The sequence below is a fragment of the Dermacentor silvarum genome, chromosome 2, assembly GCF_013339745.2.
Source record: "Dermacentor silvarum isolate Dsil-2018 chromosome 2, BIME_Dsil_1.4, whole genome shotgun sequence".
NCBI classification, from domain to species: Eukaryota; Metazoa; Arthropoda; class Arachnida; order Ixodida; family Ixodidae; genus Dermacentor; species Dermacentor silvarum.
Window position 1 is genome coordinate 134091931 of NC_051155.1, and position 72089 is coordinate 134164019.

Sequence of the window (72089 nt, forward strand, 5' to 3'; positions counted from 1 at the left end):
AGCAAAAAAAAGTGCTGAGTCACGGTATGAGTTTAGTGAAATAAGGATGTCCTGCAAAAATTACCTTGCAAAACGTGTAAAAATTGTGAATAAACACAATAAAGAAAATGCCAAAAGAAATTTCGCAAAGCGTAAAGAGTGGTCATCGTTCATTGAGTTAGTGGCGCTCGGGCTTTCGCCTTTAAGTCGCCTCAATTGTAGCATAAGGGACTCCTAGTAATTTTTCGATGCCGCCTTTTGCGTCTGGGTAAGAGCCACTCAGTATGTGCCGCTCCTAATTGAGTCTATTTGACGCCAATTTAGGTCACTTTGCATGTGCACTTTTCAACAGACCTCTTTAACCCAAAATTGGGTCATTGGTATATGCGGATCTTCAATGAACCTCTGTCGTCGATTTGAGCCACTGGGTATGTCAGCTCTTCAATGACCAAAAAATGTCACTAAAATTTCTATGGTGGACGGCGGAATCAAACACGCGTCATATATGTTCAGACAACCTTGCCTGAATATATATTCACGAATGCGCCAAGCGAGGACTTCGCTGCGGCACCGCTAGTCGGCGCAGTGTTTTCAAAGGAAAGGATGAGAGAGGAATAACCCTGCTGCATACACGCCTCCCACAAGACGCGTCTCTCCGATTGCGTGGCGGCGTGTCGGTAAATTGCTTCATTCAATGCTCATCTTATAAACATCGTGATGCACCGTTAGATTGGTACTGATGCAAGTTTTCGTGTTGAAAAAACAATTCACACGGTTTGGGGCTTAGGTTGTACCCAACAATATTCCCAATTTATCCTGCGTACATTTTTTTATTGACGCTGCGATCTCAGTGCTTTTAGGCAACGATCAGCGTGTCGGCATGATATATCTTTCTTGAAAGAAGTGAGCGGCAGGGTGTTAACTAAACAAAGTGTGAGCAAGAATTATGGCGAGTATTGTTGGAGGACAAGATAGGTCCAAAACAGTGTCGAAAAAAAATTCAATCAAAAGTCTTTACCTGAAGTCATAATGGCTCCTTATCGGAAGCCTGTTGTAACTTCTGACACAGGTAATTGCACGTTTTCATAATTTTTTTAAGTAAATGGCTTCTCGCAACATAGAAAGGAATAACAGTGACTGTTCACGACAAAACATGTGCAATTCAGCTCCTTGAAGCTTCACCACGTGAGGTGACTAAGCAGCAAAGTGAATGAGTTCGGCCACAATACACCAGTTTGTTTACTGAAGAGGGCTACAGTATGATGACGCAAGTACATGACACACGGTGATGGCGGCCGCCGGTACCATGCTTATTGCTAGGACCATCGATGGCAGCGTTAGGACAAGCAGGGACACTTACCTTTTACTTACAGCACAGGCAATGAGCTGGTCTAGTAGTTTGAGCGTGAAACTGAAATATGCGGACACTGCATGACAGGTAGGCCACGCAAAATAGCAGACCATTTCAGACTATTCCGAACGCGTTCTTGTATCATCATCTCCTTTAGCCCGATTGGAACAGCCATTAGAGAGGTGTAGCGTGTCAGGTATTCCGACGCAACTGGACTGAGCGATGAGCTCATGCACTCCGACATTCTAGCACGCCAATAAGCAGCCAGGTCAAAATTTCGGCACGTGTACCTAAAGGTGAGTGGTAAATTCGCTGATACGAAGTCGCAGCATAAGCTACTGCAAAGTGTTTTCTGCGCTCTCTAGGCTGTGTTACGGCGCTGCCGCTAGCATGCGAGTTTCGGCTGCACTTGCCGACTGAGACAACTCTGCCCTCGAACACACGCTTTTCACCTCTCGTCGGTCGCTTATGCAGCTTCAAGGTGGGAAGAGAGTGAGCTAGCAGCAAACTGCGACGACTCGTACTTTCGTTCTCGGAGCAAAGTGACTTTTCGACGAACGAATCTCGGAGTTTTGAGCTGGCGGCTCTCTTGTTTCTTTTTCGCGATTAGCATACTTAGGTTACATCCCATGGCAGCATTTCTTACGAAAAAGAAGAATTTCGGCAGCATTTATTAAGAAAAACTCGCAGTTTCACCTGAAAGGCGAAGCATCAATTGCGATAGCAAATTTGAAGAGAGCTATACGGAGTAATGATAGCAGCTTTATCAGCTGTATAAACTTGGACATGCAGCAGCACCGGCAACACGCAGAACTGTTGTCGACGCCGCCGGCGTTTTGCCCGCGTTCGCTCAAAATGCGTGCGGCGTTGGTGACTGTTGCCGGAGCCTCTGATATAAATAGGCACTTGGTGCCGCAGCTAAACGTCACCTCCCTTCCCTCCCCCTGCCCCCCCCCCCCCTAAGGCCTTTCGCACGTCAGAAGAAGGCGCGTTTGCTCTACATATATGGTGTTTGTAGAGGAGGAAAGAGACGCCTACTTCTGCAGCACTTAAGGGAGCACAGCGCAGAACGCGCGTTTGTTCTCCGCCGTGCGTTCACTCCCCGTGAAAGCGCGCGTCCCTCGCGCCCTTTCACTCGCACATACAGCGTTCGGCGCGCAGCGACGATTTCATCTCCATTGACGTCATACGGAACCTCACGGCGACGGCGACGGCGATGCCGACGGCAGAAATCTGCTTTTGAGTGTCCATATAATTGCTATCGCAATAAAAGGAAGACTTGTAAAACGTCCGGGCTTGGTGGTACGGGACCTGCGTCATCGAGCACAGCTGCCCGATGCTGTAGTCGCTCGGCCACTATTTCGAACTGGATTACGAGGGATTAACATTCTGATTTGCCAGGCACCGGCGCGCCACCAACGTAATTATGCGCTGTTGCAAAAACGTAGGCACCAGAATTCCAAGAAGAACATGATGCTTCATAAAAGATACTTTACGGCTTTTTATACCTTCCTCGGAGTGCTCGTCTATGCTCTAGTGTGCAACGTACCACTAAGAAAAACTCCCGTTTCCAGTGAGCTGCGTTTTCATCAGCAATTTTATTGTTGAAATTTCCGAAAGTTTGCTCCCTCCACACCATCAATCAAAATTGTGCGTATAGTTGTTGCTTTGCAGCATTGTGCTATACGCCCTGTCAACGTGAGAAATCTATTTTAGATAGGAGTAACGTAGTGACATGCTCTAGTGTAAAAATGAGCTCCATGTGTCATTGTTATAGCAATCCTACAATCCACTGACTTCGAAGAAAGGGCTACAGGTCTCATCGTCAAATGTTTGTTTAGCGTTCTCGCAGCTGCCGTCATATTCGTCTATGCAACGCTGCGGAACGTTGTTCTTCACTTCCCAAGAAATCCATAACATGCATTCTGTGGAGGAAAAAAACGCGATTATAACATCAGATTATACAAAATAGCTTGCGCAGTAATAAACAGCAACACAACAACAAATTAAGGTTTTTTTGTTGTTTTTCAGCCGTAGAAATCGATCTAAAAAATCAGGCAATGTTTCTCTATTTCGCATTTTTATGAGTAAACAAGAGTAACCTTTAACCTAGAAGGACATTGCTATATTGCTGCAAATATTGCAAGTTCAATTCGGCTGACTGCGTTTGAAACGCCCGCCGAATTAGTGGGAAGGTTTTTCCAAAGATCACGTTCTTATCGCGTTTACTGCGGCTCCGAAATGGTGCCGAAAACCCAAGCAATCTCGCAGTTCACATATCCAACACAAAATCTCGTGGCATTGGTTCCGTGGAAGGAAGTGCTATTCTACTGAAGTATTCATTTACGATGCAGTCGCAGTGGAGTTCAGCAATTATACTTTAGACTGTTGTGAGAGTAAGAATTGTGCTGAGGTCGTTAGTAAGCAGGCGTCCCGAAAGCTTGACTTTTTGTGGCTACTGCACTACCAAACGTTATCAGACATAAAGCTGGCCTTCCTGGAGAAAACAGTAGTTCTTGTAACAAAAGTAGTCGCTGGGCATATCTTGTTCACACGTCAAAAAGACATAACAGACAAATTAAGGTGATCAGCTGAGGATAAGAACATATAGAGATAAAAGCTTCTCCTGTGTGCTTCTGCGTGATCGGTACAGTGCACGTTGATATCGATTGGCTGCGAAGTACTTGTCCGCCGGTTGTCGACGTTTCTCGCAGGTAATAATTCTACTGCTTCTGGCACCGTCGTGAAAACAGCGAGTATTATCTTTATTTCAAGTTACCAGGTAGTCCATGTCAATATAGCCCATAATGTTTTTACGACAGTATCTGTGTAATGTGTTAGAATTCCTGGCACCCTGCAGCAAGTAATACTAATATACTTTCATATATTTTACCCCCGAATACTACACGTTTACCAACAAGTCGCTCGTTGTGCCGTCGTCGGCATTGTCGTCCTCGCACCATTTATTTCTCTGTGAAACTACCCACAGCTATGCACCTGATAACTTCATGCGGTTCAATCAAGCAGACATAGTCGATTCTGGGTAATCCAAGTGAATATAATGCTTAATTATCACTGCAGTGTAGTCGCATTTTGTATTTATTTAATGTTTGGTTTAAATGTTAAGGTAATTGCATTCATGAAATGACAGAATACATTAAACAGCGAAAGCGCCTTCCCAGCGATAATATGTGTTCCTCTGCTAGCGTTTTACTGAAATCCTAGTTGTTTGAAGAAGTGCAGTGTAACAAGTATTCCTAAGATAGTAGGTGATTGCAGTGTAGCTGTCTTTTACCTTGTGAGTTTTCGTAAGGCAAGTCCACCACGACGCAGTCCTTGTAGTCCGAGTAGAATATTGTAGCCGTTTGAAGGGGTCCGTCAACTGCACGGAGGAGGAAACGGTTAAATACCGCATTTATTCATGCAGACGGTTTTCTGCAAGCAGTTAGTGCACCTCAAACTTGGTGGCGACATTAGTCTGCTTCGCGCTGCGCCCAATGGTGGCGTTGAGTGAAGCCGAAATTTGTCGCCGCTGTCAACCGTAGACAACACTTAAACCGCTATTTGACATACCAGTACGGTGCGTTTACAAGGACATGAGAAGTTAAATAAATATTAGGTGCAACATTTTGGAGTTGCCAAAGCATTTATTGACCTATGAAGGTGCGGAGCTTGTTTATGGGCGAAGTATGAGCCCTTGGCTGCAAAAGATTCATTTCCACTTAGAGCTAAATGTGTGGCGTCTCAAACGTGCTCTTGGAACAAGGGAGCGACAACAAAGTAGTGCGAACAATTACAAGGCCATTTATTGCGCCTTTTGTACACTAATCTAGCCAGCCGAATTACGACCAATAGAGTGTGCCGATGAGGCCTGACAAATCGAGAAAGTCCGACTCCCTGCGAAAGGATATCGAACAAAGACCCATGCTGCAAACCAACGCCTTACAGGCGTTCGAACGGTGGCGCCTTCGAACGATCGTGTTCTTCCATTCCGGTCCACCGCCTCGAAGCCTTTCGCAAGACAGTTCTACGAAGCGTGTCAGCGAGCAGACGGTTATCTGCGCTCTACCGACGCCAAGCGAAAGAGGAAGAGGCTACTTCCTTTTGCGCCCGAGGAACCCTGCCGTTGGGTGACGTTGGCAGCGCAGCACTCTCGCCATCTTCTGTACTATTGAGCACAACGTTACTAGAACCAACTAAGTTTCGCAGCTCCGCACATTGGTCAGCGCAAGCATTTGGCCCAAGCCAAGCGGTGGTCGCGCGAACTAACGGCGCTGCGGTCGAGTCAGGCTAGTGCAACGTTACTAGACTAGCTTCAGTTGTAAAACTGGGCGGCGTTGCGCTGAACAGCCACCCGCCCCGGCCTTCATGGCGCTGCCGTAGCATCCAGCTTCACTTCCCCACTAGCCAGCTACGCGAACTGGCCGGACGAAACACGCGGTGCAGCGTTGGTGTATTCTGTGGTTGGTTGTTGACGGCGGATTTCAGGAAGCGTGTCATCCGCAAAATTGTAGGGATATCAACAGACGATGCCGACGTGCTGCGTTGCTGACTGCAACAAGCGCCTATCGAACGATGTCGACAGTTCGGCGCGCCACTTTCTGTGTGTTCCCAGCAATGCGACACTTCACTCGGCGTTGAACAGAGCGATTCCTCGTGCCGACCGGGAACTATCTGCGAAATCCATGGTCTGTGATTTACACTGTCATGAGCACGACATCGTAAAGTGTTTGTGCATATTATCAATGGACAGACGGTTGAGGTGCCACGAGACAAGTGGGCACTTGCCGAGGGTGCGGTGCCGCAAGTATTCCCGAACCTTCACTGTTATCTGTCGAATCAACCGGGCAAAAAAAAAAAAAACGCAAACGAAGAGAGATATTTGGTGACCTGTTCTGGGCCATCTTACAAGAGCTGTCAGAGAATACGCTGAGTCGTTTAGGGTGACCCTTGCGCTTTCTGGAACTGAGTGCACGCATCACTAAATTTTTAACAGCGGAGCTGTTTAAGGTTTTTGCTTCCCCGCGTAGTGTTCGCAAAAACTCGCCTAGAGATGACGTCTCTGCGCACAGCTGCGCCTCGCATCACCTTGCGATAGCCAATCAATAGCTAATCGATAATCGATTATCCATTGATTGATAATAAACAATAAATTCCGGAAAATGCTGGGGATGGCTTGGTAGTGCTTAGTCTAGCCCAAATACGCGGCCAATACCTTGCGATAGCTAATCGATCAATAAGAAATTCCGGAAAATGCTGCGGATGACTTGGTAGTGATTAGCCTAGCCCAAATACGTGGCCAATACCTTGCTATAGCCAATCAATAGGTAATCGATCAATAATCAATAAATTCTGGAAAAGCATAAGCCGTAAGGCCAGGAACAGCTAGGTGCCGATCAGCTCCGCTGTTTCTTTAGCTTTCTTTCTTTCTTTAGCTTCTTCAGCGGCGGGGATCCAGTCTTGAAGTAAAGGCAGCGAGGAAACGTGCCAAGCGGCAGTAGGTGGAGTTGGTTTCCACGTAGGCCCAAATCATTTGCGTAGATTATGTCCCTTCTGACAGTTTAAGTCTTAGCTATATATATGGACATACAGTTGTTTCTTTACTTCGTTTTCTTTAATAAAGCATTCATTGGTTTACAAGAAAGTTGTGCTATTATTTTTGTGGATAACAAATTTGGTCTTGCTAGCTGGCGTATAACTGCCCCAGACCAAAGCATTAAGCAAGTAATAACAGCGAGGAAACGTGCCAAGCTGCTGTATGGGAAAAGTAAACTGCGTGAAAGGTTTAGGTGGCAGGAGGAAACACACAACACTTAAAAACGCAGCTTCTGCGCTTCGTCGTATGCGTTTCTTCCTATCGTGCAGTTTACTCTTTGTTCAGTATTACCAACTAGCCCGATATACCTTATTGCTGTAGGTGGATACCGCTTTCGCATGGTATCACTAATTCGGACTATACGGAGAACGCCAGCGAGCGTGAAACACGCGCAAGCTGCCCGTCCGCACGAGCTCAAGGCTACGGCGAGGCGTCTGCAGTGGAGCGCGATGGAACGGCGGCGCCATCTGGCGGCTTGCCAAGGAGTGGCGACAGAAGCGGTAAGCGCACGGGCAGAGAGTTTTACAACTGAAGCTGGTCTATTAACGTTCGGTATTGGTTGGCCGCGTCGGCGGCCGCTGCAGCGGCACGGCACGGCAGCTTGGTATTGGACACGCGTTCGCTCGTCTGCGTCGATTTATTGTTCCACTGAAAAGTTATATTGCCTTCGTAATAAGAGTTCATGGTTTTCACTATGAGTGGCAGCTTCGCAAGCGCAGTATGAATCCTAAGGGCGACTCAACGCTTCGATTTCAACGGCGATGCTATACTGAGAAGCTAATACGACATCAATTGTGACTGACTGTGCTCGCCACATAAGGCAGTTCATAATCGATTATGCGGGAGGGGGATAAAAGCTGGATAGCTAATGAGGGAAGACACACAAAAAAGAAACTACCAGATAGCGTGAAAAAGCTTTAAAAATTATTGGTTATTCGGCCATCTGCAAATGGAGATTCCCTTACTTCCTATACATGGTGTCCCAACTACAATGCAGCAAGATTTAAAAATATGCAAATGCCACGGTGCTGGACAGAACCAAGGTAATGTTGTTTGCCGTGCTTGGAGCTACTCAGGAGGAGGAGGAATAAACTTTATTTAGGGAAATGAGCAGACGATCAAATCGTCCGAGGTGGGCGGCTGGAGCTACTCAGATTAATTTTTTTTGAAGTCCGCCTAAATTCATAATTAGTCTCAATTAGTTATTGAACTTCTCAAATAATATAATTTGCTGTGATAACTTCATGCGCATGTCGGCGCAACAGTTCGACTCCCTTGGAAACCTAGTGAGACCACTCATCTGCGGCCATCGATTTCCTCGGCGGAGCGTCTTGCTGACGTTGTTTGTCCCTGTACGTTTTCAGACGCTGGTCAAAAAGCACGGGTAGCTGACGCACTTCTTCAATTAACAAGTCGTCGCTTGCCAGTGAATCCATTTTGCGCAATTTTACACTGCACACAAACGCACAGAGAATAAACCAGACGAAATAGAAACAGTTTCGCCAAGGCTCACTGCACTAATTTTCACGAACTTAAGGGCAAACAACACAGACAACAAATCGTGCGCACGGAAGGGCGGAATGGCACATCCCGCGCCCGAAGCTGCCTGCAGACGATAGGCCGGAAGTCTCGTCACCGGTTGTTGATTACCAAAAGCATATCGGTCATTGGCTGTGTCGTAACGGTCGTAATATCACAGTCGTGAAAGTTGCTGACCCTTCAACACTCTCACTCGCGATTTATGCGTGAATTGCGCAGCTTGGTACCTTTACAATCGCAGCCTGAACTAGACGCATACGCTTGTTGCGCTTCGGCTTATGCATGTTATGAAAAATCGGCGCCTTACGAACGTAGTGTGAACGTAGAATTGCACAAAAGCTGCAGACATGACAGCTCCGGATTGGTTTTCGAATATACTGGTAAACCTAACTATGTTAGGCGGAAATTCAAACACGAACCCCTTTCCCAGCTGTCGTTTTTTTGGGGGGGGGTCAGCGTAGAGCACTGCACGGGCCGATTTTTTCAGCCCGGGCCTTGCCCGGGCCCGTTATTACGTTGGGCTGCTCGCCCGAGCCATACCAAAAGTTTTATCGCGAGACCCGGGCCCGGGCCTACGTTACCCGCCCGGCCCGGCCCGCCACCCCTTTCTCTTAGGCCTGAGCCCGGCCCGAGCCCGGCTCGAAACCGGCCCGAACCCGGCCCAAGACCGAAAAAGACACCACCAGAAAGTCCAAGCCCGGCCCGGGCCCACGTCAAAAAACTCGAGCCCGGCCTGGGCCCGGGTTGAAAAGCACATGCCGTGCCCGTGCCCGGCCCGAACCCGTGAAAAAACTGCTAATCGAAGTCACTGGATGCCACGGATTCACGATCAAACACTTAACCGCCAAAACGGCAAACATGATCCGACTCATCCACAGTGTCTCGGGGCTCAAGAAGGGTCTTTGCGAAGATAACCCTCTGCGCGTATACCACGCGTTCCTTATCATCATCATCATCATCGATGATGATGATGATGATGATGACGCGTTCCTTATAAGCCACATTAATTCCCTCGCCCCTGCCCACAGCTGGACGAAAAAAGAAATGACGAAACTAAACACACTCATGCGCAAGAGCATTAAACAGGTCTTAAACATTCCACAAGGAGCAAGTACAGCAAAGGTTGATCAGCTAGGCATGCACAACAACATCGACGAAGTGATCGAGGCTCAGACTATGGCGCTAATACTCCGCTTATCTTCGTCCAAAGCCTGTAGACTAATCTTAAACGAATCTAATGTCTCCCCATCTCCCTATCTCGAGCACGCGGTTACCTTTCCGAGCGAAATTAGAGACAGCTACAAAGTATAACCGTTTCCCAGAAACGTCCACCCACAACACAACGTGGTTAGGCGCCGGTCCTGCGCCCGCGCGATTCTCGACCACACCGATGCGGATCGTAAAGCTACAGCATTTGTGGACGCGGCCCAGTAGGCAACACATCGACTTTTGCGATAGCAGTCGTGGACGGCAACGGAACGCAACGATCATCCGAATCGGTTAAAACGACGACCATGGCGCTGAAGTAGAACAGATAGCCGTAGCCATCGCCATGGCAGACCCCACATTTACCCATGTCCTCACAGACTCGCGTGACGCAATTCGGGTCTACAAAAGCGGCAACGTATCTAAAGATGTAGCGAGCTCATACTATTAGCGAGCTCAAAAGAGAGCAAACAATGCCTCTCCTGGTTCGCCGCTCACATGGCGAAAAACATTCACCCGCAAAATGAAACGGCCCACGACCATGCGCGACAACTTGCCCGCCGCGATTGTCCCACGGGCTGCGAGGGGCTGGACATTCAGTTTAATGACCCGCTACTCAATTACCACGAAATTACCTCACACTATCGAAAAGGCAGAATCAAATACCCGCTCCCGCACGCCTAACTCGAATGCGCGCAGGCGGCCGCGTTTCGAATGCTACAAACGGACTCGTATCCGTCACGAGGCCTACTAAGTCACTACAACCCAGAGATCCCTGCAAATTGCCCAGACTGCTCAGAACTTTATTGCTCACTCTCGCACATGCTCTGGCAATGTACCGGGCTACCAAAGCGCCCTCTCTCCAGTGAGGCCGAATGGGAAGAAGCCCTCAAAAGTCCGGACCTCAAACTCCAACTCATGGCCGTCCAGAGGGCCCAAGGACTGGCGGAGCGTCACCACGTTCCCGTCCCGACTTGGGCGTCGCCAACGGTTTCGCCCAGAAGAGCTCCCCGAGTGGAATCTCCAACGGATTAAAATTCCTCAGGACCTCAATAAAGTTCTTATTGTTCTTACTGTATTTTGAAAGTAAGGTCAGAAGAGACAGGCCGATGCAAGATATCCAGCTGCAGTGGCGCCAGACATATGGTTCAAAGCAAATGAAATGTATGTCTACGGTTCACATATGATGAGAGCTGTCTATACAAGCTGGAGACGAAGCGCTAGGTGGTTTGGAATGAAGCCCACTTCCAGTTCCCTGCTTTGAGTTTTTCTCCTATTGCTGAAAGCCTTTCCGTAAAATATTTTTTCGTTATGTTCATTATGCTTATTCTATTCACATTTAGATAGAAAATAAATATTTTTTCTGGTATTTATACGTCTCGCCCTTCAAAAGTTAATGCGGCATCATCACCGAGATTTCAGTAGGCACTCGCAACCCGAATTAAACATGCCGCTTGAGTAAAAAATCAACCTTTGAGCGTAACATTTGCACGAAAACATGGTTTAGGACATACAACATAGTTTATTTGGTTTTACAAGACCCCACCGGCTCCGTAAAACGTTATCAGGAAACAAAAGGAGACAGCCAACCGAGGAAACAAAGCATTCTTCTAAGCATAGCCCTACTTGCTTGGATCTTTCACTAAATAATCTCTCAATTTCGCAAGTTTGGTACATTTATGACCGGTTTCTTTCAGTTCTGCTAAGCGGAACGTTGACCTTTCGTGATAAATTCGCCTTTTCGTTATAGGTATCCTTAATGATTTACTCTGGCGCTATTTAGACAACACAACTTTTGTTGTTTTCGTTCTTTAGAATAACAGAAACGAGAAACATAATGCGTTTCTTCATGACCGCATCCAGATATTCACCATTTTGGTCCTTCAAGAGAAGCTGGCCTGGGCCGTCGCCAGGACGGACGTAGTAGGTAATATTTCGCCTGCAAAGATCAGAAAAAACTTGATATTAAAAGACATGCATACAGATAATTGGATTTCGGGCTTATATGTTCATTTATCTACCAGACAGCGCATGACGATCTTTTTGCAAAACTTACAACTTTGAAGTTTCAGTAAAAAATAAAGGGGTCGATTGTACCTCAAGTACAGAAAACATGAATCAGTTCGCCACAATCCAGAGTACTCCTAAAGGGTTACTGAACCACCTTTGTTAAAAGCCCCAAACGCAAAGGAACGGTAATAGTGCCTAGTATGCTTTATTGGCATCCTATTTGAAACAGGGCGGTGACAGATAGTCACCTAACCTGCTTGCGTTACTCAGGTATGCTATATATGGCTTTTACTCTAGCATTTTTGTATACATCTTTTCCTGTTCCTCGAAACGTCTCTATCTACCTTGTGCCGCTACCTATTCCTGTAACGGATCCGGTCGTGTGAATCTTTTCCCTGGTTTTTTACACCAATACTCTAAACGTATATTGTTTATCTCGACTGCTGACTGGTTAATGCTTCCATCCAGTTTAAATCCAAGTGCTTTTGATAGGTGTGCGTTACCTACGGGCCTCACTGGTTGAGGCCCTTCACATCTCATTAAGGTATGCTAAGTGGTCCCCATATTTCCGTTGCAGCGTACACAGTACCAAGTCACTGCGGAATACTGTGGAATCATTGGCAATGAACGTGCTATTCAAGCTGCTCGTTCAGCTCATGAAGAAGACAACTGCCTATCGATCCCGCTGTCTAGGGCAGATTCTGCAAGGATGCTCCGCCTACTTGCACGCCAATGCACTTGTTCAGACAGGAATAAACCACATTTTATGCACCCCCGATTATACACCTTGGATCCAACCTTAAGCCTTCGACTTCCACCAAGACTTGCCCGAAGAGATGCGACCCTTCTGTGCAGGCTATAGTTGGGCGACGCGTTCTCCAATGCCTACGCGCTCCGCATAGGAATGGCCAACAGTGCAGCATGTGACAATTGTGGAGACGCGGAAACGATTCGTCATGTTTTTTGTCAGGGCCCACAATACAGCGTGCAGAGACAATCGCTTTCCGTCGTGCTGAACCAGTTGGACGACCAGCCTTTATCGGAACAAAGAATTCGACAACGATCGACGCGTCTCAACATCGCATTCGAAGGCCGTGCAAGCGCTCCTGCGCTTCCTGAAGTCCGCTGGCCTTTGTGAACGTCTGTGATCAGAACGCCTCTTGTGTTACCTATACCTGTGTCTGTTTTTTGTTTGTTTTTTCGCTCTCTCTCTCTCTCTTTGCACTCTCTCCAATCCTTTTATCCCCCACCCCACTGTAGGGTAGCAAACAGGAAACTCCTGGTTAGCCTCCCTGCCTTTCCTCTCTCGCTTGCTCGCTCTCTTTACTCCGGTATGTTTTGGTCCTTAGGCAACCAGCTCGAGCCTCAAATAGCAGGGCACTTCCCTTAGTGTTATCGTGCAGAATTTGCCGTCTAATTTTTTCGTTATCCTTCTTGTACATCTCCATGGTTTCTTTGTTTTCTTTCCTTGCATCTAATTCACTGTATCTGTTACTCTAACGTTGTTTTTAATGACTCCAGGTTGTCTATTTAAACCTTCAATTACCCTGAACTTGGTTGCCAACTTTCTTGACCTCTTCCACCATTATGTCCGCGTTTTTCAGGTACGTATACTTGTGCACTTTAGCCACCCATTAGTTTTGTCATCGCCCCGGCGGCATCGTCATCGCCACTAGCGGCAGCTACGTGCAACAGAATTCCAGGTAAGCGGAGCACTATGTAGTCGTTACTATCTATCTATGCGGCCAACGTGACCACGTGACCTGGTCCTCATCGTAGTCATCGCGTGGTCTTCGTCGCGTCAGACACCTACCGACGCGGCGGTTGCACTTTGGTTTGTTTTGTGGTGGCAGCTATGGACTTCACAATGTTCCACAGTAAGAAAGCCTTTTTTTCACTCGCGTAGAGAGGTTTTCTTATGACGGGACATTAAATATTAACCGTAGCAAACCGTGCGTTAATTACAATACACATTCCGTGTTACTTTAGCTTCGGTGTTGGTGGCACGCTGCCGTGGCCAAGTTCTGGCGAAAAACGTAACAGACTTGATGCCCACTTTGAAGTTTTGGCGACGCCTTCATACAGCTACCGCTCACGATGTTTAATTTATAACCTCGATAGTGTTTGTGCGATGTACATAAGTTACGACTTCTTTAGCCGCATAACACTGTTTGTCGCTCCCGCGTAGTTGGCGTACCTGCAGTATAACGTCATGTTGACATCGGCGCGCTCCTTTTTTTTTGTATCAGAATGTTTCGTGCGTTAGCTTTACGGTTAATCCACTGGCTACTTCTAATGCAGTGTAATTTCGGATGCACCATGCGCGATCAATATTTTCATCCTGATTTTTCCCAACGACCTGCAAACAACACAGTCTATTTTGACCATGCAAGCACTGCGGACATGAACGGTCGTTTAACGTAGGTATCCCCATTCACTAGAGCAATGTTTAAGGTAACGCATCCACTGCGCACTCGAGCTACTTGAGCTTATGTGCCTGCTATTCTTGGTATTATTTGCATGTTATTATTAGGCCTTACTCACCGCGCTACATGCTCGGCCGGAGGCTGCTCTGTGTTGTGGATATATATATATATATATATATATATATATATATATATATACCACGATTACTATGAAATGCCGTGTGACAGAAAATTTTAAATATCTTTGTTAGTGAAACATGGTGGGCGGATGACGAAATGCGTTGTACTGACATGCTGGTAGTCGGCATGCTATTACTTCCTCCGTGATGTTTCCTATATAGCAAATGTCACAATATAGATCGTCAGCAAGTTGCTCATTCCTGTGTGCTAGTTCCTGTTGATCAATCACCTTTGGTTGCGTGAGATATATACGCAACCTCGTGTTCTTTATTTATAATAGGATGGGTCTTCATACTTACGTACTGAAAAATCGATAATTAAAGAGGGGGGGGGGGCGGTATAACCAGCGTCGTCTACAAAGTTGGTGCCTAGCGCTAATGTTTCTGCTGTTTTTTACGGAAGTGTTAATAAATTTTGCTGCATATGGGGAGTGTAGTTCGACATGATATAATTCAAATCCTCGAAATCAGGATCTCCGCAGCAAGACGCGGACCAAATCGCCGGCTTTCGTCTTTAGTACCATGTTTTTTTTTATATTGTACATACATTTTGTAAACTGACTATAAGTTTCTACTGCTCTACTTAATATGACCAATTCGAACATGCGAACATTCCTTGCATGAAAACTAGTAAATGACTTGGCTGATTAGGTTTTTCTATAGAAATTATTATCTAGTTCGTTTCATGGACTGAATGCTGTAGGCGGATTGGTGCTTATGAGCTCGCAGGTGATTTCCACTACAAATGAACAATGAAGTTCCTAACAATTTTAACTTTTTCGTGAACAATCTTTACATGAAATTGCTCTAGTATCTGTGCAAGAAGCCCGCCATTGCTGTAAAAGTGCTATTTGAGAAAATGCCTGTTACACCAATATATTTTGCCACTACTTTAAGTTATCCTTATACTGGTGCTAATTTGACCATTCTTTCCGCGTGGTTGCACCTTGCGAACTTACCGGCATCAATAGGCCACCTGGAATATGTGTTCTGGAGTGTCCAGTTATGAAGTTAATGAAACTAAGCGTCGCTGCCTCGACGACCTCATCTCACGCAAAAAAAAAACAACGTTTGCCTTTTGCAAACCGAATTTTAGGTATCCTATTTAAAAACTATCACATACATTCATACGAGTTAGTACATGCTACACACTAAGATGATTAACCTTGCCAGGCATTGATTATATGGATCCCACGGCCGGTCGGTTCTTCCTTTATGTTTATTTATTTTTTGTTTGATATACTATTAAAAGCTGTTTCTTGCTCTATTTATAGCGTTTATTAGAACCACTGGCCATGATTCTGAGAGAGACAGGGCTATCCACAGTTCTTTCCAAAGTGGACTAATCGAATGGTAAGCACTCTCTAATTTTGTTATCACAACACTGCTAGCAGGGTTCATTCCGATATTCATTTAAAGGCCAACTGATTTCTTTTCCTCGCGCTGGTCTGCTATGACATTTGTACTGCCTTGTAGCAGCAGAGGAGTGTGCGCAGGCATATGATAAATTTTACTCGGCTTAAGCTGCTGTAGAGGTAACGCGGTGTGAATTGAGGACATGTTGGATTATGGGACAATCGCTGTTACAGCGTAAGCTGTTATGGGTTCATTCCAATAGCCGTTTTGGTTCACGATGATGTCGCCGCCGGCGTTTGGCCGTAATCGCCATCGCCGGAAATGCGAAAGAAGGTATCCACTCTCCGCCGGGATCGAGCCCAGGCCCGCTGCGTCGGAGTCGGATAGCTTACCACTCAGCCACGCAAGCGCTTGCTATCAAGCAGCAGAAATATTCCCTTTAAACGCGCCCAATAGGCAGGCGCGCAGGCGCAGACGACCCTGGCCTCCGCCAGTATGGTGGCGCCATCTAGTTAAAGTGCACTAGGTTTGCGGCGCGTAACGCCATTCCTCTTTCTTTAAATCGTGCTGCGTGATAGCTGGGACGCCCTGTATATATACAAACACCTTCAGTAGGGTTGTTCAGCGGGGCGGACAATTAATGAGTTAAAATGGTGTTCGCAACTGCGTGGCAATCTGGTTTATTGTCGAATAGTTTCTGCCCTGGACCGAACTTCATTGGTCCATCGACTTGCATGTAACACCTGACGAATGTCGGTCCACCGAACAGTACTGTTGGGCAATAAAGCAAAGATTAGCGCGAAGTTGTGAAAATCATTTTAACTTATAATATATATACATACATATACATACATATATAAGAAGGAAGTAGACCTTCGGATGCGTAGTTTAATAACGTGAAAGTGCAGGCGTACGTGGAAAGGAAAAAAAATTCACTTCGATGGTCTGGCGGGGGTCCGGCCTTCATCATGAGTGCGATTTCAAGCACCCAGAACTCAATTTGCTGTGGGTGCCTGCAATATTCTTTCAAGTCACACACACACACACACACACACACACACACACACACACACACACACACACACACACACACACACACACACACACACACACACACACACACACACACACACACACACACACACACACACACACACACACACACACACACACACACACACACACACACACACACACACACACACACACACACACACACACACACACACACACACACACACACACACACACACACACATATATATATATATATATATATATATATATATATATATATATATCCGTCCTCGGATCGGAGAGCCGATTGTGCATTCTCAAGCCAACAATTAAGTTTGCGATTACGCGTAACTTAGGGGCCTTCCCAGGCACTATATGTTTTTGCTCAACAAGCGCTAGATAACTTGCCTTTCATGGTACAGTTACTCCAAGCCCCACATGGGGTGCGCAGGAGGTGCGCCATGAAAGCGTCGCTTTAAAGAAGGTGCATCAGAAGAAAAATCTATTTAAGGCCCGCTCTACAAAATTTATTCCTGGATTCTACGTGCTGGATCCACGATCTGATAATCAGGCATGTCGCAGTGGGAGACTCCGGATTGATTTTGACACCAGTGGATTCTTTAACTTGCACCCAATGCAAGGTACACGGGTGGGTTTGCATTCCACCCCCCTCGAAAATGCGGGTGTGCTGTCCGGAATTTGGTCCCGCGACCTCGCCCTTAGCAGCGCAATGCCAAAGACACGAAGCAATCACTGCAGGTAAGGCCGACTTTTGTGCTGGGTATAACGGTGCTACTGTTCTTTTGATTTAGACCATGCAAAAAATCATAGTGGTTTGTGCGTAACTGATCCTAAATGGCTCACACCTGAAAATCTGGTTACTTGGTCGGAGGTGCCGCTTATAAACGTTCTCAGACCAGTGGCTTGCCAGCGACGACATAGGAAGCACACACCTTCGGCCAGTAGAACCACGCGTGCTACCAATTCTGCCATGTATGCGGCGGACATGTCTCGCATGTCCTCCGTGGAAGTCGTTGGCACGAAGGTTAATGTTATCATACCATTGAAATTCACCTGCATGCTTCTCCAGATTGGGAATGAGCGTTTTAGCACTGTGACGCGTTTATGGAGCTTATGTAGTGTAATACCGAACAAATCCGCAGCGCAGGTGAAGCCGGCTTGCAGCATTGCTCCACGTAATTTCTGGTAAGAAACTTCTCTTATCTCATAATGTCTAAATTGCACGCCACAACGTCTTCAGTCAGGTACATTTCTTAGAGTTCTTTTAGCGATACGAGAGTCTTTAAACACATTATGAGTGGGATTCATCTCTGGATAACTTGGCCTTCTAAAATTTGCCGCGGTGTTCTTTTGGCGTTCTTAAACTTGTAATTGCCTTTCCCAATTATTGATTTAGGAACTTGTAGTTACAGAAGTAGTCGTTGTTCTTTTAAGCCCGCAGTTGACGCAGATCACGATTATAGTTGCGCCAACAAACTCAATAAAGTAGGAGATCAGTTAATAGCCAGGACTGCGAAACCTTGTTGCTAAATTCGTGTAACAGTAAGCGCATTTTACATTCGTATCGCGATAAGCAATGTCAAACCTGCATCGATGTGCGATGCTTAGGGACGGTAAATAACGAGATACAATAATACAAGTAGAACGATGACAAGTTTAATTTATCGAAACGTGCAGGTTTGCTGAAATCTGCAGATCACGAAATCACGGTTACAGTTGACTTCATCATCTGAACAAAATAGAAGAGCCATTGAAAACCAAGACTGGGAATTATTACCGCAAGATTGACGGTAAGTGCATTTTACTTTTGTATCGCGGTAAACAATGCCAAAGCTGCAGCGAAGTTTATATTTATGAAACGTGCAAGATTGCTGAAATCTGGAGAACTATTTATTGTTTTAAACCACCAAGTGAATCTGTCTGTCTTTGACATACATGCTAATCTGCGAGATGCTACATCACCCGCCGGGGTGGCTTAGTCAGCTAAGGCGTTGCGCTGCTGAGCCCGAGGTCGCGGGATCGAATCCCGGCCCCGGCGGCCGCATTTCGATGGAGGCGAAATGCAAAAACGCCCGTGTGCTTGCGTTGTAGTGCACGTTAAAGAACCCCAGGTGGTCGAAATTATTCCGGAGCCCTCCACTACGGCGTGCCTCATAATCAAAACTGGTTTTGGCACGTAAAACCCCAGAAAGAAGAAGAAGCGAGATGCTACATCTCAGGCAATCTATACCTCCTCGGTCCCCTGTTCGAGATAGCTTAATGGCGCGCCCAGTCGAAATTAAGCTTACCCTTCGTGTCCGTTTACTCCCTGGAGAAACCAAATGTATACTGCACTTGGCACGCTGGCGTCGTAATCCACTTCTGTTGTGGTTAGACAGTCAAGGTCACCGTCGTTGTCGACGTCAAAGAGTGCGAGACCTGCCCGAAAACCCTCGAAAACCTGCGAAAGAAATATATCATAGCAACGTATTATTCTTATTTGCCACAAATATATCACTCAGTTCTCAACTTTCCCACTTTCCATGGCAAGCACTTCTGACAAAAAAGGAAGACGATGACGGGGCCTGGTGCGAGCGGCAGCATTTCAACGGCTATCTCTCGGATCGATCACCTCATACTAGCCTTCTTCAGTAAAGAAGCGGACAATCATGCGTAACAGTTTTGGAGGAGGTGCGGGAAATTCCGCAACCTCCACCAAAACTGTCGTTCTGTAAACTCAAGTTTCTGCTTACGTCGGGCCCTATGCTGCTTCACTTCAACCCTTCTTTTGCCACAGAAATCAGTACTGACTCCCGTGGCATAGGAATCAGACAACGATACAATGAAGCCGAGCGTTTGTTACTTATGCCAGTCGTTCTCTGAGATATTCATAGTGAAAATCACAGTCAGACAGGAAGAACATCTCAATGTTTATTTTGATACTCAGAAATCCCGCTGTTATGTTTATGTTCGCCCGTTGAAGATTTTAACCGACCACCATTCTGCACGCTGGCTTGCAGGTCTTCGAGATCTGTCTGGTCGTCTGGTGCAATGGGCTTTACGACTACAAGAATATGATTTTGTGGTAACCTACTGGAGAGGCCGCCATCATGCGAACGCTGATTGCCTCTCTCGCTAACCACTAGCAATGGCACACTCCGATTTAGACACCCTTGATTACTGTCAATATGCTAGTGCTCATTATGAGCCGATGTTATCACTTTCGAGCAAGAGCAGCGTTAGAACAGAAGCTTGGAACCTCTTTTTTTGGCGACTGTACTCCAAGAGTTAGTGATTGGTTTTATATCCTTGACGGCCTGCTTTATGAAACCGCGTACAAAGCGAGTGGTGCTCGCTTCCCCCTTTATGTGCCAGAAAGTCTAAGCAGGGACGTGCAATACGTGCCATGCATGATGTCCTGACAACCAGTTATCTGTGACTCGCCCGCACGCTACAGCGCATCTAGAAGCGCATTTACATACAGATTCCTCACTCAGTAGATTCTTACGTGGTCAGCTGAAATTAATGCTAACATCATAAGCGACTTTCAAACGCTCCATCAAGGCCAATTCCACCCTCTGATTCCTCCGCGTACACCCTTTGAACGAGTTGATGTCGACGTCCTGGGCCCCGTTCGATGTTCATCGAACAACTTCCAATGGGTTATAGTTTGTGTTGACCATCTTGCTCGCTACGCAGAAGCCGCAGAAAAACCCTCAGCCTTCGCTGCTTGTGTCGCAGCTGCCTTGTTGCATTCCGTTATTCTACGCCATGACCCACGTCGCGGGATCATAAGTGACCGCAGTCGACAGTTCGTTGCCGAAGCTGTAGAAGAGTTGCTTCGTCTATGCGGTGCACAATTCCGACACTCAACGCCGTATCTTGTTGAACGGACGAAACGAACGTTGATTAACATGATGTCCATGTGCTATCGACCAAAAATGTTTACGGACCAAGAGATCTAATAAAAAGCTGAATATCTCCGCAGCCTCAAAACGCAGCCTGGTATTCCCATTTCCAACCTGTACTGGTATATGCGAACAAAATTATGATGTGCGGTTTTACTGGCTACTTTTACAAACTTCTCGGGTGTTTTGCGTTTTCTCAGATTCCGTGGTCCGTAAACTTTTTTGGTCGATAGTACGTCTCCCCGATCGCCGCAGATATTTCTTAGCCCTATCCTACCCTTCTCTGTACATGCCGAAGATTTGTTCACCAAGATCAATCGCCAATCGCCTTGCCGAAAAAGCCAGCCAGATAGCGCGTCTTCGCATGGTGGCATCGCGAAACCGCTGGGAACAGTGGTACGACAACCCTCATGGACCGTTTTCCTTTACCAAAATGTTATGTAGGGCGCCTTTGAATCCAACAGTGAAGGTGCGGCTTGCCGCAAATTTTTACCGCACTATTTTTGGCCCATTGGCAATTTTTAGACATTTAAATGACATAACTGGCGTGGTGGCACCCCTCTTGTGTACATGTCGGGGGTCTAGCAAAACCCAACGTGAAAATGTTTGCACGTCTTAAACGATATTATCCCGCCACAGATGACTTTCACAGTGGGTTTTGTCAGCGTAACGGGGTTCTAACGCAACGAGAAAAAAAGGTTGAAGAGGAAGACGACGACTGTCCCTGGCATTTATATATGAATACACACGCAATCATTCTTAATAACATTTACCGCGACAGGCGTTCATTCGACGTTTTTCTGGACTAATAGAGAATGTTTTTACATCCTTAAGTCTCGCCAAGCTTCACTTGGAGGAAACAACGTGTTAGCACTAGAGACAAGAATATACCCAGCTACTATTTCTGCTAACAATTTTGGTTCCGGTCATTGCTTGCAGTATTCAGGAATGCAGTATTCAGGAATAGTAAAATACGGATAAAAGAATGTATGGCTGTTCCTGACGTAACTAGGTGACATCATACACGCAATGTGCGTTCAATCGCTCGAGAGTTTGAATGTGCACTGCTTGGTATTCTACTACCGCGAGCAAGAACGCGGCCACAAGAAGATGCATAAACACACACACACACACACACACACACGCATGGCGCTAACTTCTAACAACATTTTATTTTTGGTAACAGCAGTTTTCGAACAATTTGTTTTCAAGCTGATGGTATAATGGCGGTCGGTTTCCTAAAATAAATTCTCATTGGAAGTTAGCGCCGGGTCTGTTTATATGCATCCTGTGCTACTGGAAAACCTCACCTCGTCAATCACACACTACGCACTGTAATCAAGGAGGGAGTTGGTAATTTCCTCATTATATTGAATGACCATAAAGCCATTAGCATTGATTTATGATCCTTTATGGTCAACCATAAAAGCAATGCCAATGAATTATCAGTGATTCTGCACTAAGTTCATCGCTGAAGTATGAGCACGACTCTCCAGGAACTGACCATTTCGTACAGAATAATATTAGGCTTTGTAGTAAAAATGACAATGTCACCCTTCCAGTTGCGAAGTTATCGCGCTGCTCAGCGATGGAAGCACGGGAAACTATAACTAAATAGCGTAGCCTGGCGTAGCTTCCATTGAAGGCGCAATGCTAAAGAGACAGCGGAGCTGATGGCTACCTAGCTATTCCTGCAGCTATTGGGCTAGGCTAAGCACTAGTAAGTCATCCCCAGCATTTCCCGTAATTTATTTGCTGATTCATCAATTAGCTATTGATTGGCTATCGATTGGCTATCGCAAGGTATTGGCTGCGTATTTGGACTAGGCTAAGCTCCTCGAAGTCATCCCCAACTTTTTCCAGAATTTATAATTATTGATCGATTTCGATTAGCTATTGATTGGCTATCGCAAGGTATTGGCCACGCATTTGGGCTTGTCTAAGCCCTACCAAGTCATCCCCAGAATTTTCTGCAATTTATTGAATAATATTCGAATATCGATTAGCTATTGATTGGCTATCGATTGGTGGTCGATGACTGACTAAGCTTAAGTAGTACCAACCAGGCTTACTAGACTAGGCCAGGGTCAGCTTCGCTAGCTCACAGGGGTATGTGCCATTGCGCTTGGACTCTTTCTGCACAACCGCTAGAGGATCGGCCCACATTTTCTGTTCGGGAATCACGGACTAACGGCCGGCTTGAACAGCTCCGCTGGAAAAAAGGCAGGCAGCAGGTGACACTTCAGGAACTTCATAGGTGACTCTGCGCTATAGCTTAACAACTAACTTCTGAGACTGTAGAATGGTAAGTGTTACTATCTTGCATAAAGGCAAAGATGAAGCACAACTCTGCAAGATGCAGATATATTAAATGCAGAAGCTCCACTTTACAAAATTGTATTAGGTTTAAACATACCAGTATTGTTATCATTGGGGGCTTCAGCACTAGGCTATAGTCACAGAGACGTGTGTTGCGCAGTATTTAATTTCTTAACTGAAACAAAGCGATTACCCTGCTAATTATTGTATTTGTATTCTACACATCAGATGCATTCATATCACCTAAATTGATTTCTCCAAATTGTTTTGTTAATATTACCTCCCTCTGATTGTAGCAACTCTTCACTTTCACCTTTTTCAGTCAGTCTGACTGCTCGCTCGCGCGCTAATCTGGTTAGTGCGACATCTGTCTTTTTTGTCTTTTACTTGGCATTTCTTGTTTTCTTGTTTTAAAATATGAATTTTCTTTAGCATTCCCACTGCCGCCCGATTCTTGGCTATCTCCTTAGTGGGTGCGAGCCATAACGGAGGTGCATCATCATCATCATCATAAATGCAGGGGCGCAAAGTGAGAGAGAGAAAGAGAAGTGGCACAGGCAAGATGGGGTTGGTAACTGTTTTGAGCGCTTCTGGGTATGCTGAACTTGAGAAGAGGCAAAAGAACTCAAAAATAAACTGGAAGCGGAAAGAACAGATCACAGCTCCTACGTTGAAATACTTATTATTGCGATGGCAATTATACAGGGGGTTTCACTTCATGGAGCCAAACCTTAAAAATATACAAATGCTAAGTAGCTGGATATTACCAAGGTAATGTTGTTTGGCGTTGCTAGGACATAGATGTTTTTTGCATTCCGCCTAATTAAAAAAATACTCTTGAATAACTAATTAACTTCTGAATTATTTTATTCAAATGAAAAGTGTCAATGAGAAAGTTGTAGAGCAACATGAAAAACTACCGATACAGGTTTCTGTTGCTCAATACGGGCAACATAAACCACTTCTTCAGAGCGTGAAAGAAGCCCACGTATACAGGCAAAATTACCGCGCTACTGGCCGCTCGAGACACTTTGCGTGTATTCGCGGGCATCTTTCACGCTCAGAAAAACACTTTTATGTAGCACCTATATTTAGCAACAGAAAGCTGTATCGGTAGTTTCTCATGCTGCTATACAATTTTCTGTTTGACACTTTTCATGTAATTATAATAATTGAGAAATTCAATAACTATTTACGAGCACGTATCTAATTATATGGAATGAAAAAAATAATCTATGGTGGAACTGCCAAATTTTGCTCATTCCGTCAGAGCAGGTCACACAGGCTGCTGGATTTCAATAAGAGAGCAAAACGTGGTTGGTTTGTACAACGCAGATGAGCCAGGCCATGGTCCGAGGAACTACTCTAAAGGTCCTGTCGTGTAAGTTTCCAAAACGGTCCGAAGGGAAAGCCTCTGGTCTTTCTATGATCAACAGTCACACAAAAGGTCCGTCAAAAAATTTTCCGACGCATATTTTCCCATTCACAATTCCAATTATGCGTCAATAGGCATTTGTGACATTGTGCACAAAGCATAGTAGCTGATCCGCTTCCATTCCACCCTATGAGAGTGGATGTACAGCTATGCTGGTGCGGATGTTATACAAGTATACAACACCGCCCCAACGGACGTTAGACGACGTTGTACAACGACCACCACCACCACAAGCGACGTGCGCCCCGCGCGTACGAACGGTTGCGGAAATGCAGCATACATCCTCATTCTTCGAAGCCGTGCGCCAAGTGTAACTTCCTTATGGAACTAAATTGTTGGTCATAAGTAAATTGAGTCAGAAAATGCATAACGTACGACTTACACACAAGCTGCAGACAAGATGGCATCGGATTATAATTCGGATATAGCAGAAAACATATTTCTCGCACGCGGAATCACAAACACATATCCCTTTTCCAGCTGCCATTTTTTCGGTGAGCACGCCACAAAAAAATCCGGACCAACTAGAGACTAACAGCTTCGCAGTGAAACGCGCGTCAGTCGCGTTAGCGCAAAAATGGAACATTCTATACCCGGTATTTCTCATTTGCTAACCTATATTGTATATGTACCTCGCTTTTTAGGCATTATTGTGAATCTCTACCTATCCTGACGCCTTCATAGTGTTTCCATGAGGAAGTGATTGATTCTATTATTCTCCTTGTAAAACACATGGCATGGCTAGAAAAACACACGAACGTTGGGTCATTTTGTAGTCCAAATCTACAGAACACTCTTTATGAAATGTTTTCATTACTGCACTAGGATGCTGTCAAGTCCGCGGAACTCAAACCACGAAATGCTTGAGCACACACGCTTAGAACCTGCATAGGTATTATCCGATATTGCTGAAGCAGCCGGCACGATTACGATCGCTATGGGTTATTCCATCACTACGTATCCTGCCACTGACATGCTTAAACACGTCCTTGGCGCTTTACATGGATCCAGTTTCAATGCCTAGCTTCTTATGCGAAAAATAGAAGAGAGACAGCGTTTTCAAGCATTGCAGTGCTCCAACTTCTCAAAAGGTGTTCTTACAATATGCGGAGGAGACAGGGTGCGACAGAGCATGCTAGACAACTGTCACCGTGCGACAGAACAGTGCCCTTGCAGATACCAGACGTTTCACAAAGCTGGTGCGGTGTGGACCCGTATGACCAAAGGGAAACCATCAGCGTTGATCAGCGCCCAATTACAGGATTCGACAGATTTAGCTTGACTTAAATTTCGCTATCCGTTCTGTTCCGATTACCACCATGTTGTATGTACACCGCTCCTCAGCAATAACACTGATGTACATGCGTCCAACGCTCCTGCCTGCAGCGGAAGCCAGGACACTGTCCTTAGTCCATTGCAGAGCCCAGTGAATGGAGTGTAACGGATTGTCCACTTGGCTTCGTCGTTTTTGCAACCAAACTTACCGTGCTTACCTAGTATCACTGAAAACCGCTCTGCTCGCCGGCAACTGCGATCTCGTGAGGAAGACGAAATGTGAGGAATACTTTATTCCCTTCCCCGCATCTGATTGGATTGGAACGACGTCTATGCATCTGCCTAACCTTTCAAGTCAAGCTTTACACCCTCCACTTTTTTCTTGGCACTCTTTCGTTTGATACCCCCCTAAGCACAGGACACTTTCGATCGCAATCAAACCCTACCGGTATCAAATTTCTTAACATCAATTCGCTTTTCTCCCGCAAGCTGTGGAAGTAAGGTAATTGCAATCGACAAACCTGATTCCCAATCGAGCTCGATTGCCATATAAGGTGCCCAGTGTGGCTGTGGTATTATCTGTTCGAGATGATGGAACGTTTTCCGGGGAAAAATCGAAGAAATGCTAGAACATTAAAATCTTAGAGAAGCCTTAAGTCCTATGAGCATTTGAGAACGGGACCAATTCAATTACTCTCAGGTCTTGGGTACTTTCGTAAGCTAAAGAGAAGTGTCTACAGTGAGGGGGCCCGTTACTATAGTTACAATGCAAGTGACTGGGCAACAGCAGGCCATGCATACCTTAATAAATTTCAAGTGGCTCCAACCAAATAATAGATTTATTTTCCCGAGGTTTCGGAACCAACTCGATTCCTTCCTCAGTGGGAGTGACGACGGAGATGTCGAGGCGCTACTTTTAATCTTTCGTGGTCTAGGTGCGGGAGGCCGACGGGGGGACGACGACAATGAACCTATTTTTTGGTTGGAGTCACTGGAAAGTTATAATAAATTAAACAACCAGACAGGCAGTTCTGTCAAAATGTTGAGATACACAATTTGCGCTATAGCAGATCTTCCCGTTCGTGTTTAGTGGCGCCTAGCAAAAGTCTTGTGCTCATGATTACGTGGACCCCGGTTCAAATTACATGGGTATACATTTAAACACGAAGCTTTCCCTTGCCAACTTTGCCGGGTTTTTGTGAGCGTGGGAGCTGGGCGGCTGTTCTATTGCTGAACAAGCCAACTAATCAGCGAAGGAGGCAAGCTTCACCGCCGCTGGGTTTCTTGCAACACCACGAGACGGCTCAGGTCTGCGCGCATCCTTGGCAGCGGTGGCGCCGGCCGTGCGGGGGAACTAAACATTCACGCAGAAACTCCTTTTGGAGTAATCTAAGACACGCGTAAGCATTTCCTACTAATCTCCTGCTTTTCGTCGTTGTATGCTTCCATGTTTGGTAGAGTGGCGCGAAACGTCGTGACAGTCGCACTAAAAAGAATTTGATATATGTAAGTCTAATTCTAGTTGGTTCATGTTCCTGAGTGAGACTCGGAAACATGAATGAAAATAAATGGGCGGCTAAAGGACACAAGTATCTGTACTTGAAAAGCGCGGACACAGAATAGAGAAAGAAGTCAAGAAAGTCCATGGTAATTGGCACTGTAAATAGACAACCAGGAGTCATCACAAAGAAAGTGAGAGAAACAAGAGATATTTGAATGCAAATAATGGAAACAAAAATGAGAAGAAAGAAATGGGAAGGGAAAACCTGTACGATAACACAAAGGGCAGTGCCTTGTTATTTGAGGCTTTAGCCAGTTGCCTAAGGACAAATACATACTGGAGCAAATATTCGGCACTAGATGAGGCATGTGTATGCTGCAGCCAAAATCCGGAGACCACTCAGCATCCTAATGGAATGCGAAGGGATTCACCCAGTGAAAACTGTAGGTATCGTACACCTTCCAGAAGCGCTTGGGTTTTAAGTGGACCGAAGCGTCAACCGGTCAGCCGTCGACATAAGCAAGAGACGTTTAGAGTATTGGTGAAAAAAAAAGCAGAGACGAAATTTATGTGACCGAATCTCTTGGAGCTATAGGTAGCGGTACAAGGTAGATGTTGAAGGAAAAAATCGCAGTTTAGCCCAAAAGGCCAAGCATCAATTGCGATCACGAATTAGTAGATAGCTATACGGAGTAAGGATAGTAGTTTTATGGCTGCATAAGCTTGGACACATTCACTTGCTAACTAAATTAACAAGTATGGTGTCAGCGCACACAAGCAAACATAAATAGATCACACTCGATGACCGCACACAACTGCCGTCAAAACGCTGGCGTGAGCAAGCGCGCTGGGCGTAGCGAGTGAAGGTTCGTGCGGTCTATCGCTTCAACGGAACCTGAGCGGCGAAAGCACAGCGCATGAAACGTAGGAGCCGTGTTGCACATCGCTTTCAAGATACGGTCCGCGGGACCGCCCGCGGCCGCGCGAAGTACGAGTACAAGTACGCGGTTGCTCACAGAGCAGAAGCCTTCCCGCTTTGCCCCTTTCACCTGCGAGATTCCAGATCCCCAAGCGCCCGGGCGCAAGATACGCATTTGGTGCCGCAGCACAATGTCGTCGTCCCCTCCCTCCCTCCCATCTCTCCACGGCCTTTCGGGCAAGGGAAGACGTAGCGCTTTCTCTCTCCGTGCGTTCGCTCCCCCGTGAACGCGCGTTGGGCGCGTGCTATCACGCTCACATACAGCGTAGAGCGCGCGGCGACGATTTTATCGGCCTGGGACTTTATACGAAACCTCACGGTGACGGCGACGATGACGGCAGAGATCCTCTTGGAGTGTCCATATGATTGCTATCGTAATTAAAAAATGTTCGGCCCTTACGTCCCATGGAGAGGGTTGACCAGCGAAGCTGAAAAGGGGTGGGCGCGGTGCTTATCTTAAGGTTTATCGTGCGGGTATCATCATCATCTTTCAGCTCATATTTATGTCCACTGCAGTACGAAGGCCTCTCCATTCCTGGGCGTGCCAACAGAATCCGCAAATATCGGCCAAACATAATCCGACGACAGTCCAGTGGGAGGCGACCCTGTCCAGCTCGGACCCAGAACAGCAACAAGCCCTGGTCAACCGAGCCCGGACGGCGGCAAAAGCCAATGGACTTCCGGACTAGGAGGTCCGACCAAAAAACGGCTATTAATTTTCAATAATAAATGTTTTATTCTCTCTCTCTCTCCTGCTATCTCCAATTACCCCTGTCTTGTGCTAGCTGATTCCAACTTGTGCCGGCGAATTTCCTAACTTCATCACTCCACCTAGTTTTCTGCCATCCTCGACTGCGCTTCCCTTCTCCTGGTATCCATTCTATGACCCTAATGGTCCACCGGTTATCCATCCTACGCATTACATGGCCTGCCTAGCTCTACGTTTTCCGCTTAATCTCAACTAGAATATCGGCTATACCTGTTTGTTCCCTGATCCACACCGCTCTCTTCCTGTCTCTTAACGTGATACCTAACATTTTTCGTCCCATCGCTCTTTGTGCGCTCCTTAACTTGCTGTCGAGCTTCTTTGTTGACCTCCAAGTTTATGCCCCATATGTTAGCAACGGTAGAATGCAATGATTGTACGCTTTTATTTTCAACGACAGTGGTAATCTCAAAGTCAGGATTTGGTAGTGCCTGCCGTATGCACTCCAGCCCAATTTTATTCTTCCATAAATTTCTTTCTCATGATCAGGGTCCCCTGTGAGTAATTGACCTAGATAAGTGCACTCCTTTACAGACTCTAGCTAGAGGCTGACGGGCGATGCAGAATTCTTATTCCCTTGCCAGGCTATTGAACATATTATCTTTGTCTTCTGCAAATTATTCTTCAACCCCACTATTACACTTTCTTGGTTAAGGTCCTCAATCATTTGCTATTTGCCCTGATTGTTGCTGAATAGGACAATGTCATCTTCAAACCGAAGGTTGCTCAGATATTCGCCGTTGATTCTCACTCCTAAGCCTTCCCAGTCTAAGAGCTTGAATACTTCTTCTAAGCATGTAGTGAATAGCACTGGAAAGATTGTGTCTCCTTGCCTGACACCTTTCTGGATAGGTAACTTTCTACTTTTCTTGTGGAGAACCAAGGTTGCTGTGCCATCCTTGTAGATATTTGGTAATATATTAACGTATGCGTCCTGTACTCCTTGGTTACGTAATGCCTCTATGATTCCTGGTATCTCTACTGAATCAAATGCTTTTTCATAATCTACGAAAGCCATATAGAGAGGTTGATTATACTCCGCAGATTTCTCTATTACGTGGTTGATGGCAGGAATAGCATCCATTGCAGAATATCCCTTCCTGAAGCCAGCATGTTCTTTTGGTTGGCTGAAGTCAATTGTTGCCGTGATTCTATTTGAAATTACCTTGGTGATTGTTTTATGCAATATGTTTTATGAATGTTTTATGAATGCTTTATGCAAGCTAAGGGGTCTATAGTTCTTCAAATCTTTAACGTCTCTCTTCTTATGGATGAGTATAATCCTGGCGTTCTTCCAGCTTTCTGGTACGCTTCAAGTCGGGAATCATTGCATATAAAGGGCCGCAAGCTTTTCAAGTATGACATCTCCTCAATCATTGAATAAATTGACTGATTCCATCTTCTCCAGCAGCTTTTTCCCTGGTCATGTCTTTCAAGACTCTTCTATCTTCATCGCTAGTTAAAGAAGAAGCCTCTGTATCCTGTTCATCGCTACTTCGAATGAAAGTAGCTTGGCTGCTCTGGGAAGTGTACAGGTCAGTATAGAATTCTTCCACTGCTTTTACTATGTAATCTAAATTGCTGATATTACCCTGCTTACCTTCCAGTGCATACATTTTGCCTTGTCCTATGCCAAGTTTTCTTCTCAATGATTTCATGCTGCTTCCATATTTTACTGTTTCCTTAATCTTTTACGGAAGCAGAATCAGGGCCCGGTCACCAACTTTGAGTTCTCGTTGTTTACTGCGGCGGTCATAATACGTCTTTTGCGACTTCTGTGCTCGGCTCAAGTTTTGTTGTGCTAGCTCCAACGTCTTCTCCAGACGTTCTCTTAAATCTAGGATGTATCCATATGCCGTCTTGATTTCTTCATTTTCTTGCTCCTGAGTCCAGAGCTCCTTCAGTATGCTCAGAGGTCCTCGAATATGTCGGCCATAAATGAGTTGAAACGGCGAAAACCCGGAACTCGCTTGCGGGGCTTCACGATATGCAAACAAACGAGGTGCAAGCAAGCGATCCCAAGATTTTGGCTGTTCTTGAACAAGCTTCCGCAATATCTGTTTCAAGGTTCCATTAAACCTCTCGACCATCCCGTTACACATACAATGATACGGAGTGCAACTAAGATGCTTGATTGCCAACAATTCATTGACGTCCTTCATGAGCTCCGATGTAAAACATGAAGCTTGGTCGCACAGAACTTCGCGTGGGAAGCCAATGCGAGAAAATATCTCGACGAGTCCTTCCGCAACTGTGGCTGAGTCGATTGGTGTCAAAGGCACAGCATCTGGGTAGCGAGTCGCAAAATCCACAAGGGTAAGAATATATCGATGGCCACTTGCAGAAGTGGGAGTTAGAGGTCCAATGATGTCAACCGCCACACATTCAAAAGGGGTGTCGATCAACGGCATCCGTCCCAAAGGCACTTGTCCACCTTGCTTTTTGGCGAAGTCCTTTGACAGGCGTCACAGGATCTGACGTATCTGCGGACTTCTTGTACGCCAGGCCAGTAGAACGCCGCAAGAACGCGATACGTCGTTTTCTTGATACCCTGGTGTCCAGACATAGCATTCTCATGAGCCAAATGCAACACTTGGCCTCGCAGCGACTTCGGAACTACTGTTTGTTGAAAAGTTTTGCCAGGGGATAGAAAGTAGTGTCGATATAAAATCCCTTTCTTCATGATAAACCCAAAGGTTGTTGATCCTTTGCCAACAAATTCTTTGCCCACTCTGGCTCTACATACATCGAGCGTCCCGTCTTTCTCTTGTTCTTCCCGGAAATTCTTATGAGACATTTGCCAAGGAAGTTTACCCGATGGCAATCTTTGCAAGTTCTTCGTGCCTTTTATACCAACAAGTGAATTTGGCCGGTTACCGTCGTCCAGAGAGTGAACTTCCCTCTTATTCCATGGAATCATTTCGAGGATAAAGTTTCCAGGAGTCATCTGGGTCATCGGCCTCACGCGACCCAGGTACATCTCACTATGACGTTGTATAGCGGTGTTGTCATACACTTGACAATCACTGTCCCAGAGAAGTAGGGAGACCTAATTTGCACCTTGGCCTCAGGGACTACAATGCTACTTCCATCCACCAACCACAATGTAGCCGTAGTGCCAGTGAGGGCTTCATCTGGCACGAGTGATCGGCGAACAACCAAAGTATTACTTCCGGTGTCCCTTAAGACGCGAACTCTTTGTCCATTGACTTCGCCTGGCAAAACCGGCATGCGACGTGTACTAGATAGCGGTTGCGTCTTCACCGTACCTGTGATGTCCTCGTCTTGATTCAAGGCGTCGCAATCGTCAGAGTGTTGCTGCGGACTGGTCTCGTCCTTGGGCAACCATAGACAAGAGGTAGCTGGCCTTGATGTGCTGTTCGTTTTGGTACAACTGTCCAGTTTTGCGACAGTATGGGCAATATAGTTGCTTTACCTTATTGCGGCAGTCAGAAGCCTTGTGGCCCGTACACCCACAAACGAAGCATCTGATTTCCACCTTTGAACACGTGTTTTCTTCTGCCTTTATACTTGTGTTTTCTCCCTTATTTCTAACTATTAGTAAGTTCCGTAGTATTTTTGCCTCCATGAAAATATTAGCCGCATCTGCCATGGTTTGAAGAGTCTTCAAGTTCTTCTCTCGTAAGAAGAGCGCCAGCTGACTGTGACAGTTGGCCATGAATTGCTCGGCCACAATTAAGTCACAGACAGAATCAAAGTCCTTCCCTGTCTGGGAGATTTCTATCCAGCGGTCAAAAAAGCTGAGAAGCCTTGTCGCATACTGCCTTCCAGTTTCGTCGTCTTGAGGCTTGCTCTTCCGGAATTTCTCCCTGTAGCCTTCGGCCGTGAAACGGAAACGCTGGAGCAATGCCAACTTAACTTTGTCGTACTCTAGAGAGTCATCCGGGGACAATCGCCCAAATACTTTCAGAGCTTCGCCGCTTAGGCATAAACTAAGAGCCGTTGCCCACTTTTCCCGAGGCCAGTCTTGACCTGTCACCACCCCCTCGAATCTCTTGAGATAGGCGTCAAGGTCGTCTCGGTCCTCGTTGAAAATCGGTATAAAATTGTGCGGATTCACGACTGAAGACGCACCTCTTTGGAGCCCAGATTCAACCACTGTTCACTCCGTGACACCAGTCTCCGCTACTCTAAGGTGCAGTTGAAGCGTCCGTTCTTCCAATTCCAAGCGTCGCTGACTTGCTTCTCCGCTATGACATTCGGTTTCTGAGACTTTAAGACGCAACTGTAAGTTACGGCCCTCCAGCTCCAGCTGGTCCTTCTTCGCCTCTCTCTCCGCAGCTCGTTCCTCGCGCGCTCGCACCTCTTGCTCATCGAACCATGCTTGCAGTGCCGGTCCTTCCAACCCCACGCGTTCTGCTAGCGTCATTAACACTCGCATGCTCATTTTTTTCCTTATGAAAACCAACAACTGTATCAAACGCTCAAGCCCTGTCGCGGACGCCAATTTGTCAGGGTTTGTTTATGGAAAGCGACTTAAGTAATATCTCTATCTATGTTGTCTATTCAAATGACGGATGAGAGCGTTTGATCTCAGAAGGGAACGAAGAATGTAGATTTACATAAAGAAAGCTGAAACGTAACACACATAAACAAAAGGGAAAAAATGAAGAGCACTCTACACTGCTTCTGTCAAGCACGGTTCTCACTAACTAAAGTCACTGCAATTCTTATATTAGAGTTGTGCGTGTCCGACTACACAAGCACAGTAGAATGAGAGCGGGGTGCGGCTCACCAACGGTTTGGGCACATGGTCGCGTCAATGAGGAACGCGGAGCCGTCGTCAAAGGAAGACACTGGTCACTCCTTGAGCGAACTCCAGGTTGTCATGCGATGGGACCTTCTGCTGGCTCAGGAGGTTAGGCAGTCCTGGTTCTGCCTGTAGAATCTGGAAGCTCGAGCCCGTGGCCCGGCAGCTCACTGCAGTCACGCGGTGGGACAGTGTCCTAGCTCCGGAGGCTAGGCCGACAAGGTTCTGCCGGTAGGAGTCTGGAAGCTCGGGCCCACGGCCCGAAGGCTTACTCCCGCTCCCGGCGGACGCTAACTTCTTCGGAGCTCGCTTGCGTCCGAACACCACCACGTCGTTCTAGGGTCTCGTTCACATCTCTTCTTCGTCCTCCCTTTTCTCCTACGTCACCCATCGTGTATGGCCCTTAATGGTCGCGTTCTTTTTAGTATTTTGTTTTGACGGCGTGTCAAATTTCACGCGCGTCACTTCTTCGTCATCGGCTTCTTGTTCTTGATATTGTCTTCACCGCACCAATTCGCTGTCAATGTTGTCTTCACCGCACCGCTCTCTTTATCCACTACACTGGCTTCGCGCACTCTCACACCATGCAATACCTGATAATTCTTGAAATAGCCCTGCTAGGGTAGCCTCACTTGATAGGGGCGCGTGTTGAACATTGCCAGGTTCAGTTTCCATTGGCGGCCTGTCCGGACCCAGAGATTCTTAACACCCTCTGCCGCGTAGCAGGTCGGACCACCGCCTTGATCAGGTGCTTCGTAGCCACTGGGGACTGAGGGCCATGGGTGAATTGTAGGAGTCATTCGGGAGGTAGCGGCCGAATACTGCACCAAGGAGGCCAATTTCTGTTCTGGTGAGGGAGTCACTTTGTAGAAGCTTATTAGGCCTTCCTAATTTGGCTGCACTTTGACTAGTACAGCCCCACTAGCTCTCTTCGATTTTTTTTGGTGGTCTCAGGCACCACTCCAGGCCTGAATGTGCAGTGGACTGGATGAGGAGTTTATGCTTCAGAATAAAGGCATGCCACCTAAACCTCTTTAGGGCTCATTTTAGGACACTCAAGTGAACGGTGTGGGCTCAAGTACCTTACGAGTTCGTTTCTTCTTGTTATGGTCTGTTACGACATGAACAAAAGTGAAACAAAACGAAGACAGGAAAAATAAATAAATACATACATAAAAAGTAACAGAACTTGTGTTCTTGAGCACTGACAAACTGCGGGGTGTTGCGGCTCTCGGTGGCGTTTGGGCCAAGAAATCACCAAGCCCATCGATGAGTACATTCAGTAGAAGGAAATGGGAAAACGGTTTATTTTATACTATGTACACTGGCTCCGAGTACGGAAGCCCACTAAATCAGGAGCACATTCAACTTCTGAGTTCGTAACAGATCACGTCGACCCCCCCCACTCCCCCTCCACTGCACCACCGGTCTCCCCTTTTATTGCCTTCGTCTTCCCTAGGAGACTCGACTGAGGAATCTGCTGACCTTGGTGCGGCCAATCAGAGGTGTTGTCGTGTTCACCCCAACTCATTCTTTACTGTTGTACCCTCGCGCTCGTCTTTTGCTGCCACTGCGTGTTCTTCCGGGAAACCGAGATCGTTGTCGCTCCCACGGTAGCAATTCCTGGAAGTTGGCCTCTCGTCTTAATCCCGTTAACTCGTCATGGCCGATGTCGGGCGCGGTCGCCATTTGGGCGACGCTGATGAAGGCGCTGCCTCGTGGCAACATCCAGGTGCGCACTCCCGATTCGGGATGCTTGTCAGCTTTCACCGTCGGTGTCGATATCGCCGTCTGGGCGACGCAGATGAACCGGGCTGCCTTGTGGGGGACGTACAAGTTATACGCTGGCCCCGGTCCGAAGTAATTTCAGAGGTTTTGGAGTGTTAATCTCTATCCGCTGAGTCATTCTCATTTTTGCTCAGTCATGGTCAATACTATGACTTGTATCATCATCCTTTTGTGATTCCTTCCCTTAGTAACCACGTCAGAAACCATTTCATTGTTTTGAGTGTTAATCGTTTTTCGATGAATCTTGTTATTTGTGCTGAGTCATGCTCATGACTATGATTTCTACCACCATCCTGTAGTGTTTCCTTCACTTAGTACCCATGTCCGAACCCATTTGAGTGGTTTTTGAGTGTTTATGTTTTTCGCTGGGTGATTGTCATGACCTACATGACATGCATGTCATGACATTTATGTCATGACCTATCACTTATGTTCGTCATACACTCCTGTCCTACTACGCCAATTTTGGTACCTACCAAGTTAGCAAAACTACCACGAGAGCACCAAGACCTAGGCGACTGTTTCATGACCTGCATGGCACGTATGCTATGGCATTCATGTCATCACATATCATTTATGTTTGTCATATGCTCTTGTCATAGTGTGTCAATTTTGGTGCATACCAAGGTAACGAAATGAGCATGAGAGCAAAAAGACATAGGTGGCTAGATAAATAGATAGATAGATAGATAGATAGATAGATAGATAGATAGATACTTCCTAAGTAACATGTTCGCCAAGAAATGCTTCGCATTTAATAAATCTGAACTATTGATGGAAAAAAAGGCATTGAAGAGGTAGGAATGCTGTTGCCGTCACATGCATGGGTAACTTTACCGGGGAAAGTAGATATAGGCTAATTGCTAGAGTGAAGTAGGTATAGAAACCTAATTAGCTTCAGCAGGCTAGGTTATTTGTTCCCGCTCCGAATCTAAAGAAATGGCATTAGAAATCATCATCATCATCATCATGGTTATCGTGGCAAAATACCTGGATATGACAACGAAAACACGTAAATTCGTTGAAATGCTTTCCGGCCATTCTCGACTATGCGGAATACAGAAAAGCGAGTGAGTTAATCTTTTTTTTTTCAATATTCCAAAGTAAGCGAACATGCACGCACGCAGGCAATATGAATCACTCACCTTTCCCACATCTGGAAATTCGTGCTGAAGCAGGTTCTTAACTTCACCCGAAATAAGGGGCAGAGAAAGCACTGCAATAACAACGGCTAGTCTAGGAAGACGCTGCATGTTTAGTAGTAGAGCTGCGTTTAATGTTGAAACAATTCTGCCTGCCTTTTATACAGAATTCGCAGTGCCTCTCCAATCGCGACCGCGTCCACGCCAGCCTGGCTTCATATTAAAAATAAAGATCTCTGTATCATGGGGGGGGGGGTGATAATCTGTAAGCATCCACCTCGTGGGGACATGTCCACTTCGGCTGCTGATAAGTGCTGATTGCATGGGGCGTGTTCTTCGAACGCGTACGCCAGCCTGGCCAATCAGAACTGCAGCGGCAGATGAATTGTATGTCCACTAGGCTTAAAGTTGACCTACATATATTAGTTGGATCTAAGCTCGGCGCATGAAAGAAAAAAAACGTATGTATAGCACATTTGCATTTCAAAATTAGCCCTCGTCAGATTTCAACTCGAGTGTCCGAAAAACCATTTGGGTTATCTCTCTACATACGACCAGTTGTCCCTCTCGTCTCTGTTAGTGTAAATTGAACTCTTGTTCGCATGACAACCTTTTGGAATAACTCTCTTCATACGACAAGTTAACCCTTTTGTGCCTGTTAGTGTAAGAATGAAACTCTAGTTTGCAAGACAACCTTTTAGAATAACTCTCTTCAAACGATAAGTTGTCCCTCTCGTGTCTGATAGTGTCGAATTAAAACTCTTGTTTGCAAAACAACCTTTTGGAATAACTCTCTACATACGACAAGTTGACCCTCTTGTATAGGTTAATTTCAGAATGTCACTCTGGTTTGCAAGACAACCTTTTAGAATAACTATCTACATATGTCAAGTTGTCACTCTCTTGTCTGATAGCTCGATTATGGTAAAGTATGTTTATATTCTTTAGTTACATTGCATTTGATAATAGTAGCAATTAACGAAGGTATGCATCAAGTGACAGGGTACTCATGGCAGCAATGCCAAATCTGAAGCTATGAAGAAAAAGGCACTCTAAATGGAGACACAAAATTTGTTTAAAATTAGTGATCTAAACAAAAACTAAAAGAAATTAAATGAATTCATCAGCAGTGTCGGCATAAAGAATGACAAATATTTGAAAAGCTCCCCATTCTGTATGTTTCAGCAAACTTTAGGAATAACCAAGTACCAGTGCTTTTATAATGACTAGGGTAGGGCTGGGCAGCGATACTTTGCAACTGTACGATAATACGATAGTTTGCATTTGTATCTTAAGATACCTCGTTACATTCGCAAATTTCTTATATATCTATATAATGTAAGCAATCGCGGATGCACCAAAACTGTTTGCTTAGAAATGTCTTAACTCCGACTTCTTAACACCGCAGTTTCTTAACTCCCCAGTTTCTTAACTCTGAAGGTGATGGTCTTAATACTTACGTTTTTTAGAGTTGTTTGCCTAATTTTGGCTCCTTGAATGTCAGAAAAATACCCTTCTTACGTTTGGAGCACGTTGACTGAAAATCGAGTACACCACACTTTCAAAGTAATATAACGAAGCCCTAGTTCATCCGTAATGTGCAGCTTTCGTAGCTTATTCAAGTTTCGCAGAAATTTCAATAAGCTACGCGAGCAACACTCACGTACACAAAGTAACCGCCTTATGCACAAGTATCGCGGAAGCAGTGCCATTCATGCTTTGGTTCACAAAATTCAATCTTGCATGCACGAGATCTTTCAAATCGCGGATGTGCGAAAGCCACTAGACGCAAGGCAACTGCATTCTTGGATTCTTCAGACTTCGTAACAGAGCGCCACGTAAGAGAAACTGCGATAACGACAGTATAGCGGCATCAAAATTTGCGCGAAAAATTTTGCAAGAATTGGTATACCCAGCACAGTACGGTGGCTGCGAGCAAACTAAAAACAAAAATCTAGAAAATAAAACATTGGCTCCGTGCAAACGTTCGCTGCCTTGTTTTTGTTGAGATGGCGCGAGCGCCCACGCGACTCTGTTCCACCAATAGAGATTCGCAAAGCTCATCGCCTGCCCTCGCTGGAAGGCTCTGGCCGAAAGATAAAAAATGTCACTGCCTTCAGTTTTATTGAGTTGGCTTAGTGGCCGCATTATCATCTTGAGAAGCGGAGTTCAGCCAACGTTTATAATTTCGCACGGTTATGTTGCGATAAGTGTCTTTAATCTTAAGATACACGGTATATTATTTCATGTATCGGGTCTACAGATACTTACAAACGGCTTGCCAGACGTATATCGATACAGATATAAGATACCCAGATAGTATCTAAGAAAGTATCTAAGATAACATCTAAGATAGTATCTAAGATACATGTATCTTCGATACTGCCCTGCACTGGCTTCAATGATTCGTGGTTTCCGGTTTTCTTCTCTTAATAACCTCGGAGTTCTCGGGGGCGCAACGCATCCCTCTCGCTCTCGGGGTGCATGGAGTAAGGATCTACAAGTCCCCAGCCTATGAGCCTCTATCTAGAGGACCAGAAGATCACGGAAAGCAATAAAACTAGGATTCTGGGTTTTTTTGCATCCAGAGAAACCTGAAAGCCTCTCACACCATCCAAACACTAAGGTCCGCCACCAACTAGATATCGCGGATTATTACACGAATAACAAGAAGCCGACAGTTCAAGGGTGCCCCTCATGTAACGTACGTGGACGTGGCGGAGTACCATAAAAACCGGACTATAGGTCGAACCGGAAAATAGGTCGACCCCCCAACTAACCAATTCTAAAAATGAAAAAAAAATCTTTTTCAATGGCAAAAGTACCGAAAGACAACCTTACGTTTAAACAAATGCGACTCAGCCGGTTGCACATTGGTGACAGTATTTATTTAAATGCTGCTCCGTGCCGTGATGATAAGGTGCTGACAAACACGCGGGTCGATGGTCGCACGATACGAAGCCCACGGCAACCTGGCGGGTTGCCGTAGGCTTCCGCGTACTCAATCGCCTTTTTTCTTGAAGGCGACGGTGAATTGCCGTCGGCTTCCGCTCATTTTGAAACAAAATGTGAAAAAGCAGCCTGAATGCGATGGCGAAGGCGGCTGTTTATTTCATCTGCCCATTGTTGCAAGACTTCCCTAGTTATTCCGCCAATGTCCGGTATATAAGACGAGGGTCGACTTTTCGCAATGCTTTTTTGAAAAAAAGTTCGACCTATATCCGGTTTTTACGGTACTATGATGGGGGCCTCTTCGCGGTAGCCACCGTGAACGCGAGAGACAACTCCTTGACCCTCGCGGTCTCCGTCAGGGCAGAGACTCCAGCTGCGGATGAGACCATAGCAGCGGCGCTAGTAATAAAGCAACAAGGCAGGGTGGGCAGGGAAGTTCATGTCGTTACCGTCTGGCACAGGCCTGCCATAACATTACCAACAGACGAACACTGCTGCTGGCGGCTCAGGTTCTAGGCCCGAAGCTGCAAGAATCCCATCAAATCACGTGCACGCCGGTCCACACGCGACTGGAGGGGAGCGAAAGAGCGAACGCCTTAGCTCGAGCGCCAATGAACTGAGTGGGGCAAAACCAATCGTCCCACCAATCCCCACCCTTTATCTACGTGCACCTGCCATCCAATTACTGTGACCGCCTCGGGATCGAGCGGCTCAACCGCAAGATTTATCCGCCCCCTCACAAGAACCTCAGCACTGAAGAGGCAGTAGCTTTCCGACTTATCAAGACTAACTCATTCCCTAGCCTACACAGATACAGCAAAATGTACCCAAAATTTAAAAATAAAAGTGGGGTTTAACGTGCCAACACCACGATCTGGTTATGAGGCCCGCCGTAGTGGGGGACTCCGGAAATTGATCACCTGGGGTTGTTTAACGTGCACCTAAGTCTAAGTACACGGGTGTTTTCGCATTTCGCCCCCATCGAAATGTGGCCGCCGTGACCGAGATGTGTACGCAGAAACATATCACGGCATCTGCGCCTGGCGCGGCGACACACGCCCTACACTCTTTCACATCTCGTGGGGGTGCGGGGGCAAACCTCAACCCTTAATGACGCCTAGCAAGTTATTTGAGCGGTGGGAGGTACTGTTGACCGGCGATACTCTGGCGGGACAAGAAGCCCTCGTCGAGCAAGTTCGTCGAGCAGCCATGGCTAGTGGTCCCCCGAAAATGAGGACACCACCCACTCGACCTCAAGAGGAACGACCCAGATGGTCCAAATAAATGTTTTCTCTCTCTCTCTCTCCCTTAATAAGCTTCCCGGCCTAGTCAAAAAGTTCATTTTGTGCCTAGTTTCACATTTTTTTTCTATGAATAGAAGCTTTTTTAATCCCCATTCTTGTTCGAGATCTTTCTCATAAAAATGTAAATGTCAACCGATTCCTTGCTCATCATTTATACCAGTCACTGTCTAGTAGCATGGTAACATATATGTGGCAGTATTTTCTAGTGTACGTTGACATGTGCAATTGCTCTCCTGAAATAGCTGATGCGCATTGGCACGCGTCTTGCATTAACCTTTGCACCCTGTGCTATGTAGCATTTGACTTTTCTTGTTTTTTTTTCCTTCAGTGCTTGCAGAGCGCAGTGGCTTCTTTCTTCAGTGAAAGCTTTCTCGTGCAAGCTTTTTCTTCATGACATTAACGCCAACCTTGATATTAATCTGCAAACTGACGCCATCTTCCTATACTTCGCTAAGGCGTTCGATAAAGTACGTCACCAACGCTTGCTTCGTAAACTTTCACAGTTGAACCTACATAAAAACTTCATCGCGTGGTATAAAGAATTCCTCACGCATCGCTCTCAGTATGTCTTCGTTATTAACCCGCCCTCCAACCCGCTCCCAGTCGCCTCCGGAGTACCGCAGGCTTCCGTCCTCGGTCCCTTGTTATTCCTCTTTTACAGTAACGACTTATCCCAGCGCTTAACTTGTCATATCCGCTTGTTCGCTAATGATTGCATCACTTATCTTTCAGTAACTAATCCTTCTGACGAAAAATATCTTCAGGCAAACCTAAACCACGTGCTTAACTGGTGTTCGCAGTGGATGATGACAGTAAAGCCTAACAAATGTAAGTGCATGTCTTTTCACCGTCGTCGCAACCCTTTTGTTTTCGTATATTCCGTTTCCACTCTTACAAATACTTAGGTATCACCATTTTTGTTGATTTATCTTGGCGTCTACATGTGTCTACCTGATATCGTCGGCTAATAAAACACCAGGTTTGGTTTCTGAAAACGTCACCTGCGGGAAGCCCCTCAACACGTCAGATAACGAGCACACATCACACTCATCAGAACTAAACTGGAATACGCATCGGCCATCTGGAATCTTCATCAAGCATATTTAACTAATGCCATCGAAGCTGTACAAAACCGGCCTAGCAGATTTATTCACTCTTCATGCTCATACGACGTTAGCATATCATCTCTAAAATTGCAATCAGGTTTGTGCAATCTTTCTGCTCGCCGTCGCATTGCCAGTCTTCTTTTGTATCACAAGTTCTTTTATTCGCCCCTAAGACAAGAACCATACATCTGCGCACCCCCACCACGCAGATCCCATCGCGTTCAGATTCAGATTCAAGTATATTGCTTCATTAGTAGTACTTATATGCAGTGAAAAATATACAGAAAGAGGTCCCACAGTTATAAACTGCAGCGGGACCTCTTCTGCTAGGTTACAGAATATTATATAAATAAAATGGCGTCAATTGCGGTTATGAACAAAGAACGGATTACACAATTTTACAGTGTTAAAGCAATGCAAGCTATGGCAACAGATCACAACATAAAAAATGTACATAATAAGCCACATAAAAATACATCAAAGAAGATAGGCAGTTTATAAGGTAGTAATATAAGCTCTCAGTGAACGTTGGTATGACGATAGTGTAGGTGATCATTTCACGTGAGCAGGTAAGTTATTTCACATTTTCACACTAGCAAAACCAACAGTTAGTTGGCCATACTTGCTACGTGATTTTGGAAGTAAAAGATTACTTTGTAAAGAGAGCCTGGTAGTGCTAGGATTAGCAAGAGTATTCCTGCCAATGATATAATGTAATTGTGGGTTTTTAAGTAGGCGGTAAATAATGATGCTCTGGTTGTACCAGATAATTTTATTTATTGTGAGGAGATTTACCTCAGTGAAGATGGGGGTAACATGAGCGTATAAGGAGCCGAAGCGATGATACGGACAGCGTTATTTTGGATGTGCTGCAAGGGAGCTATATGACAGCGATATGCGAGACCCCAAGAACTGATACAGTAATTTAAATGGCTATAAATAAAGGCATAATACAATGTCAGGAGAGTGTGCTTTTGAAAGTAGTGTCTGGCCTTTAAAAGCACCCTAATACCATAAGCGGCTTTCTTTTTTATGAAGCTGGCATGCATAATAAACTTTAGAAAGGAGTCTAATTGAACACCTAAAAATGAGCACTCATTAGATCGTAATTTTGGGTGAGAAGCTATGTCACCCTCTTCAAGTTTTGCGTCCACGAGCCCATAATACTACCTTCACGAACTCATTTTTTTTTTCACGAACAGCAACTCACTTGAACGGCCTTCTCCACCATGTCGCTGCCATAACCTGTCCATCGACATTTTCGACTGCTGTGAACGACTGCATCTTGCAAATCCCTCCCACCCCTTATGTAACACCCCAAAAGGGGTCTTTAAGGAACATAAAGTGATGTGATGTGATGTGATATTTAATTCCTACTCTCACTAAGGATTGCTCTTCTTGCTCGGTTGCCTGAGTTTTTGTGCACGGTAGATTGAAGTGATTGATTTCAGAGTCTCGTTTCAATGCTGTCCCACTTGGTCATGGTGGCCGTGACCATGACGAAGCTGGAGGCCTGGTCAGTTGCACGGAGAAGCAGTCTTTCGAGGTACGCACCTGCTGCTGCAGTCCGCACAGTGACATAGACTCCCAATTCACAGGCACCGTGATCGGTGCTCCGGTTTGTCCTTTCCTGCTTCACGTGTGGGGGCAAATTGGGCTTGTGGCCTTTCTCGACCGGGATTTCGCGTCAATGGAGACCAGCATACGTGCTGGTCGATATGAAGTTGATAGCCATGGGGTGGAAAGGCCGAAAAAGGGGCTGCCGAAGGTGATGCCCGCGAAATTGACCCTCTGCATATTGAGAGAAGATCGGGCACCAATCGTGAGCGAAAAATTAGTGGCCCTCAAAAGAACAAAACGAAACGTGCAGATTGGAAAGGAGGCAAGGCTAAAATGCCGGGTAGTCCATGTTGCTGTGTGGCTGCAGCAGCAGATGCCTGCGTCAGCCGATTGCTTCGCAATGCATTTAAGTTGCTCATCTTCAACGGCGACTGTCAGGGCAAACGTGTGGGACACTATCCAATTGGCTTGCGCGGCTGGTTGTCGCTCATTACCAGACCGCCGTGTGCAACAACGAAGGTTAGTCGTTAATGGTTTCAGCGTATCGAAAATTTAATTTCTGCTGTTGTACGAGAAGGCGCACTGCTTGTCTTCTGCCATTAATGTCGCACGCTTTGTTCACTCACTCGTGTGTTGTCTGTGTGGGTGTCAGGAGAGGCTTTTTTGTATCCTGGTAATTAGAACGCACCAGCTGCGCAGCCGCCAACGCACTGAGGCATGCCGCACGGCCAACAGGGCGAGCACGGCGCGTACCAGCGTACGCTACTGGTAAAAAGCGGCTATAATAGATTTTGCTAAAAAAAAGTTTATTTGCGCTTCCTGTTTGAGCAGTGCCATCTGTCCTGGTACTACGTAAGTTCCATGCGCTTCCACCGCTTATTTACGTACCACTATGGAAAGTAGTTTCCCTTCTCTAATTTGGTTCTTTACTCTACAGTTGCAACGGTGACGCAGTGCCATGGTGGCGCAGTAAAGTAGTATACACGCTCGTTGGCGCATATACATGATGCGATAAATAACATGTAATTAAAAAAGGGAGAGGCCTTCGTCCTGCAGTGGACATAAATATAGGCTGATGATGATGGTGATGATGATGAATTAAAAAAAAATAATACTGGCGTATTGGTTAGCGCGCTCGGCTACCGAGCGGTAACAGTGGGGTGAAGGATCAAAGCCTCACCGTGGCCACTTTCATTGTTTCTTTTTTTGTAGTTGGGCGAAGCGGCGTAATTTTTTGCCATTTTATGCCACGAATTTCTGCCACGGTTGTCTGATGACGGCGGGGTAGCGCAATGAGCCAAGTAATGCTATCGCATTATAAAAATATCACATGTAGGGGTACGCTTCATTCTAATACGTTCATCGCTTATATGTGCCCTCTCCTGCAGACAGCAACCATTCGTATTGATCGGTTGCTTCCACTATGAATATCCGCATGCATATCGTGCATTTGCTCAATTATGCGAACGCTAGATCACCCTTGGAACTGCAGTCACCATTGAGATATTGCTTGACGACTTCTCGCAAATTAGTACAAACGCAAAGACGCTTGAACGCAGACGTTCCATGGCCTCGCACCATTATCAAGGTAGGCGTATATGACGCCGAAAAGGATGCTGATAGGTACCTGAGGGCCATTCTGGTATGTATACGGATGCATCGACTTTGCTGCGAGAAGGACGAGTTGGATCTGTGAACCAACTTCAACCCGTAATCCTGTCTGCTTCCACCTATAAGATAGCAATGCACCGGCCTATGCTGCTTGAATTGCAAGTGATTCTAGTTCACAAGAACTTTACCCTACACCGCTGCACTGCAAGGTACGCCTAATCAGATTTTCAGGGCAGATTAATAAACAGATTACTTAGACATCATAAATTTGGCAGTAAATTCAGCGACTTCACAAGTGTACGCACCTCAGTACACTGTAAAAAAATTCATTTGGTTTTACGGCAAATGTGCTGGTAATGTGTGACCGAACACTTTCCGTAAATAAAGAATGGTCATTTCCGTAGAACGGACAACCGTAAAATAGAGACCGTATTACAAAATACGAGTGCTCACTTATTCACAAAACGGAAGGTTCTGTATGCTGCATCTTATGGTTCAACCGATAAAGTACGGGTGCTTTCCGTATCCAGAAAACGAAAGACTCTGTATGCTGAATCTGCACTATACGGTCCAACCGTTCACATACAGGTGTTTCCGTACTCAGAAAACGAAAGACTCCGTATGCGGAATCTGTACTATTCAGTCCAACCATTTAAATATAGGTGTTTCCTGTATTACGTTTTACAGAGCATATTGATTGTATAGAGAATGCACTATCGGGGACAGAAGTTCCGAAAATGTGCGAGCGCAGACCCAATTTTATTGGTGCACTTTCTGCCGGGATCAGCCACACCAACATTTGCATCGAAAATTCGTCTCCACTGCAGATGATAGCGGCTGATAGTGCAGAGACGCAATTTGGTCGACAATCGCACGTCCTGGGCACTTTTGTCCCCGATAGTACATATCATTTAATGCAAATGTTATGAATGCAGCTCATAGCAGAAGCAGCAGGTCGCTATTCATAAAACTGTCTGGCCAACAGATTGACATAGCTCAAAAGATAAAACCCTTTGCCTTTTGTGATATCAATAGATTGCATGACATACCTATAGATAAGTGCAAAATTTTAGTCGTCAAGTACTTTAGATCACTGAAGCAATTTTCTTTTCTTCAACCACTGGTCTTGCACTCTTTCCTGGTGAAAACTGTTCTGGACCCCACATGCCTTGTACGGATAAACTTGCTACTGTTAGGAGCAATAAATAATACTGATGAATTTCCATCCTAAACGAAGTGGCAACAAAAGACAATCACACAACACAACAAAGCTGTAACTGAAGTGTTAGACAAACATGAACTTGGTTCAACATTGTCAGAACAAGGGATATTGCTGTAGCCAACATTTGGACAGATACGTGTCATCAGGGCAGCAACTGTTTTCCTTGGCACCGGTTTTGCATATGCATAGCTCACTCGCCCCTACCCTCATTGGGAGAGAAGCTGGTGCATATAGTAGGTCAAGAGAAGCCAAAGTGTTAAAATAAAGGCAGGAAGGATGTATTTCACAGTGATTGTGATGGAGCGTGTAGGGGCACTGCTGTAAGTTCTTACAATGAGAAGGGATGACCTAAACAGAAAACGATCTGTAGACCTAGTAGACCTATTCTTCCCAGAAATCAAAATAGGAATTAAGATTAACTGGACATTTGGAAAACAAGCAGTGAAGAATTAGGCAAAGTAAACTTTCTAACAAGATGTGTCTGGTTAAGATTAGTGGCAATGGCAAATGAAGGTACATTATCAATACACACAGTTCATGTAGGTTGTTAACAAGAAACTGTAGCTTCTTATCTACCGGTACTTCCGAAGTAAAATTTAAGCCCTTGCCTAGAGAATTAAAGGCTTCTATTACTATTACAGGCTTGACTTTTACTTCGGAAGTACCGGTAGATAACAAGCTACAGTTCCTTGATGTCAAGTTAGAAATTCTACCGGAACATGTGTTGGTCATTCACGCCCCGAGTTGGAAAAGCGCTAATGAACTATGCCTCAAACCATTCCAGGCTTGTGAAGAAGGGCATAGTCATTTCATGTTTCCGGTGAGCGTTGTTGAAGTCGTGTTACCACACTGTAAACATTGCATTTCTTGAGCAAGTTGATCGGTATAGAGAGGCCGGATACCCGCTCGCTGTGATGCTGGCGTCATGCATTAGACTAATGAAAAAACTTAAACAGAATAAAGAACTATGCCAAAAAAATCAAACGCAGAAAGAATTAGCTTCCAAGGTTTCAGTGATTCCGTATGTGCATGGCCTTTCACACAGACTTAAAAAGGGGACACGGAGTTACGAAGTAAAAGTGGTCTTTTCGGCTAAAAACAAAAGAGGCAGTTTGGGTTCTAGGGTAAAAAGTAAGTTCGAAAGTAAGGATGATGCAAAGGAAGAAAGTAGTTTTAAACATACACGTAAGAACCAACTTCTTGATTGCTCGAAGAATGCTGTGTATCAGATTATTATGGCATGTTGTCATGTGTACGTACGGCAGACTGCGAGATGCATTAACAAGAGACTAAGGGAACACTTGTCCAGTCTGAAAAGTCGCTCTAGTACGCATTTGGTCATGCATTGTCAGAAACATGCGTGCTCACGTTGTCTTAGAAGTACTGGCATATTGTTCACGCATAGAAATCAAACCGCGAGAGAAATTGTGGAAGCGCACTGAATTGCAAAACTAAATGGAAAATGCATCAGTCATCCTTCTGTTTCTTTGCTAGATTCACTCCTGTCTTTTCATCTTAAGTGCTTCTTTTATGTGCATTGTTGTTTTTGTGTTAACCGGATCGCGCTGATCCGCGGAATTTTTATCACAAGTGTTATATACGCTATTGATGTGTTCTGTTGACTCGATCGCGCAGATCCGTGGCTTCTTAAGCAAATGGTTCTTTGAAAATAAAACTAGTTGTTAGAAAGCGCTCATTCTGGTGTTGCTCCTTTTCTTCGTCCTTGTTCGTTTGCGCATAAAAAATTTTTCAAAAATTAATCTGTTTCACCTAGGCCGGCTAGCAGTTTTGCTTCCTTTCTCTTTAAAGGTAATGACACGTATGGCCATCACATACATTTACAGTACGACCTTTATTCCCAAACAATCAAAGTGAACAGCACTACCCTATGCGTCAAGTGCCTTCTGTATCCCACAATCTCCCAAAAATGATTAGCGCGGGATGCTGAGGGTGGCAGCAAAACTGATTTTTGGAGCAATATAAAGCATTAAGTACTCCGATCTTAATGTTTTCTTTGCTGTTCAAGCATCACTGGGTCTTACAGTAAGAAAATACGGAATAAATACAACACGCATAATTCCCCACGCAACCCCTTTGGAAATAATTAGTAGTCTGAAATATTAGGATTGCATATTTAGATTAGAAGACATATTGTCACGTTTAATAGACAGGCGGCTTCTAAAAGAGGCCGTTAAGGTAAGTCCAAGTCGTCGAAGGGGCCGCGCAGCACCGACAAAAGACCAAGGCTCTAGCTCGTGAACAAGACCGTCCTCGTCTTCTTCTGCGAGCAAATGGCACAAGCGCGTGGCATTACCCCTCTCCCAGAAGAGCATCGACTCGATGCTAAACAAAACATTGACAGGCGAAAGGACTTGTCCCAGGAGAAACGTAATGGTCCGGAAACCACGACTATTATGGTGTGCGATATGGTTTTAACCGCACGACGTGCACAATTCCAGACCGTGGTTGTCGGTGCCGCGCTGGCTGAGTGCCGTCCGGAAGAACTTCATAATTGAGGTCACTAACTCGCCGAAGCACTTTGTAAGCGCCGAAGTACCGACTAAGTTTTTCCGAAAGGCCTTTACGGTGGACGGGGGTCCAAACTAATACTTGGTCACCCGGTTGGTACTCAACTTGTCTGTGGCGGAGGTTGTCGTGTCGCGCGTCAATACACTGTTGTTTCCTGATGTTCACGCGAGCCAGTTGGTGTGCTTCCTCGGCACGGTGCACGAAACGCTCGGTGTCTTCATCACGATTGTCAGAATTGTCACATGGCAACATGGCTTCTAACATCGTCTGAACTTCTCGACCGTAAACAAGAGGAAAACGGCGTGAAGCGTGTGGTCTCTTGCGTAGTGGTGTTGTACGCAAACGTGACGTACGGTAGTACCTCGTCGCACGTCTTATGCTGCACATCTATGTACATCGACAGCATGTTCGTAATCGTTTTGTTAAGCCTTTCGGTCAAGCCATTTGCTTGAGGGTGATAGGCAGTCGTCTTTCGGTGCGTGGTGTAGCTCAGTTGAAAAACTTCTTCAAGCAGCCTTGCCGTAAACGCCGCCCCTCGATCTGTGATGACATAGGAAGGGGCACCATGACGTAGTACGATGTTCTGTACGAAAAATTGTGCAACCTCAGAAGCTGTGCCTTTTGGAAGAGCCTTTGTTTCAGCATAGCGGGTGAAATAGTCTGTGGCGATGATTGTCCACTTGTTTCCGGAAGTAGACAACGGAAACGCGCCCAGGAGGTCCATGCCGACTTGATCGAAGGGCCCTCGAGGCGACTTGATAGGATTCAGCAATCCCGCAGGCTTCAAATTCGGCGACTTTCGGCACTGGCATTCACGGCAGACTTGGACGTATCGTTTAGCACAAGTGGCGAGTTTCAGGCCAGTAGTACGATTTGAGTGCCCTGGCAAAAGTTCGAGTGAAACCCAAGTGGCCAGACGCAGGCTCGTCGTGGCATGCGAACAGGATTTCGTCACGAAGCTCTGCCGGTACGACCAAAAGATAGGTTTTGTTGCTGGCAGGAGGATTCTTCTTATATAGGATACCCTGGCGTAAACAAAACGACGGCAAACCGCGGGCAATTTGTGGGGGCAGAGAGACGTTGCGGCCTTCTAGGTGTTCAATTATAGGTGGTAATTCAGTCTGCTCGCTGCTGTGTTGATACGTCTGCCACGCTTATGGCGCCGAGAAAAGCGCTTTCGTCTTCGATGTGTTGATCGGCAGGTTCAACAGGTGCGCGCGACAATGTGTCGGCATCGTCGTGTGTGTGGCCTGACTTGTACACGATGGACCCGTCGTATTCTTGCAGGCGCAGGCTCCACCGTGCCAGTCATCCAGAAGGGTCTATAAGGTTTGCCAGCCACCATAAGGACTGATGACCCGTCACGACCTTGAATGGGTGCCCATAGAGCAAGGTGGAAACTTGCCAAGTGCCTATACGACGGCAAGACACTATTTCTCCGTGGTAGTGCAATTGCACTCAAGTCGTGAAAGGGTGCGACTGGCGTAAGCTATTACCCTTTCGCCGTTCTCCCGCCGTTGTACGAGCACCACACCCAGACCGACGTTACTGGCGTCAGTATGAATTTCTGTTTCGGTGTCCTCGTCAAAATGCCCAAGAACAGGGGGCGATGCCAGGCGATGTCGAAGCTCGGCGAAAGCTGCTTCTTGTTCAGAGCTCCAGATGAACGGCGTGTTGTCTCTCGTGAGACGAGTAAGGGGTTCAGCAATTTTAGAAAAATTGCGTATAAGGCGCCGGTAGTATGCGCACAGTCCCAGGAAGCGTCGAACGCTTTTCTTGTCGGTAGGAGCCGGAAAAGCAGCTACAGCGGCAGTTTTCTCGGGATCAGGATGGACGCCTTCCGCGCTCACGACATGTCCAAGAAACTTCAATTCTTCGTAACCGAAGTGACATTTCTGAGGCTTTTAACGTGAGGTTTGCCGATCGGATTGCCTCGAGCACTTGCCGCAGTCGCTTAAGATGTCCGGAAAAACGGCCTGAAAATACGACCACATCATCCAGGTAGACGAGACAGGTTTGCCATTTTAGGTCGGCGAGCACCGTGTCCATCATCCGTTGGAAAGTTGCCGGAGCAGAGCACAGCCCGAACGAAAGTACTCGAAACTCGTAAAGTCCATCCGGAGTGACAAAGGCTGTTTTCTCCCGGTCAGGCTCGTCTACCTCAATCTGCCAGTACCCACTTTTCAAGTCAAGGGAAGAAAAATACTTGGCTCGCCGTAGCCGGTCGAGAGAGTCATCTATGCGCGGCAACGGATAAACGGCTTTCCTTGTGACGTTGTTGAGTTTTCTGTAATCAACACAGAAGCGGATAGTGCCGTCCTTCTTCTTTACCAGGACAACCGGTGACGACCACGGACTGTTTGAAGGCTCGATGACGCCATCGTCAATCATCTCCTTGACTTGTCGTGGAATTGCTTCGCGTTCTTTCTGCGAAACACGATACGGCTGCTGGTGAATAGGACGTGCATCGTCGTAAGTAATTATCCTGTGCTGCGTGATTGGTGTCTGACTGACTTTAGACGATCGCGCGAAGCAGTCCTTGAATTCATACAACAGTCCCCGCAGTGCCGCCTTATTGTCCTCCGACAGCTCGTTATTGATGTCAATATCTGTGCCGCATTCTTCATCGCTGCCACTTTCTCCACAAGCGAAACACTCAATAACGTCCTCCCAGGCTTCATCGTAAGCGACGGCAGTGCCACGGAAGAGGTGTCGGCATTCATTTGTAAAATTGGTGATCAAGACGTCAGCTTGGCCATCCCTAACGCCAATTATTCCTCGAGCCACGCTAATTCCGAGGGTAAGCAGAAGGGAGACGTTGGCCTCTGCGAGTACTTCGCCTTCGAGTGTGCCCTCGGACGTTACCGGAATCATTACACTAGCACGAGGTGGTATCGTGACGCTGTCGTCGGAAATTAGAAAAGCGGCTGTGTGGTGGCAGATGTCTCGTGTCGTCGCATTCTTTGTAGAGAAAGAAATACAGCGTCGGCGCAGTTCAGTGATGGCGCGATACTCTCGAAGAAAGTCTATTCCGAGTATTAATTCACGGGAGCATTCTCGGAGAACAAGGGAGCAGATCGGAAACGTAGAATTTTGAATTTGCACCCGGGAAGTGCACACACCAAGCGGTTTGACGACATGTCCGCCAGCTGTCCGTACGTGCGTCCCTGTCCAAGGCGTAACGACTTTTTTTATACGACTTGCCAGTTTTCCGCTGATAATCGAGTAGTCAGCGCCAGTGTCGATTAAGGCAGTGACATTTCGACCGTCGATCAGCACAGGTATGTTCATGGAAAAGTTGTCTCCCGCCTGAGACAACGGCGTCGTCAAGTCTCCGTCGGTCTGAGGTCGCTTCAATTGGAGGTCTTCGGCACGTCGAGTATCAGCGGCCTCGCCTCGAAAGGTCGCTGACGTCAGTGTTCCAGGCGAGGGCTCGGAGAGCGTCCTTGCGACAACCGACTTGCACCTCCCGAATAGGATGGTCGTGGTGACGGTGATCACGACTGACGCCTTGATGACGGTGGCGCGCGCTGTCGGGCGATAAAATCTTCAATCTCGGTTGGTCGTTGTCCGAAACGTGTTCGGGCGAATTGACAGGAAACCGCTGGAGTCCAAGGCGGCGGTACTGGCAATCTCGGTATAAGTGACCCGCCTCACCACAATGGTAACAGAGCGGTTGTCGGCTGGGCATGCGCCAAATGTCCGATTTAGGCGCGGCGGGCCGAGCCTCTCCAAAATAAGGAACCACCTGCGCTGACTGAAGCGTCGCATACGGGGTGACGGCAGGTAGCGGCGCTGGTGCAGGGATAGGGGGCACGAATGCGTCGGCATAAGTCGCACGCTGGTATTCGCTCATGGCAGGTGTCGCCATCGACGGGACAGTGCGTCTTAAAACGTCAGCGTAGGTTGCGCGTCGAGGTTCACTTGAAGTTGTGAACGCCTGAACTGGTGGAGCGGCCTAAAGTGCTGCTTCGTAACGTGGTGCACCGAGCGCATGCTGCACTTCATCACGCACGACTCTAGCGATGAAGCTGGCTGAAGGCGGCTGCGCCTGATGCAGCTGTCGCAGCTCGTCGCGGACAACCACTCGAATAATCTCTCGAAGCGACTCGACGTCGGTCATGAGAGCTCCTAGGCTGCTGGTCGCAGAGGAAAGGTTCACTTGCCGATCGTATTGGTGTGAACGCTGGTGCAGGGCCTTCTCCATGGCGACGGCGTCAGTGAGAAATTCCGCGACCGTTTTGGGCGGACTACGAATGAGTCCACCAAAAAGCTGCTCTTTCACGCCTCGCGTCAAGTGACGCAGCTTCTTGTCTTCCTACATGGTAGGGTCAGCTCGCCTGAAAAGACGCACCATGTCTTCCACGTACATAGCCCCACTCTCATTAGGCTTCTGAATGCGGGACTGGAGGGCCCATTCTGCTCGTTCCCGGCGATCGGAGCTGGCGTAGGTGTCCAAGAGCCTGCGACAGAACTCCCGCCATGTTGTCACGACGCCTTCGCGGTTCTGGAACCACGTGCGAGCACCATCCAAAAGACTGAAGTAAACGTTCCGGCGCTTCGCTTCGTCGTCCCATCCATTGAACTCAGCTACGCACTCGAAGTCTGCCAGCCATTCCTCCACGTCTTCAAGAAGGTCGCCATGGAAGGGACTTGGCACGCGTGGTTTTTGCAGCGTGTAATGAGGCGGTACCGGAGGTACCGGAGTAGCCGTCGCAGGGTTAGTCGTGGTAGTACCGGAAGTAGCATCCATACCTGCCGACGTTGTCGTTGTCCTCGCAGGTAAAGGATCAAGCTCGCGGGCCAATCCCTGGATTCTCCCGCTGGCGCGGTGTACTGGCGTGAGCTCCGGTTGTGATCTAGCGTTCCTGCTGCTAGAAAGGGTCTGTTGCATGGGTCGAGAATACCAAGCACCTCCACCAGAAAAATGTCCTGTTTAGTAGACAGACGGCTTCTAATAGAGGCCGTTAAAGTAAGTGCAAGTCGTTGATGGGGCCGCGCAGCACCGACAAAAGACCAATGCTCTAGCTCGTGAACAAGACCGTCCTCGTCTTCTTCTGCGAGCAAATGGCATAAGCGCGTGGCAATATTTATTCATTCCACTGCAAGAATGGCATCATCCCAATAAGGCTTGCGTTTAGTGCTATATTTATTTTTATTTATTTCGTTTGGAATGTAGATGCATCGACAGCGATATCGTTTGACATGTCTTCGATGGACTGTTTCTCCAACTTAGGAAGAAGACGACGAAGCTGCTGCTAGCCTGTCTGAGTAGCTCTGGCTACACTTATCGTTATTATTGCTATTTTCTGGTAATATTACTGGTCAGAACTGTTCACCACGTCGGTCGACTCGAAAAGGTACCTTCCGTATCGGAGACCGACGGGTGCTGCGCCACCCGCCGCATCGCAAGGTGCTAGGATCCAAGCTGGCACCGATGAGCACTCCGGCATGACCTCTCAAGGGGTGACAATGGGTCAGAAACGCCAGCTGGTTTGTACAAGCCAGCCTGACTGCAAGCGACAAGACACTGGTGACTCTGAAGACGAGTCAACAATCATCGAGGAGGACAACGTGGCGAACCTTTCAGACCTCGACATGGACGAAGGGGGTTTCCGAATTGTGCGCCATCGTAAAGACAGGGCGGAGGGCGTTCCAGTGTTAATCACTGCAGCATCCGAAAGAGCTGATTTAAGGCAAGTGAACCCTATTCTCCTGTATTCTGAGCTTGAAACGATTCTCGGTGCAACACCAGTGAAGAGTCACTTCACAGCACAGGGAGCATTGCTCTTAGATGTTGAGACAGAAGGACAAGCCAACATCCTTCTAGAGACCAAGAATATCGGCGGCATAGCCATATCTGCCCGTGTCCCACACAGTTATATGAAAAACACGTGCATTGTTAGAGGAGTCCCAAAATGGTACTCGGATGAAGAGCTGCTCACCTTCCTGAGACCTCAGGGAGTATTTCATGCAAGAAGAATCATCCATCGGGTCCAAACCTCGTCATCTGAATGGGAGTCAAGGCGCACTAACTCGGTGGTTCTCACATTTGCTCCAAATTCTGAACGCCCGGAGAAGATCAACCTTGGTTTCACCAGACACGAGCTTATCGACTACGTGGAGACACCACCACGCTGTTTTAAGTGTCAGCGCTTCGGACATATCGCTAAGTACTGTCGTGGGGAACAGAGGTGCAAGCGCTGTGGGGGACCTCATGATTTTAAGACGTGTGCAAGTAAAGAAAACTCTGTGTGTGCAAACTGCGGCGGCGACCATCCTGCTAGCTACGGTCGTTGTCCTGCGCGGACAGCTGCTCAAAGAAGGAACAAGATGTTTGTTTTGGGTCCAAAGAATGCAAGCGCACCATCGAACACGAAGAAGACACTCAGCGCGCCACAACTAACTGGTTTGGAATTGAGTACGCTTCTCATTTCCCGCGTCTCACACCGATAAACGAAGTTATTGAGCCAACGCAAACGGTCACCGCCGCTGAGAAACCTGTTGCAAAAGAGTCCGAAAAGCGCACCTATGCGGCCGCAGTGAACCGACTTCAAGCACCACTTGGAAGCAGTCAGCTGTAAAACTGCCAGCATGTGATACGCGCTTTGTTCACGGCACTACGTTCCCACGTCGCGAAGATGCCTACGAGTTCAACGAAGGATATGCTGGAAGCAGTGCTGGCTCTTGAGTCAGTAATACTCTGCTCTACTTCCACATACCCTCAGTAGCATAATGGCAATTTCTCGCCCACTTGGTCCACTCCGTCGTCCAAAAGTGCCCCTAATAATGCAATGGAACTGCGCCGGTATTCAACAGCGTCTGTGTGAACTTAGGCCTTTTCCTTCGAGACATACCTATACCAATCCTAGCCCTCTCGGAGGCTGGTCTCCCTAATGGAAGGACGATCCCAGGATACATCAGACATGGAAATCCGAGTATACCGTCATTTGCCAATGGAAGTGCGATGATATACATCAGGCGAGAAATACCTCACGTCGCCTTACCAGTGCAAGACCTTTGTTCCACCTACTTGGAAGTCACCGCTGTGCAAGTGTGCCTAGGAAACCGAAAACTCAGTGTGGTGTCGGTGTATATAAGTCCACGCAGGAAGGTCTCCATGGAGGCGTTTATAAAGGACCTTTGTATTCGTTGCCCCTCTCCTAGAATAATCTGTGGTGATTTTAACGCACATCATTCGCTTTGGGGAGATAAGATTACAGATTTCCGAGGCAAGGAACTTGTCGCTGCCGCGGATGCTGCTGACTTATGTATCGCGAACGATGGCAAGCCGACATTCTTCAGACCACCAGATTCATGGAGTGCCATAGACCTCGTGATCCATTCTACAGACCTCTGCGTATCGTCGACAACGGCCCCAGACAGGATGGGCAGCAACCATTTTCCGATCTTCACCAACATCACCGGATTTTACACTGCTGGTCGACAATTCTGTGCTGTGACACGCTGGGACACATACAGAGAAGCGTTGGATGAATCCCCTGGTGAGCTGTTCGCAGATATGCTGTGGAGCAAGAGAGTGGCTACCTCAATGTTGAAACTGCCAGATCATTTCCCTATTCCTGATTTGAAACTAAAGAACCTCTGCGCAGCGCGTAGGAGAGCGGAGCGCAAGCTAATGAGAAAAACGGGAAATACCTCTGCAAAAACGGAATACAACAGGATAAACGCTGTCATCCGTCGTCACACAAAAAGGTTAAGACGAGTTCAGTGGGCTGCTTTCTGTGAGAGCTTATCGGCGTTTACTCCCATGACAAGGATATGGGGAGTAATGAATAGCCTATCCGGAAAGATTCGCCCGCACAGGCCATTCGAAGCACTTGCTTTAAAGCAAGGAAAAGATTTGCAAACCCTTGCAGAAGCTTTTGCAGACATTTACACATCTGGCAGATCAGCAGGAGTTTCGAGCCCTATGTTGCCGCAAGCATTCCATACCATGGATGCGCCATTCACTTTCCGTGAGTTGGATTTGGCGCTTAGCAAATTAAGAAGACGCTGTGCTGTGGGTCCCGATTCGATCAGCAATCAGATGCTGACAAATCTGCCATACGAACGAAGACGAGCCCTTCTGGACATATTTAATCACGTCTGGAGCACAGGAGAGATTCCAGAAACGTGGAAGATAGCATGGGTGGTGCCAGTACTCAAGTCCGGAAAGGATCCTGCGAACCTTGCCTCATATCGGCCAGTATCGCTAACATCATGCGTATCAAAGTTGATGGAAAGAGTAGTATGTACGAGGCTAACGTGGTATCTTGGGCAAGGAACTAGACTGCCATCCTGCATGACCGGCTTTCGTCCACGGTTGAGTGCCCAGGACAGTGTCTTGGATTTACTAAGCCATATCGAGCACCATCGCGCAGACGGCCTTTCCACACTCGCCGTCTTTATGGACGTTGCCAAGGCATACGACTGTGTGCTTCATACAGGCATCATCAACGGACTCCAAAACATGACCATCTCGGGAAATGCTCTTCGATTCGTCCATGAATTTCTCAGAGATCGATGTGTCCAAGTTAAGCTCGGAAGTATAATGAGTGATAAACGACGAATTTCCCTCGGTGTCCCACAAGGAAGCGTCCTATCTCCCTTGCTTTTTAACGTTGCCATGGCCAGCCTTCCAACGATGCACTGAAAGTAGGTCGGACGGCAGTTAAAATGTCTATCTACGCAGATGACATCTGCATTTGGATCTCGGGGTACCAACACAAACGGTTGGCCCGGATAGCCCAGGGCGCAATCACCACCATCGAACGCCACTTATCGACGCTTGGCCTATCTTTATCAGCGGAAAAATCTGCATTCATGCTTTTCCCGGGAGTGAGACGCAAGTCAACACGCCTGATGCTGAACATCAGAGGGCTTTCAATTCGTCGTGCAAATCATGTTCGATTCCTGGGCGTCACCATCGACAGCAAGCTACTATGGCGTCGTGCGGCCGAAAGTGTTGTGGCTGCATCAGTGCAAAGAGTCAACGCACTTCGTCGATTGGCAGGTGTACGTTGGGGAAACAACCCTATGTCCATGCTTAAACTGAACGCTGCACTGATAACAAGCCTCATTCTCTATCAGCTCCCTCTGATATCACCGTCATCGAGTCAATTCGAGCGCTTGGAGGCTGTGCACAGAAAGGGACTTCGCTTGGCGATGGGAGTTCCACAGACGGCTTCAAACAAGAAAGTCACTAATGAGGCAGAGTCTCTTCCACTCCGCTTCTTGGCATCTCAGGCGTTACTGATGCAGCTATTAAGGCTAGGTGAGTCCCGCCCAGGCACGGCGCTTCTCCGGCGGCTAAGAGCAAGAACTCGCTCTCATTTTCATGCGGCGCTGAATATTTTCCGATTTTTAGGAATTGCAATGGCCTAAACGAAGTCGCCCTGACCCGCCATGGTCCTTTTCGGACGTTACCTGCAGCCTCAGTGTACCCCACCTACCAGCGAAACGCACCATTTCAACTGCAGAAGCAAAGTTTATTGTGCTGGAACACTTGAGCACAGTGTTTCAAAGCCACCTACAAGTGTACACAGATGGTTCGGTGTGCGCACAAACAGATAGCTGCGCAGCGGCTTTCTGCATACCATCCCTTCATGTGTCATGGTCTGGCCGACTGGATCGCGTTGTCTCCTCTACAACAGTAGAAAGCGCCGCAATCACCGCGGCTTTGCGGAAACTACGGGCCTTTTCTGCACGAGATGTCGTGGTGCTGACGGATTCCAAGTCAGCGTTACAGAGATTACATCGTGGCCTACCTTTAGAGAAATTTACAAGGCAATCTCTGGCACTGATTAACGATCTGACAAGCAAAGGATTTAACATAAGATTCCAGTGGATACCATCACACGTAGGAATTGATGGAAACGAGAAAGCTGACGCCCTTGCCCGCCTAGCGCTGACATGTGTCCGAAAAGTGAAAGCTCCAAAAGCTTTTCAGAACCCTAAGGGTGCAATCCGCCTTCACTTTAGGGAGATCCACAAGAATCCCCACGAAGCCTGTGTGACTCATGGATTTACCCGCGAAGAAGCGACGCTTTTATACCGCATCAGAACCGACTCCGCGTACACCCCAGCTTGGTTATTCAAAACTGGGCTTCGCGCATCCCCATTCTGTGCTTTCTGTGGTGACATTGGTGACATCGAACATTTCATTTGGATATGCCCGCAGTTTGACACAGAAAGAAAAGCGATAGGTCGACAGCCTACAAAAGAGCGGTCTTACGCACAGTACCTTTGAAGACGTCGTTTTCCCCGGAGGGCCTGCGACAATCAGGAAGAGAGCGCAACGACTGCTGATAGCCTTCCTGCGAGACACGGGGCTCAACGACAGCTGGTGACACACCCCTGATCTCAACTCGAAGGAGGATCAGGCGGAACAATTGCCGGCTATGTATGCCAGGCTAACCCCGCCTGCTTCAACACCACCACCACCACCACCATCCAACTTAGGCAAACTCTTATTCTGAAATAACTTTGTAGATGATACAAAGAACTTGCTCAGCAGGAGTATGTGTTAACATTCGCCAGATCTGAAGCTCTTGAACGCATATATAATAAAGCTGGGGTGCATGCTGCCGTCTCATCTAATCAGCATGTTTCCGGAAATCATCTATAAGGTTTCTTGTGATGAATGTAAATTTGCTTGTACGGGAGAAACAAGGAACTTGAACAGGTGAATTATGCAGCATAAGAATGATGTCAGCAAGACGCAGGCATCAAGAAGTACTGTCGCTCAACACGCATAAACCGTAAAATAAAAGAATTATTGGGATGATTTAAAATTCTGCCAGTGGAATGAAATCTGTCTTTTAATCTACATCTAAACTGCCTGATTATTCAGCCTACTACCGCTACCTTCGCCAGAAACGTTCATAGTCGTTATACTATCTGCATCAAATTATTCCGACCAATATCCAAGCCTTTATAAGCTGTTTTTTTTCGCTGCCAATTCTTTGCGGGAGAAGAGATGTCCGTATGAAGACCATACCATCTACTTATTTCCCGTTTAGTGTTCACTCTCAAACTGCATTAAGCTTGCGCAAGTTCTATGCTCAAAGCTACGATTCTCTTTCCTTCTGCCATCTTTGACACACCTGATTAGCTAAGTAGGTAGAAAACTGCAGAAGAATGGTGGTGGCGCCGAGTTGGACTTGTGCCTCGGCATGCCGGCCTCCCTGGCAATGAGGAGGCTCATTTCCTAGCCCGAGGTCTTACATTCCGGGCAGGAGAAGTCGAGCCCCCTCTACGGGCCAGGGAGCGCCTGCTTTCTTTCAGTGATATCCTTTCGCACTACCGGGACGAAAGAAGGGAATACACACCCCCAGCCCCATCCCTCACCATAGCGCAGGCCTGCACACTGGCGACTACAAACTCGGACTGCCCCATAACCCTTACTGCTGCATTCACGATACCCAGACCAATTACCCTCCTCATGCAAACTTTGCGGTAAACCAGGAGACTTCCTACACGCCCTCCTCACATGCCCCACCTTCCCTCATCCCCCATCACAGACCGTGGCGGAGTCCTACTGGGAGACTTTTGACCTGCACTTCCCCTCAAGACCAGTGCTGGGTCATCTCCAGTGCTATGAGAAGGATTGCGCTCCAAGGGCTCTCCTTCGCTTTGTAAGGGTGCGTCCTCACAGTAAGGGAGCCCCGAAGTGCCATGTAGGGGTCTTCGCCCCCACCATCAATGGCAATAAATGTTTCTACCACCACCTATGGTCGGGGCTATGTCACTCCCTCCCTCCCTCTGCCATGAGGTGTCCACACCACTACTGCGCATGCGCATCCTCCTCTCCTCTCCGCATTCCTCCTCTACTCTCCGACGCTCCTCTCCTTTCCGGATTGCGCAGCGAATGGCAACACCTGCGGCTCCGCACGCGATAATGCGAAGCAGCTTAGGTTAGAGGAGCGACGGTAGGCGCCCCAGAGGCGGGACGCTGCTAGCGCGCGGTGGGATCGGACCTGCTGCGCTTCGGCTCCGGCAATATTTGCCAAGAACCGCTGAAATTTCGATGTCACCCTTCTGAAAGTGTTGCGACCTTCTTCCTAACATAAAGAGGAACCTGTGGATACCGATCCGACGCAGGTGGGCCAAAAATATGGGCATTTTTCGCCCAACTTGTCTTTTCGCCCCGCCGCGGAACGCTAACCCGCGTTAAGGTTAGCGTCGACTCCGGCGGTACGGGGCCTTCTCCGAAGACTCCGTACGATGGCGGCCGCTACCCAGCGCGGCTACGACCCAGTCGCCATGGCCTGGACTCAAGTTGATGTGCAACAGGCTGCTACCACCGAAAATGGACTCTCAAATATAAAAGATGAAGGCCTTTTCCAGCTCGTGAATCTACGACGGAAAGCTACCCAGCGCAAGATGGCATCAAAGGGCGGCGTCCCAGCTGCGCCGCTGATGTCAAAGCCGGCTGCCGGGAACCCCAGCGGCCTCGTCTGCAACGGCAGTGCTCGCGCTGCACAGCCGAGGAGCAAGATGGCTACGTGGCGCCCACGCGACACTCCCAAGATGAGCGCAGATGATATCATCGTGGTGTTAAAGCCTCGTGAAACTCTGCACCTGAAGACGGTATTCCAGACTGGAGATCTGGGTGCGGCCATCGCCCAGTACGTTGGCGGCGAAGCTGGCACAACCCTCAACGTCTGGCCAGTATGGACGCAGAACTTGATTGTCTGCGGGACGCAACATGTGGAGGCCGCGAACAAACTGGCTGGTGATTTCAACCTCAACGTGGGATCTGGCTCCATTCCTCTCCGGGGTCATGTCAAACTCAACGGAGAAGTGTGTCGAGGCGTCATCACCGTGCGGGCGGACGAGACAACGACATCACTTAAAGGCAAGGTGGTGTGGCGCGAGGGTGATCTGGCCTTCGTGCGAAAGCTTGGAACATCTAATGTGGCGGTGCTCACTTTCGTGGGCCGGAGAGTGCCCCGCTACGTACACTACAACTGTGAATGCGCAGTTGTTAGGGAATATAAGAGGACCGTCCCAGCCTGCTACCAGTGTGGCACCATCGGTCACCGGATAGACAATTGCCCGCATCCGGATGTGACAAGGTGTGGCTATTGCGGCCAGAGAGTAGGCGCCTCCGAGCAGGGCCTAGCTGAACACGAGTGTACCCCTTCGTGCATGGTCTGTGGGGAGGCCCACCTCACCGGCTCAGCAGACTGCAAGGGAAAATTCCGCCGACTTCAACGTCCACGAACCCAGCAACAAGGGGCCCCCAGCAACAAGACGAGCAAGCCTACCGACAACGGAGGTGCGTCCTCGGGCAAGTCCGGAAAAGCCACCGGGCCTGCTACCGGAAACAAGGCTGCAAGGGAAAATTCCGCCGGGAACAAGACGTCATCTTCTAAGGAGAATAAGAACAGGAAGACATCCGGGCAAAGTGCCAAGCCGCCAGCTTTCCAGGAAGGGGATTTCCCGCCACTTGGCAACAGCAAAGCGGCCATAACATCCAAGGTGAGCAACTGGGCGGAGATCGCCTCCACCCCCTCTTCCTCCCCCTCGCCCCTAGAACTTGAGCTGAAGAAGGAAATAGCCTTTCTCCGAACTCAAAATGAACAGCTAGAACAGAAAGTCATTGCACTCCAAAACGTTAGGGCAGAGCCGCCTTTTCCAGGAACTCTGGATAGTGGTGACGAATCGGTCTCATTGTGCTCAGGCATGGGACCGGTGACATATGGCCCCCTAAACAGTAACTTGGAAAGCCGCATGACGGATCTCGAGAAAAGTGTCGCCGACCAGATGGCACCGCTGCCAACAATGATCGCTCAGATCATGCAGGCACAAATGCAACAGCTGGTGACTACGCTCACTCAGCAAATCACCGCTGCGGTGACCCAAAACATAAAGTCCTGGATTCAGGCTAGTCCCAAATTGTTTAGGCGGGCTGGACCCGTAAAGGAGCTGGGCCGCCCCTCCAAAGTTTGCCGTAATATTGATGAGGATGATACCGAAGCCGTCCCGCTCGTTACTGCCCTTCAAACAGCGGTGAGCCAGCCAGCTTCTACTAGTGCTAATCATGGCGCAGGGAACTAGACAAAAGCGTGCCAAATCAAGACAGGAACCACTGTCGATCGTACAGTGGAATTGTAGGGGCTTTAAGAATCCTGCTAAGCGTGCTAATTTTCGTCTCTACTTAGAAACATTGCATTTTCTAACACCCATCGTGGCTCTGCAGGAGCCCGGGGCCTCAGCTAAAATTTCAGGGTACAATACATTTCAGCGAGATCCATCTACTTGCATCCTTGTACACAAAGCGTACACAGCACAAGAAGTAGACCTCGACCTACAGATAACATATTCGTACACCATGGTTACAGTGTTACCCCTGCGACGCTCTGACCCCCAAGTACATATTCTTAACATATATTGTCCGCCCAAGCTAAAATACATAACTTTTGCAGACATCTTCAGTCGGGCACTGAAGATAGCGGGTTGAGACCCCTTACTCATTGTGGGCGACTTCAATGCTCCCAGTAAGGTATGGGGTTACAAAAAGGAGGAGGTGCGCGGTAGGAAGCTAGCGGAGCTCATCTCCACGCTAGGTATAACCCTCCAGACCGACCCAGCACAGCCAACACGTCTAGGAAACTCCGTGACACGGGACACTTGTCCCGATCTCACGCTTTCCAAACACATACAACACGTTGAGTGGTACAACACCGAAGACACGCTAGGAAGCGATCACTGTATCCTTAATACTTTAATTCATACCCGGCCCCTAAAAAGACCACTAACTCAGGCCAAACTACCAGACTGGACTGCTTTCCGTAAGTCCCTGCCGCAGACCAGTCCTCTTGAAGATGGCTACAGCTCTTGGGCTCAAAATCTCATGACAACACTACATAAACACGAGACTTGCATACAGACTGCGGAGGACTGCCCAGCGGTGGATAATCATTTACTCCATCTCTGGGAAGCTCGTCGCAGTCTTACGAAACGATGGAAACGACAAAAACACAACAGAACGCTGAAAAGACGTATAACAGATCTGACCCAGCAGGCTGCCGAGTATGCCTCTCAGTTAGCCGATTCAAACTGGATAGAGCGATGCAACACGGCAGCCCGACAGATGTCGGGGAAGAATACATGGAAGCTCTTCCGCAGCTTGATCGATCCCGCTCAGTCACGAGGAGAAACACAGAAACACTTACAACGCGCTTTACACAATTTTCAGGGCACAACAACACAGCTGGCAGAGACCTTAAGGGACAAGTATCTCTGCACCAGACAGGACCCTCGAGGTCAGGAATATCTCTATGCAGGCAGAGATAATCCAGAGATGGATCATCCGTTCCAACTCTACGACCTCAAGGCGGCCTTAGCCAAAATGAAGAGAGGCACTGCGCCCGGTCGGGACAAGGTCACAGTGAAACTGCTAGCCAACCTCCCTGATCGCGCGTATGAAGCCCTTCTTAACTACATTAATGCGATATGGAAAGGGGAGACTCCCGTCCCCCTCGATTGGAAAACATCACTTGTCACTTTCATTCCTAAAGCAGGGAAGCAAATTAATGCAGACAACCTGAGACCTATCTCGCTCACATCGTGTGTGGGCAAACTAATGGAGGCGATGGTGCGAGATAGGCTCTCCGAATATTTGGAAAATCGTAACACTTTTGCAGACACCATGTACGGCTTCCGCCCACACAAGTCGGCACAAGACATATTATTACAACTCAATCATGACATAATACAGCCGACGGAGCACCCTCACAACGACAAGGTTGTCCTGGCCTTAGATCTAAAGGGAGCTTTCGACAACATTAAACACAGCACTATCTTAGCACACCTGAGCGAAACCCACTGTGGCACAAACACATTCACCTATATCAAGGATTTCTTGACGGATCGAGCCGCACTCGTCAGAATCCAAGACACTGAATATGGACCTTACGAAATGGGTACTAGGGGGACTCCACAAGGCGCTGTACTTTCCCCTCTACTCTTTAACCTTGCGATGGTACATCTCCCGGCCCAGCTACATGGTATCGAAGGCGTGCGGCACGCGCTGTACGCCGACGATATCACCATCTGGGCCACAGAGGGAAATACAGGGCACATGGAGGAATGCCTGCAAGCAGCCGCTCACGTAGTCGATCGCTACGCAGCGCGCTGCGGCCTCCAGTATGCACCAAACAAATCAGAATTTGTGCACCTTAGACCATCGCCTAAGGACACTACAGAAATACGCCTCTCTTTGGCTGGCGGTCCCATACACGAGGCCAAGGAGATCCGAATTCTCGGACTCTTTATTCACAATCAAAGAAGAGTGGACACAACACTAGAAAAGCTCCGCAAGGTTGGGGACAAAGTGGGCCGAATGGTCCGACGTGTGTCCAACAAGAGAGGGGGATTACGAAGCAAGGACGCTGTGCGGCTAGCTCATGCATTCGTAACCAGCCGAATTCTATATTCGGTCCCCTATCTCCATCTGCGGAAGCATGATGAAGACAAAGTCGAGGTTATCCTCCGCAAAGTGATGAAGAGGGCCCTTGACCTCCCTGTCACCACTTCTAACGCGAGACTTCTCGCTTTGGGGGTGGTGAACACCTTTCAGGAGCTCAAGGAAGCCCACCTCATCAACCAATATACACGTCTAGCTCAAACAAAGTCGGGACGGCATTTGCTTGACCGGCTCCACTTGAAACATGAGTTTCATATTCAGGAGCGGGTCCGAGTGCCCGAGCTCTGGAGACGCGCCGTCAGAGTTCGACCCCTCCCCACAAAAATGGATAGGGAAGACCATAATGGTCGTCGCCAGGCGAGAGCGGACGCCTTGCAACGCCACTATGGCAACAAACACGGAGTCTTCTACGTGGATGTGGCCGGTCCATGTCGTAGGGGGTGGTATACGGCAGCGGTCATACACGAGGAAAAGCAAGTAGATGGGCTCACTTTCAAAGCCCCGGGCTCAACGCAAGCTGAAGAAGTAGCTATCGCCCTAGCTGCCTCTGATCCCCGATCTCAATATATCATAACCGACTCGCGTGGGGCTTGTCGAAATTATGAAGCTGGTTGGGTCACCCCGCTAGCGGAACGAATATTGCAGAACTATAGCAACAGGGGAATCGACCCTACCCCCCGTTGCTTAGTCTGGACTCCGGGCCACCAGGGCCTAATAGGGAATGAAGCCGCAAACACGGCGGCCCGAGCACTCATCCACCGGGCGTCCCACTTAGAACCTGAGTACCTGGAACCCGAAGGCGGCTATCTTCTTATTTTTAAAGACATCACCACCTATTACAAGGACAGGCACCGCCAATACCCAACTCCTGCAAAGGGGCTGGGTAAGGCTGATGAACGCATTTTGTTCCGACTTTTCACTAACACTTTATTGTGCCCGGCAATCTTAAAACATTTCGATTCTTCCTTCACTGGCAAGTGCCAATACTGTGGGGAGGTGGCTGACACTTACCACATGGTTTGGGCTTGCCAGCTCAACTCAGCTCTTCCCCCCAACCCTAATCCAACCCGAGAGGAGTGGGAGGCGGCCCTGCGTGGTTGCTCAGACCTTAAGGCCCAAAAGGCCTTGGCTCAGAGGGCTAAGCTGGCGGCTGGTACCAATGGGGTCCCGGAATAGGGACTCCACCCACTGCGAAGCCCCCTAAGGGCTCCACCTCTCTCTTTTGTTTTTAATAAAGGCTTTCAAGCAAGCAAGCCCCAGAGGCACCGGCAACAGTCACCAACGCCGCGCGCGTTCGGTGCGAACGCGGGCAAAACGCCGACGCGGTCGACAAGAGTTCTGCGCGTTGCTGGTGCTGCTGCATGTCCAAGTTTATACAGGTGATAAAACTACCTTGAGTCGACCCCATGGCTGCGTCGCCTACTACTCAGGGTTCCCCTACGGGAAGATGGTGTAATTTTTTCAACACTGACAAGAAATAGAGAAATAAAGAAAAAGAAAGAGAGAGGGAGGAAGAAATATAGAATGAAAGAGAGAAAGTGAGAGAGAAAGATAGAACCAAAGAACGAGAGAAGGAAAAGGAGAGAAAAAGAAAGAGAGAGAAAAAGAACGAGAGAGAGAAAGATAGCAAACGAGAGGGAGAAAGATAAATAAAGAGAGAGAAAGAAAGTGAGAAAAAGAGAAAGAAAGAAAATATCAAAGAAAGAAAGGAAGAAATCACCAAGAAGGTCAGATACACACACGACAAGCTTCGCTTACCACCCTTTTCTCGACAGCGGAAGGGCTCGTGATTTTTAGCGTTACATCGACGGCGCTGGCTTTCGTATACAAGCTTCGCTTGAATAAGAAAACTGCTGCGCTAATTGGCGCACAAAGGCAATGGCGTCAACGGGCTAGTCTCGCTTTATTCCGGTGAGCGACACGCCAGCGTGAAGCAGAAAGCCTTCATGCTTTCGCGGCTCACGCAGCAAACTCTGCCACTCGCATTCCTGAAGCTGAACGCGTCGCAACTGAACTGGCTACCAAATACACTGCGGAGTGGGACCAAAATGCTTGTACCGTCGCCGAAGCTACTATGCGGCTGGAAATTGTGCACCTTTTGTAGCAGCGGACCGCGAGTTCACGAAGCAAACTTGCAACCGCTTCTGTGAAGACACGTTTCACTTGCGTGTTCTACCGATTGCTGTGAAAGAGGGAACAACCGTATTTTTGCCCTAGAAAACCAGGGAATTAACTGTGACAAGTGTTACACTGAATGCCGTGGACTCCAAGATGTGACCGTTCTGCAACGTTTCAGCAAGAACAGGTCCACGGTGAGCGCAGGATCTTGGAACACGCGAAGCAAATTATGCATTACCCTGTAAAGTGCATCGGGCTGCTGTGCTGGGGGAACAGGGTTCGAAACCGACCATCGGTCCAGCTTGGGTTACTGAGTATGTAGCAATCTGTGCAGATGTGCCCCTCTTCAACGAAACCATTTAACGCTCGCATGGGTCACCGTAGATACGGGATTGGGCAGGTACGACTGTTCAATGAAGCTCTTGGACGCCGGCTTGGAACACTGGGTATGTGTCACGCGGTCTGTCATGGTATTTAATGAAACTCTGTAATGCCAACTTGACTCACGGAGTATGCGCCAATAGGCGTGAGTCACTCTTCAATGAACGTCTTTGACGCCAACCTGATAATAGGTGTGTGCCAATAGAAATCTACCAATCAACAATGACAAAAAAAGATAGATTCATTTATGCTGAGCCTATGCGTCACAATGGTTACTCAAAGACAAATCGACGCTTTAGCAGGCTATGCCACAAATTTATTGGGTGTGGGCCGCTTTTAAATGAACGTATTTCATGCTAACGCTTTAGCGAGCTGTGCTGTGAATGCATTGTGTATGTGCCGCTATTTAATTAACCTATCGCCAAGTTGGGTTCCTTAGTATGTGCCACTGGGTGTGTGGCAAGCGAGGGGACACTTGTCAGCGTTCGCAGGCACCCGCGCGACCCGTTTCTCGTCTCTGAGGCCACGCGCCAAGTTCTCGGCAGAACCACTAGATGGCGCAGCGTTTCCAGGGAAGTGCGAGAGAAGAGCGCTGTTGCCCTATGACGTGCTTCTCAGCGTTTACACGCACCAGTGCGCAATGCATTTCCGAGGCCACGCGCAGGCTTCGTGGCAGCGCTAAGTGTCCTTAGGGAAGAGCAAAAGAAGAGTCTAGCTGAAGTATACGTATCATGCATAACTGGTTTTGACGGGGGCATAATGTTGTGTCGCTATATTGATTTTGGGCTAAATGCTTTAGCGTCGGCAGTCATCATGAGATAGGTTCTGCTGAATTTAGTTGTCTTAGTTTCTGATTTTGTGAACATGAACCGAGAAATCTCGGTGACTGCGAGCAGCATCCGTTAGAGCTACAGGGTCTTGTCGTCGTTGTCGCCTTTTCCATGAACTCGAGTTACCGTTTGCGGCATGCTCACAGTGGGCACAATGTGTGCATCCGGTTCGCGTTTTCGATCTGCAGGGGTTCGCCTAACGTCGTCGCTTAGCCTCGGCTTCCTGTTGCCACTGCGCCACGTCTGGGCGCCGGCGGCGTTACGCTGACGCGTGTGCCCCACACGCAGCAGCACATTGTTTCTGCATCTCAACTAACGGAGTGGTCATTGCGCCTATGTGGGCCCGCCTTGCTTCATTGCGATTAGCGTTTCGCTGGCGCTTCTTGACCGGCATTATGACAACACGCGGGGTCATGCTTGCGTGATGCGAGAGACGCGGTGCTTCGCTGCGGAAAGCACGCACCGGCTGGTAGTACTCAAGCCACCTTACCTTGGCTACTACATGTGGAAAAACAATGGCACGAGCCGACAGGGTTTCGGTGTTTAGCTTAATGTGCGTAGGTTGTTTTAAAATGCACTTCAGCAATCAAAGTTGTCTAACCAGACGTCTTAGAGTACAACTTCTGTGCGCCAGCCTCTGCGACTGGAACAAGAACACGCGTAGACCTAGTTCGCCACCTGGCGTTGAAATTCTGAAGCAAACGGAAATCGTAAAGTTGACGTGAGTAATGTTTTTCAGAAAACATATTAAAACCAAGAAAATCAGTATGGGAAATTCTTGAGGATGTTCTGTTCTCTTTACGGAGGCATGTGCTCTTGGCTTAATGTTTAGAGCATCGAGCTTTTGTGCTAGGTGTTCTCTGTGCTGCCATCGGCTAATTTCACTTATATTTATTTATGAAAGACCAAGTCTTTGTTAGTGATTACAATCAACTTACAGTATCAAGAAAGTTACAAACTGCTTCCGTTGGCCGATCCCAAATATAGCGCTGCCTCGAATCTCAATCGTTGGTCAATCCCGGAGATAGTGCAGCCTAAAAGGAGCCATATCAGTAGAATGAAATAACTTAGAGTTTTTAGCTCACAGTTTCGTTCGCACTTTCATTATTTAATAGTATGAGAAGATTCGGGATAAAAGGCATGCGATGTCAGTGTTTTGTTTCATGACATTTATTTGTGGGCTGCCATTCTCAAAATTTGAAGGAATAACTTTTTCAAGAATGTAAGAAGCGGTATGAGCAATTTAGTTATTAATGTAGCAAGCCAAAAGCGTTCGCTTTGTTCCTTGTACATAGTGTAACACTATATTACTGTATATTAACGCATTTCTTACACGATATTTTGTAGCGTTAGCTACACTGGCCTAGCCAAGCCCGTTTCGCGCGGCACATCAAGAGCCGTGCTGCGCATGCGCAAGGATCAGTGATGTCACACGGCTTGCGCACCGAAGCCACCGGAGCCGGCACCTCTCGCGCACTCCGCCGCCGCCGCACGCGACTCACCTCCGCCGGTCTGCGCATTCCAGAGGAGTGACGTCGTAGCCGTGGTAGACGCACTGGCGCCGGCGCGCGCGCTGTGCAGTCGCCGTCTGACACTGCGCTGGAGCCGCTGCGCTTCTGACTGGCGTTTGCCAGTGTGGTATAGCCATGGAGAAGGAGAGCGCAAATGCTGCTCAACAGCGCAGAAGAACGGAGAAGCTTGACTCATCGGATCCCGAAGTAGTTGCCTGGCAATTAGCGGTTCAGCGTAGGAGACAGCCAGGAAAGCTAAGAATAATCAGCTGAACCTTTGCTAACGCTACGTATATCCTGGCATAGGCGAGCTAAGCTACTGCAACTTTTTAAAGACGATAGCCTTTCTTGGGGAACTTAAACGCTGAAAATTTGGTCTGTCTGTCTGTCTGTCTGTCTGTTTGTCTGTCTGTCACCCGATTCAGCCACCTGGCCAAAGTTGGACCACTTGCTTACCGCCCACACTACTTAAACTGGTACGGCTCTTCATACTTGTGAACGTTATCGATCACAAAGTAAATATTACGCATATCTGAGGCGCAACATCACTAGGTAAGTATTAGGAGGTGTGTTCCTTTAATAGAAAATACATAGATACGTAACTCTAAAGACCCTAGTTTCTTAAGCTGCGCTGAAAATGCCATGCTATGCGCGCCTACGCACGACGTTCCCCGACTGCACGCCGAAGAGCGCCCTCTGCCATGGAGGAAGGAAACCCTCTGCACAAGCTCATGTTTGCCGATGTATTGCCAGATGGCGTCCATGTCTCACGCAGCGCCTCCTCAATTTTATCCATGCCAGCCAGATGCGGCCGATTCAACATAAAGGAAGCGCTGTCTGAGGCAGGGCAAAACATAAATGGCCGCTTGATGAAAAAAGTTGTCGCAGTTTCACCTGAAAGGCGAAGCATCAATTCCGATAGCAAATTTGTAGAGAGCTATACGGAGTAATAATATTAGCTTTATCAGCTGTATAAACTTGGACATGCAGCAGCACCGGCAACACGCAGAACTGTCGTCGACGCCGTCGGCGTTTTGCCCGCGTTCGCTCAAAATGCGTGCGGCGTTGGTGACTGTTGCCGGAGCCTCTGATATAAATAGGCACTTGGTGCCGCAGCTAAACGTCGCCTCCCTTCCCTCCCCCCTCCCCCCCCCGCGTCGGAAGAAGGTGCGTTTGCTCTACATATATGGTGATTGTAAAGGAGGAAAGAGACGCCTACTTCTGCAGCCCTTGAGGGAGCACGGCGCAGAACGCGCGTTTGTTCTCCGCCGTGCGTTCACTCCCCGTGAAAGCGCGCGCCCCTCGCGCCCTTTCACTCGCACATACAGCGTTCGGTGGCGCGCGGCGACGATTTCATCTCCATTGACGTCATACGGAATTTCACGGTGACGGCGACGGCGACGGTGACGCCGACGGCAGAAATCTGCTTTTGAGTGTCCATATATATGCTATCGCAATAATAATGCGGTAAAATGAAATCTGTTCAAACAAACCTCCATTGCATTTATCATGCCAGGTCGGAAATGGTACGAGAACAGCATCACGGGTGGCCGCGGATCAGACCAGCACTCATGTAGTACGGCCGGCAGAAGACTATCGTCTTTCGACGACATTTGCAGCGAAGCACGCAGATACGCGGCAATATTTTTTTGTATATGTATTCTCATGTGTATTTTAACTATTGTTTAAGTTACCTTTGATTGTAATCTCCCCCCTTACACAATGCCTCTAGGGGCCTGTAAGGTATTTTTAAATAAATAACTAAATAAATTTATAAACCACATATACAGCATGGCGTGGCATACAGTATCATCATCATGATCAGCCTATATTTATGTCCACTGCAGGACGAAGGCCTCTCCCTCTGATCTCAAATTACCTGTGCCTTGCGCTAGCTGGTTCCAACTTGCGCCTGCAAATTTCCCAACATCATCACTCCACCTAGTTTTCTGCTGTCCTCGGCTACGCTTCCCTTCTCTTGGTA

The 72089-nt window shown here is 47.5% G+C and overlaps 1 protein-coding gene across 1 annotated transcript; it reads right to left on the reverse strand.

The window, feature by feature from the left end:
* Nucleotides 1-2909: 2909 nt before the first annotated feature.
* On the reverse strand, nt 2910-36677 carry LOC119441786 (uncharacterized). The gene is made up of 5 exons (XM_037706402.2): nt 36547-36677; nt 18969-19120; nt 11543-11610; nt 4626-4712; nt 2910-3255 (listed from the first exon to the last, which is right to left on the reverse strand). Exons 1-5 carry the CDS (start codon nt 36652-36654, stop codon nt 3113-3115), a joined length of 558 nt encoding a protein of 185 aa, XP_037562330.1. The 5' UTR covers nt 36655-36677; the 3' UTR covers nt 2910-3112.
* Nucleotides 36678-72089: the final 35412 nt, after the last annotated feature.

Excerpts from the sequence above, each read along its gene's own strand:
- LOC119441786 (XM_037706402.2), bottom strand. The coding sequence starts at position 36,654 with ATGCAGCGTCTTCCTAGACTAGCCGTTGTTATTGCAGTGCTTTCTCTG. Across the intron at positions 11,611-18,968 it reads GGAGTAAACGGACACGAAGG|GCGAAATATTACCTACTACG; the intron begins GTAAGCTTAATT and ends TGATCTTTGCAG. Across the intron at positions 3,256-4,625 it reads GCCTTACGAAAACTCACAAG|AATGCATGTTATGGATTTCT; the intron begins GTAAAAGACAGC and ends TTTCCTCCACAG.